The sequence below is a fragment of the Lactuca sativa genome, chromosome 2 (genome assembly GCF_002870075.4).
Source record: "Lactuca sativa cultivar Salinas chromosome 2, Lsat_Salinas_v11, whole genome shotgun sequence".
NCBI classification, from domain to species: domain Eukaryota; kingdom Viridiplantae; phylum Streptophyta; class Magnoliopsida; order Asterales; family Asteraceae; genus Lactuca; species Lactuca sativa.
This window is the reverse complement of record NC_056624.2, coordinates 210549451-210621539: the sequence shown is the minus strand read 5'-3', so window position 1 is coordinate 210621539 and position 72089 is coordinate 210549451. Positions and strand designations below refer to the sequence as shown.

Below are 72089 nucleotides of genomic sequence, written 5' to 3'. Positions count from 1 at the left end.
TAAATGTCATTTGGAGAATCCGCACCACAAATAAAAAATTTCACTAGAAACGCTCCAACGCAAACCCTTTAGTTGTACTTTTCGGTTTTGATGCTGCAACATTTTTGGGACTTTAGTGACACTTCGTTATTTGTCACAATAAAAAATAAGTTTTTGTGACATATATTTTGTGCCGGTAAATAATAACTCATTTCTAAAATTTAAGTTTTTTTAGTGGCATTTTTCTAGCGCCAAAGTATAATAAAAGTTTTTTGTGGCACGTATTTTTGGGATAATGATTTAAAAGGGTAATGTATTTTTTGATTTGTACATATTTTGTCACTGACTTTTTTTTGTCCACATTTACCCCTTCAACTTGTTAAACTGTACATATTTAGTCCTTATGACCAGCTACTCCAGGTTAGCCGGTAAAAATGACTTAATAGGGTAATATATTTCTTACTTTGTACATATTTAGTCTTTAATATTTTTGTACACATTTAGTCCTTAACAATTTTTTTTTTTTGCAAAATAAGTCATTTTTGTTTTTGTACTCATTCATTACTTATAAATGATTTCTTTAGGTTTTTTCTCACGACATCATACGTGGGATAGCCATATGGTGGTGGGATAGGTTGAGGTGGTCCTGCTATATGTTGTAGGCCAAGATACCTGGTGCGGGCCGGCTGTAAGTTGTAGGCACGGAGGCTCAAGAAGAGCGGTTAGGTAAAAGCGGCATACCGACAAACGCTACATATTCTAGTTCGTTGACTGATTGGACATGTTGCATGTTGGCATTCCAGTCTGAGGACTGATTGGATAAAGGTATTCCAATCTGATGAGTGTTGGCTCGTTATGCATGATAATACGTTTGTTGTATCGAGTATTTTGAGGGAAACTCACTAAACTTTGTGCTTACCCAGTTATTTATGTTTTCAGGTTCTATCGTTGATCGTAGGAATGCGAAGACATGACTGTACACACTCATCAACAGTATTGAGGATTTCGTGTTTCTTATATTACTCTGATTTTCGATAAATGTATTTTTAAATAAACGTTTTTTTCGTAATAATGGAGTTATAATTAAGGACTTTTGCCTTATTTAAAAATGAAAATTTTTTGTTGTGAAAATAAGACGTTACACATAAACATCAACAGCTCCACACACTTCATCAATGATTGTCACACGTAAGATGTCGTGATACAAAATCTCAAGAAATCATTCATAAGTATTGAATGAGTCCAAAAACAAAAATGTCTTATTTTGAAACAAAAAAAAATATTAAGGACTAAATGTGTACAAAATGAGAAATATATTACCCTATTAAGTCATTTTTCCCAGCTAACCTGGAGAAACTGGTCATAAGGATTGAATGTGTACAGTTTAACAAGTTGAAAGGGTAAATATGGACGAAAAAAAAAAACTCAGCGACCAAATCTGTACAAACCGAAAAATATATTACCCTTTTAAGTCATAATCTCCATATTTTTTGTCCTTAATACTAATGTGATTTTAAAATTATACTAATATCAACACATTTGTAGCTATAATATAATAAAAAAAAAACTAATTAAATTATATACCATGAAAATTAATAAAAACTTCATTGTTTTACATCAATGCTAAATAAATTTAAATGTAGAACCACATAGACATTAAATAAGTAAATATAAAAATAACTAAACAAAAGTAACAACTTTTTGTAACTTCATTGTAGTTGAATTTATTCCTAAAACTTCATGTTATCTTGAATAACCTCATATAGAACCAACACTAGCAATTCTCCATTAAATACAAAAATGAAAACATCAAAGGTTCTGTATAATTTCACTAGCATATTATTTACCTCCTTAAACACAAGATATGAGATATTACGGTAACTTTGATAATATCAAGCCTCCAAGATATATATGGATATTTTAGTACATACCTACATATACATGTTTTACATATTTAATCAATAGGGTAAAAAGAGCCTCGTTCGAAAACTTCTCCAACATGCTTAGCAACATTTATATGAAGCAAGTTTAGTAAATTTTTAGAAAGTTACACATTTGACTCTTAAATATCAAATACTTACACTTTTAGGACAAAAAAGTGATAATATTACCTTTCAAACATCCACCTTAAATAACCCCAAATCATAAAATTTATTAAACTTTTAGTATCTTTAGTGAAAAATATATATTTATAAAAAACTTACATCATGACAATCAACTAATTCAGCTAGACTCCTCCACTAGCCCAAATTATGTCTATAACACCAAAAACTACCCTCCATTTTTTGGCATCAAGTGTATTAAGTACTCGTAATGTATATAAAAATGAAAATTAGAAAATGAATTTAGAAAAGAAAAGGGATTTTTATTACAGTTGCTTCTTTGGTGTTTTTTTAACTACATCACATTGTTGTTTAGTGTGTACATTATGTAGGATGGTAGAAACAAGTAAGCTACTATATTGTAACTGTCAAAGAAAGGGAAAAAATGAAAAAACGTTCAAACTAAAATGATGTTTATATTGGTGAAATGACAGTTATACCATGATCAAATCTTTCATTTAAAAAATTTTAAATAAAAAGTAACCTAATGTTCAAGGTTATTCTAATTTTGTTACCAAACTAAAAAACAGTAAATCTAACGTCATATCAAAGTCTAAGCATTGGCATATAGGGAATCACCATGTGCATTGCCTGATTTCAAAGATCCAAATTAAAATAATACACTTTTTGAAATAATATATGCATTGGCATATAGGGAATCACCATGTGTATTGCCTGATTTCATATCACAAAAAATATAAACATGCAAGAAATGAGTATATGCATAAGAACATACACTTTTCTTCCTATACTTCCTAAAGATTATAGCAATTTATTAACTATATACCAGTTGATTATTTTGATTATATGGCATCCAATAATAGCAACTTACTATCATATTTTACCAATCATAGCAACATAACTTTAGTTTTTACTAATAATAGCACCATACTTATGTTACATTGAGATTATAGGTTACAAATTACTATTATTGGTAAAAATATATAAGTATGTTGCTATTTATGTGTAAGAAATTTAACTATGTTGTTTTTATTGGTAAAAAAGTACGTATGTTCCCATTATGGCTAAGGAAAAGTACAAGCAATGCTAATATTGGTATAAAATGAAATCATAATTAGTGAAACGTATGTTGCTATTTCCTGTAATTAAACTAAGATTTTTTTGTGTGTGAATAAATATAAATGAGGCAATCTTCACATCGATCAATAGGATGTTGAATATAAGCAGTCTCCATTAACAATTGGATTAAACAAGAACCCACTTATATATAAATCATGAAAGTAAGAATATATTGTTGAAAATTATCATCAAAATTACAATTTTGCCATCAGGGCATAAACTATAAAGTACAAACCTTGAATTGAGCACTATGACCCCATGCTTCAATTGATATTGTTGTTTCACTATATGCATTACTTGCTGCAACCTTTTCTTTTTAAATAAATCGGTACTTTTTCCTCAATTCTTGTAATTGTTGCTTCATTGTTCATACTTCAAAGCTTCTAAATCATCATCATCATCATCATCATCATGTCTCTCATTTAATGAAGCATTTCATTTAGATTTATCCATGAATCTATGTATTATCGCTTAATTATCCAAAAGAACGAAAACTTAAAGTTAAATCTTTAGATGTCATAAAGGGGGGAATGAAAGATTTGATTCAACTAACCTTATGTTAAACATTTTCACTGATATACAGAGCTGCCTGAACCACCTTAACACCACCCTGACCTCCACCAGTCATTAATAGACCCATCAACTTGTGTATTGTAGTTATCGTCATCATATATTCATGTAATTGGTCAAATTGTGAAGCATAAGCCCCTCGATTCCTACCTCCCCTGCATAAATCCTGCTTTGAAGCAATGACGTTCTTCAATGACTCAAATAAAAAACCAAGAAACAATGATTTCACATAATGTAGATGGGGAGCAAGTTTATGTTCACACATGTCGACTAAAATTTCCTGGTAAATGTCGATTTCTAATACATATATAAAGTTTTTAAGATAATAAATCCACAACAGGTTGAAAAAAAAAGAATGAGATTAACAAGGAGGTTGAAGTGTTTACCATTTTCAACAGTTAAAGAGGACAAATATCCAGCTGGAGAGTTATTCTGCCTGATGAGATTTGAACTAACCGAATCTGAAGCTCGGAAAGACGATGCACAAAGTGTGAAGCATGGATGCAAACAGACACAAATTAGTCGAGAATAACATTTAACAAACATAAAAGAAAGTATAATTTTTTATTAAAAAATTACTATTTTTGACTTTTTGGTCAATTTGGTAATTTTAACCCATACAAAGTTAATATGAAGCAAAGGTAATATGAAGCGAGAATAAAGTTACTAAAATGCCCTTGATCTGCATATGTGAACAAACATGTTATCTTGCTTAAGAAAGAATTAGAAAATGATAAAGGAAAAAAAATAATAATAATTTACATTGCTATTTACTATAGGTTTAAAATTTAAAAAAAAAAAAAAAAAAAAAAAAAAAAAAAAAACGAAAGTTTTCTGCTATGAACTCAATTGTTTACACACACAGATAAAGTCACATACCGTCGGTTTGGATTTCAAATTTGTAAAAACCGAAAAGTTGGTTTCGGTTTCGGTTTATTGGCCAAAACCAACCATAAAACCACTCATCCACTAAAACTGATCAGGATCTGACCCTTATCAAACTGACCCATTGAACACTAAAATACAATAACAAATCCTAAACCTAATCGACGAACACTCAACACCTAGTCGAACCTCCCCCATCAGTCCATCTCGTAGGATGCAAACGACGACCACCACTGGTGCTCCGTCACTCACCATGAAACCACCCATCCACTAAAACTGATCAGGATCTGACCCTTATCAAACTGACCCGTTGAACACTAAAATACAATAACAAATCCTAAACCTAATCGACGAACACTCAACACCTACTCGAACCTCCCCCATCAGTCCATCTCGTAGGATGCAAATGACGACCACCACTGGTGCTCCGTCACTCACCATGAAACCACCCATCCACTAAAACTGATCAGGATCTGACCCTTATCAAACTGACCCGTTGAACACTAAAATACAATAACAAATCCTAAACCTAATCGACGAACACTCAACACCTACTCAAACCTCCCCCATCAGTCCATCTCGTAGGATGCAAACGACGACCACCACTGTTGCTCCGTCACTCACCATAAAACCACCCATCCACTAAAACTGATCAGGATCTGACCCTTATCAAACTGACCCGTTGAACACTAAAATACAACAACAAATCCTAAACCTAATCGACGAACACTCAACACCTACTCGAACCTCCCCTATCAGTCCATCTCGTAGGATGAAAACAACGACCACCACTGGTGCTCCGTCACTCACCACAGTGAAAACTGAAAAGCAACAATAGCCCACCAAGGGTCTCGCAAATCAGCAAAAACAGACCCACCGGTCACCGTCTCACTTGACCCTCACTCTCGCAACAACAGCCAAAAAGGTATGTTTCTTCATTCTTGTTTCTCGATTTTTCCTCTCTCTCTCTCTGTCTCTCTCTCTATCTCTCTCTCTCTCTCTCTCTCTCTCTCTCTCTATTTGCATACCAAATATATAACCTATTTCAAAGTTTTAATTATCTCTCGTTCGGCTCAAACAGTAGCAACAACCTGTAAATTTATTTATTTTCCTCTGTTAAATCATCCTTTCTAAAACATACCTAAAGCTTAAAGGAAATATAGATGGTTAGTGGTTTCCTGATTGCTGCAAAATCATAACATGGAAATACATTTTCTTAAAAAGATTTATAGGTGTAAATTGTAACTTAGTATTGGAATTGATTCAACTTATTCTTGCAACTGATTCAACTCTATGTCTTGGGAATTTGAATTGATTATAGAAATAATGGTAAAATTGATCATGGAAGTATTAGTAAAAATGGATCCTTATTAACAACAACCCAATGGATGATGGAATCTGTTTGCATTTCCTTCACAGAGACTGTTTTCGTTTAATCGTTTTGTTACACTTACTGTTTTCTGACTACATATTGTTTTGTTACGCTACATTGAGTGTGTTTATGGTCATAAGTTCAATAATATTATAAAGTAAAAGTAAAAATATAATAGAAATATGTTTTTACATAAAATTACAACTACCGTCTTGCACCGGTTTTGGATCAAATAAATCATTGCCATAGAATGATAATTTAGTTTGGTTAGAAAGCATGAAGAGTAAAAGATCAAATCACCGTAGATGGTAAAAAGTGAAAATACGAAACCACAATAAAAACTAAAAAAAAATTGAACTGGATGTCAATCATATATTATTATTAACTGTATATGATTGAAGGCGTGTGAGAGTAAACAGATGGAGACATCGATGATATGCATAGGACAAACAGATGTAGAGATTATTAACTTGTTTCTTTCTTTGTGCAGAGGTCGTGAGTTTAGATTCAGAGGAAAAATCAATGTAGCACTTAGAAATACGAAAATATTAAATTAGTGGACGCTTCTTCTTCTAAGGTATGATACGAATAACAATCTCATATTTGAATGTTATTTTATTATCTACATTCTAATGTATGTAAGAAATTTCTTAGTTAAATATATAGTGTTTAACAATTTGCCCTAATCAATTCAAGATTTTTGACTTACAGTTATTTAAGGGATGCCGATTAGAATGTTTTTTTTTCTTCTGCTCTTGCAATGGACCTGTGAAAGAATGGAAGTGTGAAGAAGAAATCAAGAAATGTGAGAATATTTAACCAAGAAAAGCGATAAAATCTTTATAAAATTCCTATTATTACGTTAAATAAGGTTGTGATCAGTTGGAAATAATTAATTACGTTTTTTAGAGTAAATGTCGATTAATGATTTTCCTTGTTAGATATACATACAGTAAATAGACTACAGGCTGTGAATATATATTGATCAAAAAAGTATAAAATTTTTTGAATTTTAAAATAGGATTCGATCACCTTATTTAAAGGGAGTTATTGTTTCGGTCATAGGATATAATAGGAAGTTTTCAAATTAATGCAGGAGTTGTGAAGAGTGGATATTAAACGGAATGAAAGAGCAATTTGGGTGTTTCACTTTAATGAAAAAAAACAGAAAAATTCGATTAGATGGTGTGAAAGAATGACACTTGGCATTCAATATACTTATTTATTAACATAGGAGATATGCAATAAACACGATTCATTTTGTAGAGGGCAATAAGAGGAGATTCAACTTTTTTTTAATGGCACAAAAGCTAATTGGTAAAACACATAATAAAGATATATAAAAAAAATTTGTCATAAAATATAGAGTTTTTAGTGGCATTTTAATATATTTATGCCAACTAGTGAATAATAATATTAGTAAACCTATTAATTTTATAGTGGCATATAACATATGTCATTAAAAACATGCTACAGTGGCATAAAAAAAAAAAAGATTTGTCATTAAAGTGTATATCATTAAATGTAATTTATTTTATTTGTAGTGTGTAGTTATAGCTGATAGCTCTATTTTACATATTACATAATAAATATTTTTAACACTTTAATTTATAAAGATAAAGTATAATTTACTTAAAATCTTGTATTCGCTTGAATTAGAAACGGCTAACTGCATGTTATCCTAATTAAAATTAGTAAATAATCTGGATTCAAATAATGTTGTCCTAAGACCCCACGGTGTGATGGAATGGAATGCCGTCGGCATCTAGGTGGCACCGCCCCGAATTGTTTATTATTGGCTACTGCAATTCTCATCGGCATATTTTTGCCGTTCATTTCCTATTAGCACATGTGGTCTTCTCTTTTTGAAAAATCAAAAACTTGTGTTGTATAACAATGTTTAACTTCAGCAATAGCTAGTAAATTTGACAAACGTTTTTATCTTGTGGTTACTAAGAAGAAATTTGATTTTTTTTACCTTATGTTCCTGTTTTCAACCAATTAAATATTACAAACATCACACGAATGTTATATATATATATATATATATATATATATATATATATATATATATATATATATATATATATATATATATATATAGGGAGTGGTTCAAATGAGAACCACAAAAGATTAAGAACCCTAAGAACATCATTTAATAACTAAATATATTGTGAATATTATCAAGTTTGTTAAAATCCTGATTTTTGGCTTTTTGGTAAGAAAATGGCAAAATCGTAATTTTTTTAGTCTAATACTTCCGTGCATGCATTCATTTAAATTTTAACACAAAACTTTTATAAAATACAACTTTATATAGTCCATTTACAGTTTAATATATAAAATTCACAACTTAACAGAACTTATTTTATACTAATTCTCAAATTCATAGAAATCAAACCCAAACTTTACCACCATCAAATGCCGCCACCAATCATCTGTGCCAACATTGCAACACTTCTTTCTTCCAAATGAGATCTGCATATAAAGTCAGACAATGACATGTTAAATACTACATTTATAGTTTAATAAACTGGTTTATTCATCCATTTTCAATTTAATGCAAAATAATTATAAAAACTAAGGCATTCTTACATACTTATATAACATTAAAAATAAATATATTTACAAGAAATTAATACAAATTTTTTTTACATAAATCATTCATATTTTATTACAAAAATTATTAAAAAAAAATCACAGCAACATGTAGTCAATTCATCATTTAATATACTCAATTATCGTTTAATATATATAATTTAAATCTTAATATAAAAAATTAAAACTTTAATACATAAAAATATCATATTCTTAACTTAAAACATACATTTATACATTTAGATCTAATGGTTGGTGTTTTCAAAATTTAATGTACATAATATTCACAATTTAAATTTTATATAATTTTGTTAAAATTAGAGAAAATCATACATTTGTATAATGATTCTTTCTTCTCATATTTCAGAAGCAAATACAAAATTCATAAAAATTTCAAATCTTAATACAGTCAATTCACAGCTTAATACAATCATTTCACAGTTTAGTATATAAATTAACAGCTTAATACAATAATTCATAGTTTAATACACATAAAATATATATGCACGACTATATTTTTTTAACTTAATACTAACAGTTATATGTTCATATCTAGAGGCATTTTTATCTATTAAATTGTGAATTTATTATACTAAGCTGTGAACAAATTTACAGCTTAACACAGCAAATTCACAATTTAATACAATATATTCACAACTTATTTACAAGTATAATCTCATATTTCAGTGTATGAAAAACTCATTTATATTTTAATACATACATAAGTTATCTCATACTTCATAAGCAAACATCAAAAGAAAAATATATACGTGAATCATAAAAAATGATAACTTATCTGAAATCAACTAAGATGATGAGTGAGAAATAGAAAATATCATTACTCTTCCACTATCGCCACCATTAACATTGCCAAGTACCAGTCTACCATACGTTGCCATCAACCATCGTCACCACAAAGCAAAAATGTCAACACCAACAACATCATTCCCTAAAAAATCAGAAAATGATTAAAAAAAACAAAATTTGTAGTTTAATTCATTATTTCAGATACTAATTCACAACTTAATTTAATATTTCAGACACTAATTCAAAACTTAATTCAATATTTCAGACACCAATTCACAAGTTAGTGCATAAAAAAAACACATTCATAACTTAACTTACATATTCACAATTTAATGCATAAAAACACATATTCACAGTTTATACACTATGTTCACAACTATTTTATAGGTATAAAATTCAAATCTTAATAAAAAAAAAATAGAATTCACAGTTTAATCAAGCATTTCAGGACTCTTATTCATAAGTTAATCAAATACCTTGTATGCTTTATAAAAATATGTTCAATTATCGATCTAAAAAAAATAAAAATAAAAAATAAATAACTTAAAACTTATAAAAAATAATATATTCTCATATTAAAATTAATTAAAAAAAGTCATGTATTCACAACATAAAACTTATACTTTTTTATTAATAATAATTAAAACTAACATTAACATAACTAAATAATTTATGAAACCTTAAAACATCACAATTTAATCACAAGAGCAATAATACAAAAAACAATCATACACAAATCATTCATATTTTAACTCAAAGTTAATTAAAAGTTCAAAATTTAATACAATTAATTCACAGTTTAAACGACAAATTCACAACTTAAGCTTAATGCAGTTATTCATACTTCTAAACACACAAGTTACAATTTAATACTCAAAATCCATAGCTTAATAAAATCAATTCACAGTTTAAACAGAAAGTATACTGCTTAATGCAGTCAATTTACAGTTTAAAACCCAAATATCACAACTTAATACACAAAATTTATAGCTTAATACAATAAATTCATAGTTTAATACACACATTATCCATTCACAACCATATTATCAACTTAAAACTCTTAGTACAGTCAATTCACAGTTTAGTACACAAAATTCACGGCTTAATGTAACAAATTCATAGTTTAATACACATAATATATATTCATAGTCATATTCTCAAATTAAAACTTTCATATACATAAAATTCACAACTTAATACAATAAAATCATAGTTTAATACACAAAAATATGCATTCACAACCATATTATCAACTTATAGCTCTTAATACATTCAATTTACAGTTTAATACATAAAATTCACACCTTAATACAATAAATTATAGTTTAATATAAAAAAATTCACAGCTTCATATAATCAATTTATTGTTTAAACAAGAAATTCACAACTTAATGTAGTCAATTCACAGTTTAAAACACAAAAATCATAGCTTAATAGATATCATCATATTTGTAACATCCGGATTCCCAGGTATATTATTTAATTATTTTGGAGTTTGTGGAGGAACTCAGCGAGTTGGATCCAAGACTCGCCGAGTATGGTCGCGGATGTTCATCCGGGTTCACGTCCGGACTCGGCGAGTCCACGCTGTTTAATGAAACCCTAATCCCCCGGGTTTGAAGCCTATTTAAGGACACTTATAGCCTCCCATTGCGGCTACCAATCCCTTGAGAGAACCCTAAGTGAGCCAAATCGTTGTAAGGAAGAAGAAGTCACTTTTGATCCTTGTACCTTTGGTTTAGCAAGAAGAAGGTGACCAAGAGCAAAGAGGAGGTGCGATTCTAGCAGTTCCAGAGTTCAGAGACTTTATTTTGAGGTAATAGTTTAAACCTCCTTCAGTTTTGGTGTTGATCATTAGAGATAGGGTTTTCTAACCCCTATGGAGAGTGATTATGTGGAGCAAATGGTCCCTCTTCGAGTTTGTGCCTTGGATCTGGACTCAAAGAGGTCCAGAGACCTTAACCCTTGGAGCTTTATGGATCAGTTTGGGGTTATTGGACTTAGGTTGCCATTTTTGGGACTAAATCTCCTTTTGATGCCTTGTTGTTGATATATAAGCATCAAGATTCGGACTTTACGTGACATTCATGCTTGGGGAGGCCAGGTCTATGGTTTAGGGACACAGATCTGACCTCAGGAGGTCAGTAGAGATTGTGCATGGCATGAACTCGCCGAGTTGTTCTTGAGACTCGGCGAGTAGAGTTAGGGTTTCACATAAATTACTCAGTGAGTAGACTTGCCGAGTTGGGGGATGACTCAGCGAGTCAGAAGGGGGTTAGAGGGCTGGAGTTCAAGGCGGTACTCGCCAAGTTGTTCTTGAGACTCGGCGAGTTGATTCGGGGTGGCCCCGCGATTCATGCCTGGTATGACTCGTCGAGCATAGGGAGGGACTCGGCGTGCCAAGCGGTACAAAGAGTTAGTGGACATGTGTGAACTCGCCGAGTCACCAGAGTGCACTCGGGGAGTAGGGTCAAAGTGTGACCGTTGACTTTTGTTGACTTTTAGGGTTTGGTCAACAATGGAGTCCTTGTGTCAAGAGGGGGGTAAAATAGTCTTTTACCCTTCTGAGGGTGCCAATGGATGGTTGAGTCTAGTCTCGAGAGTATATTTATGAGAGTATTTACTTTATGTGAACAGGCGGAGGCTAGGCAATATTTACCGAGACGCCTGAGGTGAGTCTTCTCACTATACTTTACCTAGAGTGGTAACAGGGTTATGTGTCAGTATATTTTATAGCTATGTGCCAGTATATTTGTATGCTATTTATGTATGATAATTGTTGTGATATGTGATATGCATGATTCAGAGTTTACAGAGCTTGGACTAGTAGGTCCATAGAGTAGGACCTTTTGGTCCACAGAGTTAGAGCCAGAGGGCCCACAGAGAGTTAGGACTAGAGGGTCCCACTGAGACACATTGACCAGATGGTCAAACAGAGTTATAGCCTCGAATGGCTGAAATGTGTTAGATTGGTATTTTGGGGAACTCACTAAGCTTATGCTTACAGTGTTACGTGTTATGTGTTTCAGGTACCAGTGATGACCGCGAGAAGGCGTCGGCTTGATTCGTACACACACATGGGATTTTATGTATTTCGATCTTGGGGGATGTTTTGTGAAACAAAGATATGATACTATGACATTTTATTAATGAATATGTTTGGAAAATGTGTTTGAAAATGCGAAAAATTGTTTTAATTTTTACGGTGTTCCAATATTTTAACACAAAATCCATACAAGTTTCACAACTTAATTTAGTCGATTCACAACTTAATATTGTTTATGCACAACTTAATACTGTCCATTCAAAGTCTAATCACAAAATTCATTATAGTTGAAGTTTAAGATCCAACAGATATCCACATAAGAGATGTGAGAAAAATAATGTATTCACAGCTTAAAACTTCAAGACCTCCACATTAAAACTTGACAAATTAGGAGTAAACTAACATATTTGATATATATTTAAAGCACACCAATGAAGATATGAAGTAAACCAACACATCAGAGAAAAACCGAGGAAGAATTTACTCAAAATAACAACAAAAAACTTTTTTTCACAAGCTATGGAAGAACAAAAATGAGTGAAAATACTAAAAATATGTGAACAAAAGTAATAAAATGAGTGTATATGTGATATCCTTCATATCTGGAACAAAAAAGCACATGAAGCTTGTCAATCTCGCAAGGAAACACCAATGACAGATAGAAACCACAAAACTAACACTTGAGAAAAGAGATTATAGTTGTTAAAACTCAGATTCAATTAGATCTAACCAGATCTGAACATATCTAGATTAGGAACACTATCAGAAACAAGAGAAAACCATCAGACTCTCATATCTAACCAGATATGAGCAAAAAGCGCCAAGGAAAGTCAACAAATTCACGAATTTGTCAACATACCACCGGACACGAAAAACAGTGGTTGTTGTTTGCCAGAGATCGCATAGATCTAGATCTACAGATAAAAATAACAAACAAATTTCGCAGATCTAAGACATGAAGAAGACAAACCAGATCTGAAGAAATCAGATCTAAAATCATGAGCACGATGCACAAAAAAATGAACTGTTCTGAGATGTTCAGGTGGTGGTCTGACATCGGAGGTGCTAACGGTGGTTTAACGCAGACGATAGTTGTTGCTCTCCAAATCTGATACATTTTTTCCATTTAGAGAGAGGAGTGGAACCGAAGGAGGTCGGTCTTGTTGGTGGTTGTTTGGCTTCTTCAGCGGTAACAGTTCATCGGGGTAGTGGTGGAGGAGAAGAAGTGATAGTAGATCTAAATCTAAGTGTGGTGGTTCCAGATCTGAAGTTCCGGCAACATATGTAGGTGTTTTCGTAGGTAATCAAAGGTTGTGACAAATGAAGAGAAGTAACGGTTGTGGAGATGCCGTCGGCGATGGTGGCGGCAGTGGGGCTGCCTCCGGCGGTGGTGTTGTCGCGCGGCAATGGTGGTGGTGGTGTTCTTCAGAGGTTATTGAAGAAGATGAGAGAATTACGTTTTCTCTTAAACAACTATAAAAGTAATTCATCAGATATGATTTTAAGAATAAGTTTTTTAAAAGACTATTATAACCTTGTTGTGTTTTGTTATTTATCAAACTTTAAAAAATAAACAAAATAGCTAAAAATAGGAGGTTCTTAGGTTCTTAACCTTTAGTGGTTCTCATTTGAACATTTATATATATATATATATATATATATATATATATATATATATGTATATATATATATATATATATATATATATATATATATATATATGGGTAAAGTGAATATACCTAACAACCTTATATAAGCTTAGGTACCTAACCACATTATACTACATTGTTTTGCATTATATTTCCATTGCAATCATCTAAGGTTCTTAAACTTCAACTCTTAACTTGATTTACTTCAAAGATTTTCAGACATTCACCATTATATTCCTCCTACACCATTTGATTTGTAAACAACTATAAAAGTAATTCATCAGATATGAATAATAATTAAGATTTAACCATAATATATAGTATTAAACTATGTGTTATATATTTTTTTTAATTTAAAAAAAGTTGATAGGTGAGGATGACACCTCAAGTTACCCATAGATCAAAAAATTGATAAAAATAACAAAAGTTTATGTAACATTTATATGACACCAAAATTTAGCATGCAAAGATAACACCATAATCTTTAGCCTAAGTAAATGATGTAGATCATTGAAAAATATTTTTCTGAAAGTGAAAGTAAAAATAAATTTAATAGAGTTTTTATTGGATTTGAACATATAAAGGTAGGAATTAAAGGACGATGATAAAAAAAACTACCAAGGGTGGTTTTTATTACCTTTTTTCTGTAATTATATATATATTTTTTGTTTTTTCTTGTTAGCTATATTTCATAGGTGTAATATATATATATATATATATATATATATATATATATATATATATATATATATATATATATATATATATATATATATAAATAAGGGTAGGAATTAAAGGGTTATTTAATCATAAAAACGCATAAAAAAATACTCAGAGATTATAAAACTTTTTTTTTTATTTTTTTACAAAAAAAATCGCAGGTTTTTTAATAAATTCACTGAAACAAAAAAATCAATTTTTTTGAAAAAAATTATTTTATTAAAATTTCAAAAAAAAATCAACAAATTTATTTAAAAACATGCGATTTTTTCATTAAAAAATTCAAAAAAAAAAAAAGTTTTGTGATCTCTAAGTATTTTTATGCATTTTTAGGGTTTTTTGTTTTCCATAAAACCTAAACATATATATATATATATATATATATATATATATATATATATATATATATATATATATATATATATATATATATGTTTATAATCTGTAGGAATCATGGTTACAAAATTAATTAAAATTTCATAGTAAAAACTCAAAATTATTAATCAATCTTTTTTTAAATAAATTATTAATTAAAAGATATTTTTTAGTTATAAAATTATAATCGTTGATTTAAATAAATATGTGAAATTATATCAACTTATAATATGTATTAAGTTTATTTTAATTTTTATTTATTGTTATTAATTTAATGTAATTAGAGTAGAAAATTTAAAATTTAAAATTCAAAATTCAAAATCAATTAAGATGATTAATAAGTTGACACATTACAAAAAGAGAATAAACATATTTTTTTATTAGAATAAGAATCTACATATATATAAGTAGATCAAGTAGGATCAAGTAGGAACTCAAAAAATGGTAGGAACCGTGAGCATAATCTTTGGTCTTAAGATTGAAAAAATAAATGGTTCGGATTTGATTTTATTTACCGTCAAAATCTCGCGAGATAATATGGCATTTTCATAATAAATTGCGAGATTTTGATAATTTTCGGAGAAGATTAGTTGTTTTGAAGGTACAATTGACAAAAGCAAAACTATTAAGTGAAAAATGAAAAAGATCAAAATTCAGCCATGTAGTCTCTCCAGGAGTTGACATGTGCACCAACCTCAGTATGACAAATGTCAAATCCTTATTGGCTGGTGGGTTTTTCCACCCGTTTACTTTTTCAGTCATAACCTTTTTTTATGAAAAAAATCTGAAAAATCCAAAGTTTTTTTAATGTAATTTTCTACAAAATGAGCATAATCATGAAACTTTTAAAAATATATATTTTTTTTTTATTTTTTATAGTTATAAAAAATCTCAGAAAAAAAATTCTCTAAAAATTATAAAAATTTAAAGAATACTTCTACTCACTATTTTAATGACTTTGTAAAAAGAATTATTAAAAAATAAGGTGTTTTAGATACAAAACTTGATTTTAAAACATTAAAAGTTTTTTAAAAAAATGTTGAACATAATATAATTCAAATAGAGATGATTCAAAAATATTATTATTCAATATGTTTATGATCTTTAACTTGTTATGCTCTAAAAATATTTTGATTCAAATATTTAATGATCCTTAATTATTATATGTTGATGATTCAAAGTTAAACGATTCAAAAATTATAATGATCCAAACGTTGCATTGAACAAAAATTTTATTTAATTTAATATATTATGATTCAAATTAAAATGATTCAGATTAATATGATTCAGATTAATATAATCCAAAAATGTATGATGCATAATATCGTTACGATTCAAAATACTATAATTCAAAATTTTATAATCCAAAAATAATATGTTTCAAAAGAAGTATGAATGGAAAATATTATGATCCTTAATATTATTCTTATTTAAAATTTTATAATTGTTAAGCATTAAAAACTTAAACCGATATTTAGTTTAAAAAATAAAAAAATAATAAAATAATAATAATAACCCCCCCCCCCCCCCCCCCCTACTGATTTTAAATATGTAAAAGATATTTAAAAAAAAAAAAGAATAAAAATAATAATTTAAAGAAAAATAAAAAAAAATTAAAAAAAAAACAAAAGAAATATTAAAAAAATATATAAAAACATTAAAACAAAGAATATACCCATTTAAGAAAAAAATTGAATTTTTTAACGGAAAAGAAAAAAAATATATTAATAAAAAAGAAAAAAAACAACATAAATGAAAAAAATACCAAAATAAATGAAAAGGAATAGGAAAACTCATTTAAATAATGTTTCATGGACGTTCGGCGTGCATTATGTTCCATGCACGTACGTCGCGTACGAACGCGTTACAACCAAATAAATGGGTTTGACGTTTGTGCTTTAGACGAAATGATTAGTAAAGAATAGTCATCGCGGTTCCTTCTAATTTTTGGGTTCCTACCAGATCTGGACCTTATATATATATATATAAAGAGAGAGAGAGAAAGAAGTAGGTCATACGAAAACATAAATATCTTGCGAAAACATGAAAACATATTTTATCTTATAAAAATCAAACACATGTACTTAAAAAAAATTATTAGCAATAAATTAAAGATAGTAACTTTACATTACATGGTGATATAATAATATAGATTTATAAACAGTTTTAATAATTATTTTTTTTCACGTCCTTATTCATTTTTAAATTCATGTTTTCATAATAAAAATGTTAAAAATCATACTTTGTTAAAATGAAACAATTTCTCATCTATCATTGATTATCATCATGTATTTCAAAGTTTGGATGAATTATTTTCCAAAATAAAATGTTGAGGTGACACAATATCATAGGTTTTTCTTGTTTTCTTGTTTTCGCAAATTATTTGAATTTTCGCATAACCCTCCTATATATATATATATATATATATATATATATATATATATATATATATATATATATATATATATATATATATATATATATATATATATATATATATATATAAAGAGAGAGAGAGAGAGAGGGGGGTGTTAGTTTGAGATAATGTTAATTTTGTGAGACATGAGGACAAGATTCTAATAACTCATCTTGGAAATCAAGAAAATTTTAAAAAAATGAAAAATGAAAAATAATAGAACAAATCTAAAAATTCTTTTTTTAAATATTTATCTCGTTATTTAACTTATCCAATAAAAAATTAAAAAAATAAAAAAATAAAAAAGTTAAATAAAAAAATCACTATTTTTTTTCGAAATATAAATTAAATATTCTAATAAAATATTACACTATAAACAATCAAATCGAATTTTTAGAATATTAGAATATTTTAATATTCAACTAAAATTGATGGATATATTAAAATATTCTAATATTTTATTTGAATTTTTAGCTTTGTTAGAATATTTTAGTATTCTATTAGAATTTTTTGAATTCTTATAGTATAATATCCTAGTAGAATATTCTAATATTTTAAAAATTCGATTTGAATATTTACAATATAATATTCTACTAGAATATTTCATTTATTTTTTGAAAAAAAAAAAAAAACAGTAATTTTTTTATTTAATTTTTTTGGATAAAATAAATAACAAAAATAATATTCAAAAAATCGAGAATTTACATTTATTTTTCATTTTAAAAATATTTTTTTTTATCTTCAAAATAAATTGCTAGGATTACGTCTCATTTCTCACAAAATGTGATTGTCTCATATAGGGATGAGCAAAGGAACCGACCATACTAGAACCGGCCCAAACCAGATCGGGCCCGGGAACCGAAGTCGGCCGAAATTAAGAACCGAACCGGATCGCCGTTTCTATAGGTTCCCGGTTCCAACCGGTTCTTGTCGTTTCTTCAATGTTGGAACCTGTCCTCAAAAATAGCAACATACGATTCCAGTTTTTTCGGTTCCAAAAATCCACAAGGTATCGTCCTTGTCCCGGCCCGATCGGTTCTATCCGGTTCCGGCCAGTTCCCTGGTCCAAATGCTCATCCATAGTCTCACATGAATCTAACCATCTTTCTCTCTCTCTCTCTCTCTCTCTCTCGTTATATATATATATATATATATATATATATATATCCTAATCCTAATAAATATAGAACTTTTTACCACATGTCCCATTCTGCTTCATTTGGATACATGACATGCTAAATTTAAGGATATTTAAAAGGGTTCAAAATTTGAATGAATCCGGGATTTGAGGGAACCATATCAAATTGCTGAGAAATATAAGGAGATTTGATGAGAAATATTTGAATTCAAAACGTGGTTAAAAATTAATATTATTTTATTAATGGTTACTTGTACTATCAACTTCATCATTTGGACATCTTAAAAAAATATTATTATTATAATCAATCTGTTTTTAGAAATAGTTAGATTTCTTTTATAAAAAAGATAGAGAATGATAAGAGGGAGAGCTTCCAAAAGTAATTTAGGGTTCTTGTGGTGAAGTCGTTTTTGGAAGGAAAGACGTTAGAAAGCGGTGTCATAGAACCGGTGGTTGGGGATAGTGGAAGACGGGAGATGAAGTCATTTTCTGTTCCTGGACGGTGGGCTTTATAGCAGAGGAGGAAACAAAGATGTATATGAGAGATATTTGAATCAACATGCTAAATTTAAGGATATTTAAAAGGGTTCAAAATTTGAATGAATCCGGGATTTAAGGGAATCTTATCAAATTGCTGAGAAATATAAGGAGATTTGATGAGAAATATTTGAATTCAAAACGTGGTTAAAATTTAATACTTTTATATATATATATATATATATATATATATATATATATATATATATATATATATATATATATATATATATATATATATATATATATATATATATATATATGCTTTAAAAGTTAACTTTACTACTTTAATTTTAGAAATTCATTTTACTACAAAAATAGATAATAACATATACATGCATTTTAGATATATTTATTAACATAAATAACATATCATATTTTCAAAATTTCTTTGAAGGAAATACACCAAATAAACTTTTTTAATATAAAACAAAGTGAAAAGCTTCACTTTATGCAACTTGGTTTACAAAGACGTAACTATATTCAAGAATCCCAAAACTTATTAATTATATAATTATATAATTTTATGTGTTTAGTTATTAATTATAAGTAATAAATATTAAGAACAAGAGTTATTTTAATATGATTAATATTATGTTAATATCGACCATTATTGTTGTTTCATTTTGATCACATTTACAATGATTAAACCAAAACAAAATAGTTTATATAGTTTTCAGGATAAGTATGTGGTTTAAAAAATTACAAAATAACATGGAAGGTGAGTAACTTTTTCATCTACTTTGTGTTATGAATTATGGGGTAAAAGTTATATTACGTCTCTGATTGCTTTAACAAATGTAAACAAACAAAAAGTAAAAATAAAAAAAAATTAAAAAACATCAATAACGTATTCGAACAAAACATCAAAATAATTAGAAATATTGATTCATACATAACATTAAAATAAAAATAAACTAACAAAATATCAAACAAAAAAACATTAAACAGTATATTCAAATAAAATATAAAATATAAATTTTCTAAATTATATATATATATATATATATATATATATATATATATATATATATATATATATATATATATATATATTGGACAATAATTCATTCAAACTTTAAAATACATTATGATAATCGATAATATATGAGAAATTGTTTCATATTAGCAAAGTATGATTTTTGACATTTTTATTATGAAAACGTGAATTTAAAAATGGTTAAGGATGTGAAAAAAAAAGTAATTGTTAAAAACGTTTTTAAATCTATATTATTATAATACGATCCAATGTAAACTTATTATCTTTAATTTAGTGCTAATAAATTTATTTTTTATAGTACATGTGTTTGATTTTTATAAGATAAATCTGTTTTCGTGTTTTCACAAGATATTTATGTTTTCGTATAAAATTACTTTTATGTTTTCGCAAGAACCTATATATATATATATATATATATATATATATATATATATATATATATATATATATAGAGAGAGAGAGAGAGAGAGAGTTAGATTATTTTGTTTTCACTATCTATTGTGCATGTATGATTGATTCTGGACCAATCATTTTAGTTATTTTAAGAAAGTAATTAATGCATATTAAATGCTGAAGATATAACAGATATTAATTACATCTTCAGCATTTTATATGCATTAATTACTTTCTTAAAATAACTAAAATAAATTGTCCAGAATTAATCATACATGCACACAATAGATAGTGAAAACATTTGAACCTAAGTCTATATATATATATATATATATATATATATATATATATATATATATATATATAGAGAGAGAGAGAGAGAGAGAGAGAAAGTTAGGTTCAAATGTTTTCACTATCTATTGTGTGTCCGTATGATTGATTCTGGACCAATCATTTTAGTTATTTTAAGAAAGTAATTAATGCATATTAAATGCTGAAGATGTAATTAATACCTATTATATCTTCAACATGTAATATGCATTAATTACTTTCTTAAAATAATTAAAATGATTGGTCCAGAATCAATCATACGAGCACACAATAAATAGTGAAAACAAAATAACCAAACCCTATATAACCCTATATATATATATATATATATATATATATATATATATATATATATATATATATATATATATATATATATATATATATATATATATATAATACATGTAATCCGTTGATCTATTTCAAATCACGATAAAAGATGCAACCCTTACAAATATTAATAAATTCAAGATACATGTAAAGGAAAAACAAAAAAGTTTTGTGCTCTTGTAAGTGGGATTTTATACTTGTAAAAGATAAGATCTTTCATAAATATGTAAGATCCAATATGTCATTTAGTTATAATTAAGGATACGACGTTATCATTAAAACCTATTATTTCTCATCTATAGCAAGCAATTTCCAAATAAGGCTATCCGAAGTGGTGTTTATTCCACGCGTGGGATGCTGAAGTGTATACTTTGGAAACGCGTGAACACCGCCCCCAAGGGGAGTGGGTTGTGTGTGGCGTGGTGGTGAAGACGACCAATCAGAAATAAAGAGCATCAGCAACGTCACTTTCATTCAAATTTTCCTGAATTGAAGTTACATATATAGTACCTGAAAATGTTTTTTTATAGCTCATTAAACCCTTATACTTATCATTAAATTAAAGTAAACCCTTATATATATATATATATATATATATATATATATATATATATATATATATATATATATATATTAATTATTGAAATATGATTTTATTATTCTATGTTTTTAAAATATATATTTATGTTATAAATTATGATTTTTAATTAATTTAATGCTAAAAAAATAAAAAAATAAAAAGAATATTGTGGAATGGTAACCATTTCCAATCTTTAGTGGGTTGGTGGTGGGTTGGGTGTGAAGCTGACGTGGCGCACATGTGGCAGCACTTTTCCGATGGGGTTGGTGTGACCACTCCCCATAGCCTAAGCATTATTCTCTACAAGTCATGCACTAGTCAATAAGAAGGAACGTAGCCAAGTTAACCCTTCGTCATCTGATCACTGAATCCACCACCGCAACCCAGTACTCTAATCAACCCCAACAACTGCTTTCCATCAATTTTCTCCTCCTCACCACTGTGACTCCTGCGTAGCTGCCTACTTCTTATGTCACTTAACTCCATCTTCATAGGAAACCTCCCGGATCCAAACATAAAAACCTGCCACCATGACTTGCTAGGACATGCCAATTTTGTCGTTCTCTGGAGTAACACGTCATTCTTTTTATTATCCTTTTTCTTTCTCTATAAGATAGGAAAGGAATTTAATCGTGAAGTGCTTAAAGAGGAATGACCATTGGAGAAGCTCGAGAAAGAATTAGAATTCCGGCCCATGATACTCCTCTTATTGTTCTTGGAATCTGTTTTGTTCTCATGATCTGTTTTCTTTTTGGGGTTTAAAGATTGGTTATTTTTTGAAGTATAAATCACTTTTCCACAGAATATGATATCATCAGGTGCATTAGAAGAAATCGAAGTAGGAGTCCTGTGCTTCCGGTAGTATAGGCCTCTACTACCATTCACACCTACTCATACTCGTCTCAGGTATTGTCCCACAGTTTTCCAAGTCACCACACAAGAAAATCATATAACAGCTTAACACATCAGATATCAAAACGAAGGTTTTTATTATTCCTTGAAACTATTACATAGGTGTTCAAGTTCACCCTAGAATATGCCTCTAACAGGCTACATCATACGATTCTATGGCTACCTCATAACTCGATCTTTGGATGTCAAGTTGTCACTCCTGAATCCTCGCATTGTCATCTGCTTCGTCAAGGATCATTTGAAATGCTCTCGCCTTTGGCTTTGGCGGCACATTTGGCTTTGTAGCCCCCTCTCTCTTTGGGCAATCTTGCTTGAAGTGTCCTTCCTCATTACATTCGTAACACACCCTTTTATTGAATTTACACTCGTTGGCATAATGACCATGCTTCCCACACTTGAAACAAGTTACTTCCTCACTGCATTTTCCAGAGTGTTTCTTTTTGCACTTCTCGCACCATCTTTCTTCACTCCCTCCTCCTCTAAACTTCCTGGTACTTGATTTGCTTCTCTCATCGGGCTTCGCAGACCCCTCAAACTTCCTCTTTTCGCCAACCTCGGTCTTGTTGGCGGCTCTTCCCTTGATCATCTCCTCAACCGACTTGGCAGCCCAGATAGCTGCCTCCAAAGTAGGTGCCTGACGCACTGGCACTGCATATTCCCATGGAAGTCCTTTTGCATACTTGTCAATTTTTGTCAGCTCATCCGGAACAAGACGTAAGGCGAACTCCATCTTCTCTATGAAGTTGTTGGTGTATTCATCAATAGACATGCTTCCTTTCTTTAAGGTAAGGAATTGGTTTTCTAGCTCGAGCAGATTTTGGGCTGAGCAGTACCTACGTTTGAAATGCACCAGAAATTCTACCCATGTTAGTTGCAGGGGCTCATTGGGGCTCAACGTCTTTCCCAAGGTATTCCACCATCGTACAACACCTCCTCGAAATTGACGCACTGCAAACGTGGTCTGTTGTTTCCCTTTGCAACCGCACGTCATGAAAGCTAATTCCATCTCCGAGATCCAATCCATGACCCCGATCGGATCCTCCTTTCCAGTGAAAGTCGATGGCTTGCAAGTCAGAAAATCCTTGTACTTGCATCCATTCCTCTCGACTTCGTCATCTTGGTTGTTTTGTCGAACTATTGGTGGGTTGACTTGACCAACAGTCCCACTGTAGTTTCCTTCCTCAGTCTGCCCTTCGTTCAACTTGGGCTGTTCGATCTGAATAGTCGCTTCCTCTCGATTTTGTTGGAGCAAACGTCTGGTTTCCTCCATTTGACGATCCAACATTGCTTGGATCATCGCTTGCACTCCTGCCATCGTTATTGGCTCAGCAACGGCTACCACAACCGGTATTTGCTCAATCGCTGGGGGTTGATCTCGGTTCCCATTTGCATTCACGTTTCTGCTACGGGTTCTTGCCATCTTGATCTATACGCCGAATAAGGTGAATCTAGACCTTTACTTAGGATTGGCGTTTAAATCATTCTTATCACTCCGAAACGTTTACATGCTAGTTCTAATACCGTAGTCGTACGTTTAGAATCCTTAACACATAAGGTTTCCAGATCCGGTCGGCAACAGACCATAGATCCGAACAATTAACAACATATCATGCACAAAGCATTTAGCACATACAAGCATTTTAGGCACAATTCCTAAAATAAGCTAGTGCTCACACCTCACAATCATCGCTTAGCATTCTAAGTTTAAGTCTAGAAATAAATCCATATTCCTAGTTCGCTTAAACTAATGCTCTGATACCAACTGTGACATCCCCATTTTCGCGGCCAAAAAAGACCGATGTTGTTTATGCTTTATAAAAATCAGAGTACTTCATTTTATAAAAATGTTGCGGAATTTGTTCCCAGAAAAACATGGTAAATACGTTATTAAAACATTTTCGAAGAAACGTATTTATTTCATTTTAAAACGTTTGGGATGTCATCGTTAATACAGAAACATAAGCATAAACAGAACTTACAATTATTTACACTAGTGATCTACATCTCTTTAAATCTCTCAGTGTAATGTCACTTCATATCAACACCTGTGATATAAATAAACTGAGTGGGTCAGGTTGGGAAACCTGGTGAGTACATAGGGTTTTCAACCCACAATAATATAATTATTATGTTTAAACAATCAAACAATCAACCCAATTACCCATCCCCATTATCTTCTTTATTCTTAAGGATCTACCCTAAGAATCAGCTATTTCTCATTCATTCATTCCTAAGGATCATCCTAAGGAAACAACATGAAGTCCATTGTTGCCAATGACACATTGGTCAAGCGCAGCTGCTAATATTGTCACTTAGGCTCAGCTGCCAGAATTAGGACATTTTCTATGAGGCGCTTCTGCCGGTATTGACCTTTAAACACTACTGTCATGGTCATAAGGCTCCCTATTAGGCGCAGCTGCCGATACTATCCTTGGAGCGCAGCTGCTAGGACGTTTACCGTAGATCTAAATCATCTACGGGTTGTGGCGCAGCTGCCAGTGCTCATCTATAGGGTACTAGGTCCACTGCTGCCAATGTATACCTATAGGGCACTAGGTCCGTACTACTAATGTTCCTCTATTTCAGCTTTTATCCATCATCATTCATCTACCCATGTTTTACCCAACATATCTTGTAGATATAAAATACTTTATACAGTTTACATCATTTAAAACATGTATAAAAATCTTTCACCAGCATAGACAGCAAGTATTTAGACAATATGCACACATAGCACGTAAATTTATAATAAAATACTTCATATCTATGTGTAAGATGAAAGTAACTATGCACTCACTTGAGAAGGTGGTGACTCGGTACTCGGACAGCGCTTCGTTTACTTTAAAATAATTTCCTTCGACGAAACCTAGTATTATTACCACTAGATTTTAGTCTAATATTTACCGTGACTAATTATTAGTCTTATTATTATTATTATATAAGCGTTTAAACAATACTTTCCAACCACTATGTACAGACAGGGGCCAGACATAAAACACCGGAGGGCAGGACCATTTTGGCATATATCACTTCTGAAATCCAACAACCCTATGCGGCCCTTTAAACCAGATTCCCCGTACCGCGAGTAGTTAAAAATATATTATAACGCCACTTATATAAGTCATAATAATAGCTCAAATATTTATTATAAATTTATAATAACAATACTAATTTTAAATATAAACTATATTAAAAATAGGGTAAGCATAACTTACTTACAAGGGGATTTTAGCTAGGAGTCGGGCTCTGCAGGGGCAGAACTTCGTCGTTGAATCTTTCTAAGAAAGATTCGTGCAGCGCTTCAGCGCTCACCTTACTATACTAAAACTACAGAAAGAGAAGTCGAATCACAAGGGACCGAAATGCTCGGGGGATAAGGAGAGAAAGACTCTTGAATCAAGAGAATGGTGCAAGAAATATGAGAGCCCAAGCCTCTTATTTATAGTAACTGAATTTACAAAAACTACCCTCCATAATTACTTAATGACCTTATAGTTATATAAACAACTAAACACCCCTTTATAATACTATTTTAAATAGATTTAATGATATTTGCACTAAACTAATGTCGAAAGAACTCAACATTAGTCTTATAATGACCGCATCGTCGATACCTTTCTAATGATATATACATATGTATATATATGTGTACGTATATATGATTTATACTTTATTTTAATACGTAAATATGCTATTATAATTTGTAACTCGTTCATACGAACTCCGTTTTTGACGTTATTTATATCCACGCGTTGGTATTTACGAGTACTACAACTTTCATTTAGATCTCGTCGGCTAAAAATCGACCGATCTAAAATTCAGATTTCGGGCTGTGCACTGCTATGCTAAATCTTAGAAAAAATCATAACTTCCTCATACGAAGTCAGATTTGGGCGTTCTTTTTATCGATGTTCTTAGTTTAACATATTCTACGACTTTCGTTTAGATCGCTAAGGCTAAATCTCGCTCTATCGTAAATTCACTATTTACGCTTCTCGGTATCGTGCCGGTTCCGTCGCGAAACTTCAACGGGTCATAACTTCTTCGTTATAACTCGGTTTTCGGCGTTCTTTATATGTACGAAAACCTTGTAACATACTCTACAACTTGATTAAGATTATTTATTCTAAATAATCTTTTGTCGAAAAGTCGTTTTCGACCCCTATTGCCTCTAATTTGACTAGCCCAGATTTGCGGGTGTTACACTACTCTTAGGTATTTTGGATACAGTATAGCATTTGATGCATCTGAAGAATACTTGAAAGTATCCGAGAGGACCGCAGTTGAATGTCTAGATTGGTTTTATGCATGTGTTTATGAGGTTTTTCACGAAGAATATTTGCGTAAACCTACTCAACGTGATATTGAGAGATTATATCCGGCTCATGAAGAGAGGCATGGATTTCCTGGTATGCTTGGCAGTCTTGTTTGTACGCATGTGGCTTGGGAAAAATGTCTAACTGCATGGAGTGGTCAGTTCACTCGAGGAGATATAGGTGAACCAACTATCATCCTAGAAGCTGTTGCATCTCAAGATTTGTGGATATATCATGCCTTTTTTGGAGTAGCAGGGTCTAACAACGGCCTTAATGTTCTTGGCCAGTCTCCACTTTTCAACGATATTTGGACCGGCAAAGCACCTGATATGACGTTCACAGTAAACGGGCACGCGTACAAATACGGTTACTATCTTGGTGATGGGATATACCCGGATTATTCTGCATTGATGAAGGCATACTCGGTTCCTCGAAGTGAAAAAGCAAAATTTTTTACAAGAAAACAGGAATCGGCGAGAAAGGATATCGAAAGGGCATTTGGAGTCTTTAAGCAAACATGGCATGTAGTGAAATATGCTACACGACTCTGGGATAAAGAAAGAATTAAACGAATGGTCCTAGCATGTATTATAATGCATAATATGATTATTGAAGATGAAGGTCGAGCGATTTGCACGTATGATCCGAACGACGTTGTCGTTCCAATTGAGGAGTTCGTACCCGGAACGAATGTTTTTTTAGAGCGGGTTGTTGAAATTCATAACTGTGAAACGTGTTTCAATCTTCGAGAAGATGTCGCGGAACATTTGTACCAACATAGCATGAACGACAATTAGGATTTTTATATGTATGTTTGTTCGTTTTCTTATTAATGTAATGTTTTTTTTTCTAGATTAACTAAGTAATGTAGTTTAAAGTTGTTATTTTATTTTTATAATTAATGAAAAAATAGTTTTAAAAAAATGAATGCTTTTTAATTATAAAAAATGTAATTTTATTGTAATTTTTGAATTAAAAAAAGTAATTTTATTGTATTTTTGAATTAAAAAAAATAAAAATAATGATGTGGAGTGGTGTGTTAGTGATAGTGGAATGTGGTGCTGATGTGGCACCCACCACATATGTGGTATGTAGTGGGTATAACGGATGGTCTTACTGAATAATAAAGAATAAATTACACGAATTGTTATTCACACCGGTGCTAACAGCACGTTTAGTTTTATTTTTAAAAATTAAATCGGATCATTTTTTGTTTGATTTAATTTTCCATGCTTCATCCCTAAAACAATTTTGTTGCGAACTTAGTCTGTGCCAGATTTGAAATTATCATAATACCCTTATGTTTTTCTTTTTCAATTAATTTGATTTTTTTATTATAATTTTCAATTAATAAATAATAATAAAGCTCTCAGCCCTTCATTTTCCCCAACCCATCAACCACTTCTTCACTGTTAATGATCAGGGAGAGGAACCCATAAGCACACACACATACAGACTCGATAAGATGGAAAACATAGATCATTAACTCATTGGCCAATCACCGCTCACCATCATCGTCTCCACCCACTGGTGGTTGTGGTTTTGGTTGGGTTTTCTGGGAGATGATCGGTGGTGGGTTAACAGAGCTCGGAAAATAGACTAAGAGAATGAGGAACTCTAGAGGTACCCTAACTCATCCCTTCATCTTTCACCACTTTCATCTGAGAACCTTGCCTCCCCCTTGAAGTCAATCGTCATCATTGCCTCCAATCCACCACTGTCGCCTCTAAACCGCCACCATCTTCCTCGCAATCCACTAACTTCGTCAATAGGATTCAGGAGTGGGCTAGGTTTTCCAAGCCACTACTGTCCAATCCACCACCGCAAGCCACCGACTCCCTCATCACAAATGAATGTTGCCATTACCACTGAACTTCGCCACCACCATGTTTAAACTCATTTTCGATAGTTATTCCTTCTGGTGAACCTTCTATTTTCATCAATAACTGTCTCTAGCCCACTCTCCTACACCCTCACTCACAGATCTGCTCAATTTATACATAATTTTCACTCGATTTATGCAAGAGAGTTTTCATATTTAAGGGTCAGGTTTTCCGATTTGATGTGGTTTGATTTTAATGTTTGAGATTTTAGATTTTTGGTTCGATATTGAGATTTTTGGTTTTTCAAGTTTTAAATTTATCACAGGCTAAAATCATGGTGTGTGCGATGCAGTCATCCCGAGCTCTTCCTCTTGCTAACGAAATTACCTGAAACCAAAACTGAAAACTGTAAGCATGAAGCTTAGTGAGTCTCCCCAAGCTACCACATACCATACACATAATCACATAAATTGGGCCCTGTCCCTTCCTCGGGCCCCGCCCGACATCGGACAATGTCCGGCACCAGGCCCCGCCTGGCATCAAGCCCTGCTCGGTATACATATATGTTTCTACCAAGCCTCGCCTGTCTCTGGGCCTCACCCGCTATACACATACAAACAATAACATATAATCATACTAGTACATACTGAATCATACACAGTACTACATGTTCTAGTCCTAATGCCTCGCCTATCATGGGCCCCACCCTACTTTGCTAACGATGAGATATAGAACCCCGTCCATACTTAGCTAGTGGTGAGATACGGGCCCCCGCCCACACTCATTTCCCTAACCAGGAACACACAAGTATCACACAGATGACAAGTATAACTAAGCATGCATACATTCCTCAGGTACCACCCGACATCGAACCGTAGTCCGGAAACATAAACATTCCTCGGGCCCCGCCCGGCATCGGACCTTGGTCTAGAACATACTGACTGTTGGGTTAGGTGTCTAAGCTCATAACGATAATTGGTACGTACTTGAACTGATAGCAGCACAATTCTTTTGGGTTGCCCTAAAACCTAACAACTGGACAAGGAAATTATGAGATGAGAGATGTTGATTTATTATAAGATTAATAAATAAATATAAATTATTTTTTAATATGTTAAAAGGTTAATATATTAATTAGAAATCATAATGTTTAATTAATAGTTACTCGGAAATTAATTATAATTGATTTTGGGGTTAATTGTATTAATTATAAAGTGCAGGGACTAGTTTGTAATTATCAAATTGTTGAGTGGAAGGTTTCAGAACCTCCTTAGAAAGGGTGGACGAAATCTATAGGGGAAACCCTAATGATTTCGTCCAAGGGGCTTAGATAAGGCCTTTGGATAAGATTAGGCCCTAAGCAAAGGAACATTATGGTTTTCCTTAAACCCTAGATACCTCAGCTATATAAGGAGCCTCCTTGCTCCCAGAATTGACACTCCTTATTTTGAAGAAACCCTAGGCCAAAATTTCATACCCTAACCTCTCTCCTCACAAGTTTCCTTCTTGCTAGCTCTTGGGTGTGATTCCATTAGAGGCATTATAATTGTGGTGCTAGGCTTCCAAGAAGATCAAGATCAAAAGGATTACCAATTGTTTTCTATAACAATTGAAAGGTATGTAACTCTAAACCCTAATTTGTTGTTTTCGAAAATAGCCTCTCTCCTTAGGGTTCTTGTTTTGCAATTCAAAGTTATATGTTTAATAGTTAAAACGTAGATCCAAAGTAGGTTGCATGTGAACTTAAGAATTGTTTTTCTAGTTTATTTGTTATACCTAAAACTCATCAATGGTATTAGAGTTGGTTTTGTTTTAAATTGAATAGGTATAATAGTTGAATTACAAATTAGGGTTTATAGCTATTAAACCCTAAAAGGCTATGTTTATCGTTTTTAGGGTTTTTGGTTCAAAGGGGTTTTTGAAAAACCCTAGCCTCCATGAACCTTAATCGAAACTAGGGTTAGGGTTTTGAAAAATAACCTAGCCTCCTCCCTTGAATTTTGAAATTTGCTTTTAATATTAGGATTTTATTTTATTTTGGATAATTATTGCTTAATTGGATAATCGAGAAAAATAAATAAATTATCCTATACCCTAATTTTCGAAATCTAGAGGGATATGGATTAGGATTAAATTAATTGTTTAATTTGATTAGATAATCCTTATAAGATTTAATAAATTAATTAAAAGCTAATTAATAGATAATTATTAAATCTAGTTTCTTGGTTTATTTTAAATTTAAATATTAATGGTTTAATTTTCGAAAATTTTATATAAACCCTAAAGTTTTAAAAAGTTATATATATATATATATATATATATATATATATATATATATATATATATTATAATTAAAAGTTAAATATTATATATGTATAAGAGTTGGTCAATCAAATCGCTAGTATATATGTCTCATTCACGAAGCTATTCTATAAGGGGGTATAAAGAAACGGCCTATAAAATGGAAGTTGAATGGGTGTCCACTCTCACCCACCACTTCCTTGATTAGTGGAGGGTTGTTAGCAAAACGGATTTGATAGGATAAGTAAATCTCATTAAAAGTATAATGTTTTAATGAAGTACTAGAACATTATTTTACAAAATCCCAACTCTAGCTACTTTAGGAAAAATTTGAAAAGTATGTTAACCCATGAAATTGCACATTATGCTTTATTGGTCGTTAGTAGAGCGTGTGTGGTTAACCAGCACACTAATAGGCACTAATAAAGAGTAGTAATGGGTATCTCATAATTATCATTTTGATGGAGCATGTGTTGTTTACCAGCACATCAATAGATAATGATAAAGACAATGAGGTTACCAAGCACATTTGCATGGTTATTCACATCTTGTTTGTGATCCTTGGTATCCCAGTCACAAATAGAAGAGCATAATCTGAGATTAAAACATGTCATTGAATAGTTTCAATGTATCTCAAAAGAATTAGGAATTTCACTTCATTTCATCCTATGGTGGAATTGGTGAATCGTCATTCACCTACCTTTATGAAATTTACACTTGGATCTCGGCATCCGATTTCTAAGTTGTGAATCATCATAGTTGGATCCTAACCTTAATATTGTATCTTTGGGTTATTATATTGAGGTATCTTGAAATCTAACTAAAACTATCTTTCGTTTCAGATGTCTACTCCTGGAAACACTTCTGCTTCATCATCCTCCAACCACAAATTCTTTTTGCTCAACATTTTCTCCAAAGTCGTTATGGATGGCTCAAACTATAACGATTGGATGCACAACATCAAAATGGCACTTCGTTTTGAGGACAAAGAGTATGTCCTTGAAAAGGAGCTCAAAGAAATTGATGAATCCAAAGCCGCTCCCAAAGAATATGATGCCTACAAGAAGCACTATGATGATGCCACCAAAGTGGCATGCATCATGGTTGCAACCATGTCCCCAGAACTGCAGAGGTACTATGAGGACTACTGGCCTTTTGAGATGAACAAGGACCTTATGGAAAAGTACCATAAGCGAGCTCGTCAAGAAAGTTCAAGGTAGTCAAATCACTCATGGCTTGCAAGATGAAGGATGGTGACTCGGTTGTTAGTCATTTGCAAAGAATGCAACGCTACATAGAGAGTTTGGTCAAGCTCAACATACACTTTCATGAGAAGTTGGCCATTGACATGGTCTTGAACTCATTACCCGATTGTAATGGTCAGTTCATCCTAACTTACCATTTGAACAACACCGAGCAGACATTGGCCCAATTGAATAACTTGTTGCAGATAGCAGAGGCAGGAATGAAGGGTAAAGTATAGCCTCCACTCCTGCTAGTGCCCCTGTCTTGGCTATTGGACAGGGAAAATGGAAAAAAAAAAAAAAGGAAAGGTCCTCCTAAGCAAAACCGGAAGGGAAAGGTCCAAGCTGGGTCATCTAGTGGTGGCCCAAAGGCCAAGCCCAATGCTATCATTCCCCATGTTTCCGACCCAAAAGAATCCGATTGCTTTTACTGCAATGACAAAGGGCACTAGAAACGAAATTTCCCAAAATATTTGCAAGATATCAAAAATGGCAAAGTAAAGCCATCTTCAGCAGGTATTTACACTATTTCTTCTAATAACTCATTATCTTCTCGTTCGTGGGTCCTTGACACAAGATGTGGTTTTCACATCTGTTCTGATTGGCAGGGGCTAAAAGAAAGTGAGGATGTGGAATGAGGGAGGATAAAATTGATCATGGGGAACAGAAAGTCTTCACCAGTGACCAAGATTGGAGTCTATCAACTTTTGCTTAATAATGATGTTAGATTAGATTTATTGAATTGTTGCTATTCATATAAGATGACGAGAAACATTATTTCATTTAATGCATTATTCAGACAAGGTTTTAAGTATTCTTTTAATGATTTGAATGGATATATTTCTGTTTATAAGAATGGTGTTTTTGTGTTTGAAGCTTTACCTTGTGATGGTGTGTATGAAACAGTGACTTGTGTTGATAACTTAGGTAATAGTGTGTTTAATATTGACTTGTCTAATAGTATAGACAAGGAGTGCTTATGGCATTGTCGTCTTGGACACATTAACAAGAAACGCATAGTCCAACTCCAAAAGGATAGAGTGTTGGAATCATTTGACCTAAAATCAGATGATATGTTTGAATCTTGTCTTTTAGGAAAGATGACAAAATCACCTTTCACGGGATCTTGTGAAAGAGGTGAATGTTTGTTAGACCTCATACATACTGACGTGTGTGGACCCTTCAGATCAACCACAAGGGATGCTAATCGATTCTATGTGACTTTCACTGATGATTATAGCAGATATGCTATATCTACTTGATCAAACATAAGTCATAAACCTTTGAAAAGTTCAAAGAGTTTAAAAATGAAGTCGAGAATCAATTGGGCAGGAAGATAAAGATACTTAGATCCGATAGAGGCGGAGAGTATCTTAGTATCGAGTTCAACGACTATCTAAAAGAGTGTGGGATATTCTCAAAATTAACTCCTCCTAGGACACCACAGTTAAATGGTGTGGCTGAGAGGCGTAATCGGACCTTGTTAGACATGGTTTGTTCTATGATGAGTCGTGCTTTGCTTCTTATTCACTTCTAGGGGTATGCCTTAGAGGCTATCTGACAGAAAATGTGATATCAGAGGGATACAACAACAACATTGGAAGAGGTTGACTCAGAAAAGAGATCTAGAGAAGAAGAATCCATGCGATGAGGAAACTAAAGGCTCGGGGGCAGGGGTTATTCAAAGAGGAGGCAGAAGCAGATGATGTTGTAGAAGAAGTCGAAGAATGAGTTCTTGGTTAGTGTCAATGGCTATATTATTGAGTAAATTACACGAATAGTCCCTATGGTTTAGGGTAATTTGCATGTTTGGTCCCTAACTTATTTTTTTAACTCGAAAGGTCCATACTGCTTGTTTTTGTTACGCGTTTGGTCCCCGTCTTACCTAAAAAGACTATTTTTTTCTTAATTTTTTATTTATTTAAATAAACACACCCACAACCCCACCCCACTCACCTTACTTACATACCTCATCATTTTTTCCTATTTAAATAATAGTATTTTTAGGTAAGATAGAGATCAAACGTGTAACAAAAACAAATAGTAGGAACCAAGTGTGTAACAAAAACAAATAGTAGGGACCTTCCGAGTTAAAAAAATAAGTTATGGACCAAGCGTACAAATTATCCCAAACCATAGGGATCATTCGTGTAATTTACTCTATATTATTATTTAGGAGGAGAACTAGGAAAAGGAAAAATGTTGAGCATAATGAAGACACATCCAACGATTATTAGAGAAGGTCGTTGGAGGTGGAGGGTGGCGGCTACAGGTTGTGGTCAGTAGCAAAGTTTTAACCTAAAGTTTTTATATCATGAAAAATAATGGATTGTTTATTATAACGAGGATATAACATCATATAAATAGAAATATAAAATAAGTTTTTTACGTAACATAAACCATAATGAGTATTAGCTTAACCTTAATCATTAACAATCATATGTAAATCACTAAATATCGTGTGAATATGTAATTTATTGTTGATCAATCATTTTAAGAGTTTAATGACAAATTAACTAATTAAATCAATTAAATTTTTTATTTAGTCCTTTAAAATCTAAACTTTGATTAGTTGACTTAAATCTAGTTAATTTTCTTGAAAATTATTTGTCTATAATGAATTATGAATCATGATGAACATATGACCAACTTATTAAGTTGTGTCCTTAAACACCGAAAATTTGATTGGTATAATCGTGTAAGTATTTCTTGAACTCGATGAAATATTAAAATTTTGGTATATGATAAGTATTTTTTGAACTGTATGAAATATTGAAATTTTGGTATGATATATCTTTTTTCTTTAAAAATTAAACCCAGCTTCGGAATTGATTTATGCTTATTTTATATGCTCTAAAAATATGCAAAAACAGTATATTTTCAAACTCCCAAGAAATTCAATACTTTTAAGATTCACGTTATAATTAGATTATGAAGGAGAAAGCGTTTGAGAGTCTGATTTACAGCCAAATCTTCTGAAACTTCGATTGCATTGCCGGGTAAACCACTCAAGTCACATTCAACCCTTCTAGAACACCTTCTTTCTTACAGTTAGTCTTACACAATTATAGGAGGATTTTTCTATTCTTTTATTCTTTTTATAATTTAGTAATATTTCTTCACAATAGATATTTTTAGTATCAAGTGATTAGTATATTTAATACGTATTATTTTAACAATAAACAACCTCTTTTATATATTTTTTATAACTTTTCTTTTGGCGTACTTGTTTTTATAAAATAATTTTCCTACCAATTAATTTATTTATTTGTTTTTATATATAGTCCTAAATTTTACCATGTTATATATTTGTGTTTATCCATGTTATTTTGAAGATTTTTTTATTTTTATAGATATGGTTTTTTCTTCGCTTTCATGTATGTTGGACTGTATTCAAACAAATTAAGGTCTTTTTGTTGTAATTAGGTAATGATAATTCATGACACAACACGATAAAAATACACAACATAAAACACAATTGAGACAAAATTGAAGTTTGAATTTGTGTTTGTGTTAGGTGTGAAAAACATGGCATCAAGTCATATCATGTCGTGTTTCAAGATTCGACACAAAATCCGCACAATTTTAACATATGTTTGTCGGATTTTCCGTGTTTTTGTGTTTTGTATGATTAACTTTAAATTAGATAAAGACAAAACTGTAGAAATTGTTCATGTGGTTTGTCGATTTCTTTAGGTAAGGTCCAAAAAATAGTTACTAGCAAAAAAAGTTCTTATTTGGTGGTTTAGCTATGGATTTAATCCCTATTTCTAATGGTCATTAAGAGGCTTTCGTTAAGTTGGGTAAAATGACAGTTTTATCCTTTCTATAATAACATTTTATTTTCTTTCCAAAAGGACCATTTGTACACATTTGTCATTGTTGTAAATTTAATATATTATTTTTATTATTTTAAAATAAAAATGATCACTCAACACCCATCCCAACCATCCCCTTACCCTTTTCTTTCTTTGATCATCTCTTTGATCACATGTGATAGTCAATCAAAAGGGTTATGGTGAACACAAACAACAAATTTGATGGTATATTGCATACAAAAAAGGAAATTAACCAAATACAAACAAAATCAACAATCGGTTATCCTCCTGAGTCATTTTCCCAATAAGTTAAATGAAATTAAAGTTGCAAAAGCATCAAAGATTGTAACCTTCTTAGGTCATAACGTACATGAAGTGTTTCGGAGGGGTAGCTTGATCAAAACATGGTCTGTGTTATGCCTACTGTGGTTATCTGTCAACAGCTCTCTGCAAAATGATATGATTATGTATGGGAGGTATCTTTATCATGATAAATGTTTAGCCCACGGTATATTATAGTGTTTTGTTTGCAAAAGTTGCATTATCATGTACATATTGATGTTGAATCTTATCCCGTGAATTCAATCTTAAAGCCAAGTAAACTAAAAAATCACAACACTTATGATTCCACTCGTTTGTAGACTTGTCTAGAATCCATGATAAAATAAATCATTTGATTGGAAATGTAAATATAGTCATGAAATGCACATGCTCAATCAAGATTCCTCTAATAAATATTCAAGTTCATTACAAAGTTGTACATGTATGAATAATGTTCTTTCGTGGGTTATGTTTTGAAGAAAAGCAAGAATGAATCTCATAAAGTCATTAATATGAGCATGAAATGGTGTGGGATTTTCTGTAAATGAGTAAAGGGAAAATGACTAGTAGGGTAACCAATTGTTGATTATGTTCATATTTGGTTTTTTACCTTTTTGTACGCAATATATTATTGAACTTGTTGTTTGTGTTCACCATAACTCTTTTGTGATAGTCGGTCAAAAGGGTTATGGTGATTGGTGAACACAAACAAGAAGTTTGATGGTATATTGTATACAAAAAAAATGATTAAATGTGAACAAACTTAACAGTTAGTTACCCTCCTGAGTCATTTTCCAAAAATTTAAAACCTTAAAGCATTTGTAACAAAAAGGATTCTTCATTTAATATTTTGGTGTTTTTTTGGTGTTCAGTTATTGTCAAATCATCAGCCTAAAAATTTTATAAATATCCATTATAAAAAAGTTAACTCTATACGTACCCTAATTATTTGGTTTACCCTATGTAAGTGTCTGAACCTTTGTATATTCCTTAATGTTTGATTTTTTATATGAATAAGGAGGTATATATAATAATACCCTATAAAAATCGTCAAATCATCAACCTAAAAAGTTGTATAAACAATCATTATAAAAAAAACGCTTTTTGATATGTTTTTTGTGTTCTCACAATATGAATCAAAGATAAAATATATAAATATAATAGTATTATTTTGTTAAGAAAAACTTTATCATAGAGTTTGTAATGAACAAGCTCATTGAAAGACTCTCCATATAACTTGTTAAAATGTTGGAAACTTTCGTATTTAAAAAACTCTAAAAATGATCTATAGATGCTCTTATATTATCTTTAATACTCAACGTTTCCAATTTGAAAAATACTAATTTTAATCATCAATTAAATTTTCTCCAATTTTTAATCATTTTTACTAGTTTCTTTTAAGTTAACTTATATATATATATATATATATATATATATATATATATATATATATATATATATATATATATATATATATATATATATATATATATATATATATATATATATATAGGTTTAGGTTCTATGAAAAACAAAAAATCCTAAAAAAAAACCCTAAAAATCATAAAAAATATATAAAAAAAAATACTTAGAGAACACAAAACTTTTTGTTGAATTTTTTTATGAAAAAATCACTACTTTTACTATAGATTCACTGAAAAAATTTTGAAAAAAAAAAAAAACATTTTTTATAAAAAAAAAAAAAAAGAAAATTGATTTTTTATTTTTTTCAGCAATTTTGTTAAAAAAAGTAGCGATTTTTTCATAAAAAAAATTTTAAAAAAAAAGTTTGTGACCTTTAAGTATTTTTTTATGCATTCTTATGATTTTTAAGGTTTTTTTTGTTTTCCAAATAACCCTTCCTTATATATATATATATATATATATATATATATATATATATATATATATATATATATATATATATATATATATATATATATATATATATATATATATATATATTACACCTAAATATTTAAATAAAATTATGCCGTGCATTTATTTGAAATATATAAAATATAAATTACTACTTTATTTTTATAAAAAATGTTAAAATATATAGTCATTATCAGCATAATATTTAACAAATGAAACATTATTATATATTTAATAAAAGAAATTAGTAATGATAAAACAAATATTTAAAGCTTAAATATAATTAAGAAAGTAATGATATATTATTGAATAAGAAGAAATAAAATTGTCATATTAGTAAGCATTGAAAAGTATTAATTGATCGTTCATGTAACTTAATCAAATTTACTAGTAATACATTGCAACAAATAAAGTTTTAAATTTTTTAAATAACCTGATATATATAAAATTGTCCTATTATTACTTATGTATACCACCAAGTCATGAGACGCTGGCAAATGACTTCCCATTCCTATGTTTCTAGATGTCGTTGCACCGACGTTAATTCTTCCCAAATCACGTCTCCTATATACTACACACCTTCCATGATCCAACCCTTATTCATCTTCATCACTTCTTTCTAACTATTTTTACTGAATCTTCTTTCTGGAGCTTAATTAAGATCATGAATCCTGAAACAATAGAGATCAAAGTCGATAACAAATTCAATGACATTAATGACGAAAACGACGACGCCTTCTCCCTTCGTGACCTTCAAATGTACGACAACGCCAACGCCAACGCCAGTTCCACCCACAGCAGCCCTAGAACTTCATCTGGCCAAGAACTATTCGAGTTCTTCCACACTCTGTCAAATCCGCCTGAAACTGTAGACATTGTGTTCTGCGGTAAAGTTATTCCTGGTTTGGTTGGTGAAGGCAACGATGATCACTTTACACTTGTTAGATCGCCATCGTCGAGGTTGCCTGACCCACCTGCAGTCAAGCACGCGATCCCGATGCGATCCGCGTCGTTCTCGACGTCGGTGAAGAAAATGAACATCACTTCGCTGACGTCGATGTCTTCCAAGTCCAGGCGGAGGATGTTTATGTTTGGGCCTGTGAAGTTTTTGCCGGAGATGGAGATGAGCGCGATAAGGGAGAGACAGGGACGTCGTGCTCCGTCGCAAATGTTCCCGGTGTCGGAAGGTGGTGGTCAGGAGACGACGGTTAAAGTTATTGCCGGGCGGCATAAGAATCAGAGGAGGGATGCAGTAAAGAGATTGACGTGCAGAGCCCGCCTGAATACGGTGTTTGAAAGGTCGCTTGCTTGTCTTCGGCTTTGAATCGACATTTCTTTTGGAATTCACTTTGACTTTTTTCCACTCATTAACTAATTTATTTGTTTGATAGTTTATACTTTATAGCTTTATATTATTTTAAGATATAGTGTTAAAACAATTATATAGATTTCATGAGATGGGTAATAAAGAAATTTTGTGTATGTATAATAAGTAAAATATAATTTATAATAAATTAAGTTTAATTATATATAAGAATGTATTTTTTATTTGTACAAACATAAATGTATAAGAAATCGAAGTTTTATACATTGTTACAACTTTATATTCATGAAAACAAATATGTAAAGAAAAAAAAAACTAGATTACAATTTTATGAAAAAAAATCTAAAAAAACATGCAAACAAAAACAAATACGTAAAAAATTCTTAAAAAAATAGTTTTATAAAAAATAATTCAATAAAAATTATTTTGTAAAAATCTAAGTAGTAAAAAAAATTGTAAAAGTTAATTTTATAAGCAAAAACCTAATAAGTTTTAAAATATATAAAAACACGATTGTAAAAGATATTGTGGAAAAACTATAAAACATTTGGACAAAAATTTTAATAAAATTTAAAATTCAATTAAGTTTGTAAAAAAAAAAAAAAAAAAAGTTAAAGAGAGTATACTTGGTTTAGAAGCTTGGATATAGCCCTATCAATCATGTCGTGTTCGGGTTAGCGAATCAAAATATACTAACCCGAATACGACCCATTTAACTATACAGGTCACGTGTTGACAGGTTTAAAACATAAACTCATAAATGACTCGTTAACATAGTTATTTATACGGGTTCACAGGTTAGGAGGCTTATGGGTCAGATTTAAGCTTGTGGGTTCGTGTTATCGTGTGTCAAATTCCATAAATAAAATTGATAATTAAACATGAATAAATTTTTGATGCAAACATATCTGAATTTTAAAAACTTAAGTTTTAAACATCCAAATGAAAATTAAAAACATTCATGGAATCATGTTCAAACTAAAACATTAATACAAACATAGATAAATTAAATCGCAGGCGTTGACGTCGTTCGATAATGATTTAGTCGTTCACGCCGCCTTTCTTGTGAGATACTGAGATTATTTACGACAAACGTCAAACGTGTTGCAATGCAAATCAGCAGATGGTTACCCACGAGTCAAATGGTCAATGGTATTTCGTATTCTATCCTAGTATAAGTATAAAATGTATGTTGTATAATACTTAATACATTTAAAATATATAAATTTTTTTATTAAAATTCTAAAAGGGTTGGCAGGTCAACCTATATATTTTTTGAGAAACTCATATATGACATGTTTAGTAAACGGATTGATAACCCAAACTCGTTTATTTTCGTGTCGTGTCGTGGATCGTATCGTGGGTCGTGTCGAGAATTGTCAGGCCTACTTGGATATGATGTTTGGTAGGCGGGCTTTAGCTTGGATCTAAAATAGATAAGGTTTATGACCCATGCATAAAACATTATTTATAACTAAAAAAAAGGTGTTTATATTCGAACAATAGGCATCACTACAACTAGCCAACATGTTTTGTTTAAAACTTGGCATAATAAATATAAAGCAAAAAATATGTGTCCGGCATAAAACATTTGGGAGCTTCTAACTTTTAACATTTAACAAAATAGTCCATTTTGAATAAAATGTCCCATTTGACACCATAGGCATAGAGTTTAGTTTAAACAAAACGCTCCAAATCCAAAAACTACCTCATTTAGTATTTAACAAAACGTTACCAGCTAGTACTGTCGAACACGTTCATAATATGGATAATCAGTATGCTAGTTTTTTTTGGAAACAAGTGTATTAACTAAATTCGGAAAGGATCTAGACGAATGAAAGGAAAAAACAACAAACACCAAAACAACTGGCAAGTTTATTAACTCAATCCGGAAAGGATCTAAACAAATGAAAGGAAAAAACATCAAATGACAATTAAGTGAATTACATATCCATCACATAAGTACAATTTTCAATGTTATCCATGTATTTCACCCGTCTAAAAAAACAATCATAACTAAATTAACATCATTTTCTACCTTTGAAAAACTCAAGTTCAATGCACAACACCAATTTAGGGTCCAATTGAGATTTTTCTTCTTTTTCAGGCACTGTCCCCTAGAAACATCAAAATTAACATCATTTTCTACCTTTGAAAAACTCAAGTTCAATGCACAACACCAATTTAGGGTCCAATTGAGCACCTCAACGGACACATGACCATCAAATGATTGGCAGTTTCTTCATCTCTGTCACACATGGCGCAAGTGGTGGATTGGACTGATATACCCTTAGATTTAAGGGCAGTAAGAGTAGGAATACGCCCATGATATCCCTCCAGACGAAGCAAATAACTTTAATCAGGGCAATCTTTATCCACACGAATTTCGTAGAAGAGGAACGAGTGATGTTCAGTTCAATCATATATCTAAGAATGTGTACCTAATAAATATCATATGTGGAAAATTTGAAGTTCCAATGATCACGCTTCGGACACAAAATGATGTCTTTCACCTCTAACAGAAGTCGATCCAATTCTCTACCTACATTTTCTCTAATTAGCCTTCTTTTCTAGCGACCTTGAAAACTGTTAATTGTGATCCTTTCTGATACCAACGTCAATTTGCGTTTATCGATATCATATAGGGTATGAAATTGATATGCAAGAGTTTCGTCGTGTAGCCAAATATCATTCCATAATAGTGTATGCACGCCAGCTCCAATGTAACAAGAAAATAGATTTTCATGGGCAATTCCTTTCTTGGTCAAATCCACCAAAACATTGGTGATTTTAGACCAAGTACCTGCAAAAGCTTTTTTTTGAAAGAGTACACAAAAGCTCCCTGAAAATATTATGAATATTGATTATACTTTGGATCCAAAGTGAATGTATATTTCTCTTTAGTCTCCAAATGAATTTTCCAAAAAGAGATTGACTTAAAGCCAACAAAGAGCCGAATCCAAGACCTCTAGATTCTTTGGGTGCAAGAACTATGTCCCAAGCCACCCAATGTAATTTTCTCTTCTCTTCATTCCCATCCCATAGGAATCTTCTACATATTTTCTCTAATAAATCAATTATGCATTTTGGGGAATTAAATATGGAGAAATAATAGAGGAGGAGGCTACCTAAAATTGATTTCACCAAGGTGAGTCTACCCCAAACGAAAAAGAATTGGCTTTCCAAAATGAGAGCCTAGCTTTGACCCACTCGATATTAGGCCTCCAATTTCTCTTTTAATTGATATTTGCTCCTACTGGGACGCCCAAAAAGGTGAAATGAAGGGAATCCGGTTCACACCCAAGGTGTTTAGCATTCCAACGAAGATCATTATCGGAATTGCCAACACCATAAACCTTTAACTTGTTAAAATTTACTTTCAGCTTCGAAGAAGCATGAAAGCAACGAAGAATGTGGGTCATGTTTTTGAGATTACTAGAAGATCATTCCCCCATGAAAATCACATCATCGATGTAGAATAAGTGGGAGATAGTTGACCCATTCAATGACGTTTTAACCCCTTAAAAAGAGACTTCTTACATGTACTTTTCATTATGATATTCAGACATTTCATGGAAATTATAAAAAGGAATGTGGATAGTTGGTTGCTTTGTCGAACACCTTTTGAGATGTTGAATTCAAGAGTTGGAGAACCATTTATAAGAATGGAGCACGGGAAGAGAAGAGGCACTCCCTGATCCAAGCTCTCCATTTCACTCCAAAACCCATCTGCAACATAATTGAATCTAAATATTCTCAATTAATAGAGCCAAAAGCTTTTTCGAAATCCACTATAAAAAAAAGGACATATTTTTCTTCACTTCTTAGCCCATGAGATTAGCTCATTTATAATCATATGGTCATCCCAGATAATTCTACTATTGATGAAAGTTGTTTGAGATTCATCAATAACTGAAGTGATAACACGCTTGATATAAAAGGAGAAGGATATTGCAACAATCTTGTAAAATATTTATTTAAGATATGCTATTCAACATTATCAAATAATGATTTTTTAATAGATATTGTTTGTCCGGCTAATAAATGTATGGTTGTGCGGCTTATGACGCATCAAATTTGTCATGATTTTCAAAGGCAACTGGTTTATTTATGATCAAAAGTTCAAAAATTCAAATGTAGAGATTTAAAGCGTGTATAGGGTCTTTGAAGTTTTTCTTTATGAAATTTAAAGAACCATACGAGATTGGAAAAATATATTGAGTTAGTGGGTCTGAGGAGGTTTTCTTTATAGATTTGAGTTCATTTTGTCCGTGTTTGTGAATTTTAAGTTAGAAATATTATAAAAAAAATTAATACACTAGAATACATTTTATTTTTCAAGGTTTAAATTTATTTTGTTCAGTGTTTATAAAACTTTAGTTATATAAAATTGAAAATCAAAATGAATAGACCAAAATACCCTTTCTTAGGTAACTTTTTTGTGACATTGTTTTTTTCAAATGTTTTCGTTGAATGTAGGAATGTTCACTTATAGCCTTATATGTTTAAAAAACGATCATTAATTTATTATACACCAATAATATTCAGAATGGATTAAAGGAGAGATAAGATGTTGATAATCGAGTCTCAACCCTATAATATGAAGATTGCTCTGGTACGTATAAGACAAACACGAGCCAACATTGGATGGTCTCTTGTATATGAAACATCTAATCCATAATATAGAATATACATAACGTAATAAAAAACATATAATAACCATAAAACTTAAATTAGGGGGAAAATAACCATGTATATATTATACAGACAACAAAAACAATGAAAACTAACAATAAAAAAATGAAGATATAACAATAAAAGTTAAAAGTAAGAGAACTAAAATTTATAAGTGATAGTGGAAAAATATTAGCATCTACGTTATTCTGATTAAAGTGTAATTACTATTTATGTTATCTTAGATTATAGTAAGATAATGATTTTATCAAAAACAAAATGTAGCTTACTTAATTCTCGAAGCTGACTAGTTGTGTAAAACAGGTAGTTTTGTAACGACTAGCTATAAATCTAGACAAAATTTCACAATTTGTCCATGTGGTTTACAGAATATCGCACTTTAAGGACTTCCAAGCAAAAAGTCACGCGACTGGTCCCTGTGGTAGACGGCTAGTATATATATATATATATATATATATATATATATATATATATATATATATATATATATATATATATATATATATATATATATATATATGAGTGGGATCAAATGAGAACACCAAAAAGGTTGAGAACGCGAGAACAAAGTATATTCATTTTTAAGTTCATTTATTCATTTGTGGAGAAATGATAAATTTTTACGTCTTTAATTTCAATTGAAGAGACGAAGTATATTCATGCTGATTGCGCGTAAAAAATTATCATTTCTCCACAAATGAATACATGAAATCACAACTGAATATACTTGTTCTTGCGTTCTCAACATTTTAGGTGTTCTCATTTGATCCTTTCCCTATATATATATATATATATATATATATATATATATATATATATATATATATATATATATATATATATATATATATATATATATATATATATATATATATATATATATATATATATTCTTGTTCTCGCGTTCTCAACATTTTTGGTGTTCTCATTTGATCATTTCCATATATATATATATATATATATATATATATATATATATATATATATATATATATATATATATATATATATATATATATATATATATATATATATATATACATACATACTAGCCATCTACCCGCGCAAAGCGGCGGTGACGAACAGTTTTCTTTGGCAATATGTTTTTTTTAACAAAAAATTTATGTTCCAAAAAAAGTACATATCCAAGATAACAGAATCCAACTTTTGTATTAGTTTTGATATATATTTACGGGAACAATGTCTACCATAAAACGAAGGTATTGTTATGGTTACCAAAAAAATGCCTTTTAGTAACAATGATCATATTTGTATAACTTAGTAATCACTTTGATTTTTTTTTTAAATAATAGAAATATACCAAACGAACATAGTAACAAATAGTCAAAAATAATAATGAGAGCAACAAATAGGAAATATCTTGTAAGACCTGTTGGTGTGGTATTTTTACATTATCTTGAAAAGAAATAAGAAAAGATAATGTAATAAAATTAAAATAAAAACATGGCTAAAAGACGTCAATCCAAAAAAGTCGTGATTTTGACTAAAACTCCAAAAAAAATGCATACCATAGGGACCATTTTTGCAGTTTTGTCATTACAAAATGGTCTAATGTAAGATTATTTGATTCACAACCAAATTATGCCTCTTGTGCTGTCTTTAATCACCGTTGTTTTCTTCCCCACTCATAACTATGTTGGATGGGAGGCAAATCGCACCCCTAATTCTAGATTTTCCTACTCTTATACACAACCTTGATGATATGTAAATACAAAAGCTCTATTAATGCAACATATGTTAATGAGTAGTAAATATCCATGAACAAAACAAAGTAGGAAAAGCAGTTTCTGAGGTATATAAATACATCAAATCTCCTCCATTATCATTACTACTAAAATTCAGCAACACAATCCATAAAATCAAAAATAAAATCCAACAAAACAAGTAGTAGGTAGTAGTCCTTGATATCATAATATAATTTTTCTTTTCTTTCTCCCTTCCTGTTTCTTGCCTGTTTTTCCTTCAATTAGTAGTCATCGGCTGACTCATGCAACACCGGAATCAAGCTTTCCGGACTGTAGTCATGATTTCGGTTTCTGCATGTTCAAGCATTCTGACAACTTCCGTGAACGCCGGTCTGGAATCAGGGTTTCCATCCCAGCAACGTGTCATGATTTCGGTCAGCACGGGCAGGTAGTCGTGTGGGATTGTCGGGCGGACACCTTTATTGACAACCGCAAATGCCGCCTGGACAGCTGTCATGTTTTGGAATGGAAGCATTCCAGTGATCAGTTCCCAAAGACCAATTCCAAAGCTGTAGACATCCACTTTTTGTGTGTAGGGCCTGTGTTGTATCATTTCCCTGAAACACCAACCAACTTTTAGAGTCCAAAAAAAAACAAGGGAAAAATTGTCATTTTAATTAGAATAATATAGAAAAAAACTTACGGAGCCATCCAACAGTAGGTCCCAGTCTCGGGTGTCATTCCTTCAGTCTGCACTTCAATTCTAGCAACTCCAAAGTCAGCAATCTTGATTGACTTATCAGCAGAAATCAAAAGATTATCAGATTTCAAATCCCTATGAATCAATGCAAATCCATGAACATATTTCATTCCTCTTGCAACATCAAGCGCCTATTTAACAGCTAATTTCAAAGGCACTGATCTATTCTGTCTCTTAGCTAAAAACTGCCTCACAGAACCTCCTTTAGCATATTCAGTCACAATACACCACACCATAGGCTTCCTACATGCACCAATAAACCTTACTATATTTGGATGTTTCAACCTTGCAAGCATCATAACCTCTTGCTGAAACTGTTGCTCCATAAGTTGTCCTCTCTCCAAATCATTCTCTGGTTTCTCCAACAGCTTAATATCAACATCTTCACCAATGTATGTGCCTTTATAAAGCTTCCCAAATGCACCCTGTGCGAAAGCGCGTCCCATGCTGAGTTTCCTTAAATCAATTGTCCATTCGTCGAAATTTTCAAGCCCTTCTGTTGGGAAACGGGTGTCTAATAAAGCTCTAGCAAGAGCATCATCACTTAAGCCTTGATAGACTCTTCCTCTGTTGACACTAAGGGCATCAGTGTAATTATTTTTGACACGCTTTAGACCTTGGTGGTTTAAGATGCGAGTGTGTGAGTCGTTTGACCCGACACTACTGTTGTCAAGTGACATGGCAATGGACCCACCTGTGTTGCTCATTTGTAAACTATTGAAGCTGTCGATTGACATGTTGGAACCTTCACCAAGCTTATGGTAGAACACTTATGATAGGTCAACAAAGTTATCGTTTCCATGATTGACACCCAACATACCTGCAAATTTTGGATCCTCCAACATTTTTTTTGATATAGAAGAACCACTTTCAAAGTTTAAACGCTCCTTACTTGTTCATTGATGGTGATTGAGCTGTCAAGACTCAAACCCTTCAAACAAAACCTGCATCAAAATCCAAAATCACTCAGGAAATCAGTTTCGGACTACCCTTTCTACAAGTTCCCAGATCACGAAATATCAGTTCATATGAAAAATTCGGAGTTCTGGCTCTGATTAAGTTATTCGTATGGACAAAATGCCTTTTTAAGATGGCTGATATTCGTTCATAAACAGAGAGATTGGATGCTAGAAAAGACAACTCTCATATATCTATCACATCCACCAGACGTTTCTGTTTAGAGATAAACACAGAGAAGGTTGAAGAGCCCACAACCAAAACCCTAAATCAACGATTAAGAGACAAATAAGAGAGAAAATTAAGTGTAAACTTTAATTTCCATAAGGTAAAGTATCGGGGAGAAGGGAGCAGGTGGTGGCTGCTTGATGGTTGTGAATGTTGACCTGTCTTCCATGGATGTTGGTGACGATATTGTAGGAGTGGCGACAGTGTAGCGTTGATGGTGGTCACGGAGAAGTAGGGTAGTGTGTGGTGATGAACGACGACATCAAGGATGGTTTTAGTGTAGGAAATTGAATCGAACAATGATTGTTGTTGGAGGTAATGGCGATGACATCGAAAAAAGATGCAGACCTAAAAGGTGGACACTACCGCGTTTTTTGGTTCTAGGGTTTCAAGAGAGAAAGCACGGATGCGTAGAGCTTCAAATGAGGCAAAGCTGATAATTTTAGGCTTTTGTATCTAGGGTTAGAAGAAAAACATGAAATTCATTTATGGTATCCAACTTGTACGTCTTAATCTTAAGAAGACGAAGTTCGGGGGAGGCGGCATCAATTATGCTGAAGATTTCCATTAGGGTTTGTTTGTTGGTGGAAGAAAGAGAAACGGTGGTGGTGTGCTCGACGTAACTGAGGGATCCGGTGGTCATGAGTGGTGAGTGGTCTTAGGGTTTTTTAGGAGAAGAAGAACGGATACAGGGGAAGGGGGGCACGAACTGAAAAGATTTTTTCCGGGATCTTAGCTTTTTGACGACTCATCGTTTGGACTAAGGAACTTAGTCAAAACCTGATGCATTGGTTAATTGTACTTTCTTTTTCATGTTTTGTATTATTTAAAAAATATTATTATTTTATTGATGGCTATTTGGCTTAATGATTTGAACGTCTTAAAAAAATATTATTATTTTATTCAATCTATTCATAGAAATAGTTAGATTTTTTTTATAAGGTATATATATATATATATATATATATATATATATATATATATATATATACTAGGTGTGAGACCCATGTATTACACGGGTTTATTAAAATAAAAATTTAGTATAAATATTTAAACATTAAATATTTTATAAAATAATACTTTTATATAACATAATGTAATTTTTTGGAACATTTATAAAAGAAATCAGATATTCTTTAAAGCATTTATGAGACTTTATTATCAAATTAATAGAATGATTCTCTTTCATTATATGAAATTTTATTTTAAAAAAATAGAAATTCCTAAAAAATGACAAGTGGAAAATAATAATTCTAAAACTTCCACAAAATTACATGTGGCAAAATTGTTAAGAATTTGACAAGTGGCAAAAAAACCTTCATTTATTAAAGAGGATGTATATATATATATATATATATATATATATATATATATATATATATATATATATATATATATATATATATATATATATATATATATATATATATATATATATATATATAATTTCAACAATTTGATAACTTTTTTTTTATCTTTTTGACATTTTGATGTCTATTTTTATTTTATAGTTTTAGTAATTTATGGCTTTCTGTTATATTTTTATTTATTTTGAATCAAGTAAATAAACTTAAATTCGATAAACCATGTCGAAATTATTTTTTCCTTTAATTTTTCTTATTTGTGAATTGAAGTGTTAATATTATTTTATTTTATTTTAATTTTATGTCGTTACTGTTAATGTTTTTTTTATCACTCAATAGATAATATCGTTAGCAACTTTATGTTTGTATTTATCATTATCCTTATTTGACCTTTTGTTTTCTATTTTTGTTATAATTTTAATTATTTATTATTCTTCTATTGTTTTTATATATTTTGATTCAAGTAATGAAAAATAGAAACACAAAAAACAAAAACTCAAACACCAAATTCTAATATACTCTAATATATTAACACATTTTAAATTTTCATCTTTTTTTGGTTTTTTCGTATTTTTTTTTTAATTTTTTTGTATTATTTTTTTAATTTTTTCGTATTATTTTTTAATTATTTCCTATTTTTATTTTTATTTTTGTTTCGTTTTATTTTTAATCAACTTGATAATATTTTTTTGACCTTTTCCAAAAAGTGTAAAATGTATGAATACATTAGAGTATATTACAATTTTGGTGTTTGAGTTTTTTTAGTTTTTTTTTTTTTTAATAATTTTGGTTATTTATGGTTTTGGTAATTTTTTTATTTTCATTCGCGTAAATAAAATAGTTATATTTACAAATATAAATAAAGAAAATAAACATAACTTTTTTATTTACACAAATCAAAATAAAAAAAAAGTTACAAAAACCATAAATAACAAAAATTAATAAGAAAAATGCGAAAAAAAAACCAAAAAATATGAAATGTGTAAAATGTATCAATATATTAGAGTATTTTACAACTTTGGTGTTTGACTTTTTTTTTTCTATTTTTCATTACTTGAATCAAAATAAATAAAAATAATAGAAGAATAATAAATAACTAAAAATATATAAAAAAAAAAAGGCGAAATAATGATAATGATAAATGCAAACATAAAGTTGCTAACAATATTAAGTATGGAGCATCAAAGTAAAAAAAACCGTAACAACATAAAATTAAAAAAATAAAAAAACATTAGCGTTTCATTTCATAATTATGAAAAAAAAAAAATTTCGATACGGTTTATTGAATTTAAGTTTATTTACTTGAATCAAAATAAATAAAAACATTAAAAAAAACCATACATAACTAAAATTATAAAATAAATAAATTAATTAAATGTTAAAAAGACTAAAAAAAGTATCAAGTTGTTTAATATATATATATATATATATATATATATATATATATATATATATATATATATATATATATATATATATATATATATACACACGGAATTTATATTTATAATTTATATATTTACAAAATTTTATATTTAAAAAATTACACGAATGGTGCTTGAGGTTTGTAGTGTGTTGCAATATTGGTACAAGGGCAAAATAGTCTTTTTCCTTAAAATCTAACGGCGGAAAAGTTAGATTTAATGGCAGGAGGACCTTTCATGTAATTTTACAAACCACAGGGACCAGTCGCGTAACTTTTTGCTAGAAAGTCCTTAAAGTGCGATATTCTATAAACCACAGGGACCAATTGTAAAATTTTGTCATAAATCTATAATGTACATGAATAGCACCAAATTATTTTAAAACTACACTGCAAAACCAAATTATTTTAAAACAAAACTGCAAAAATAGTCCTTGCGTTTTGCATTTGTTTCAACAAAAATATCTAAACCACTAATTAATGATCCTTTTCAGCGGTTTGCCACCCAACTTTGGCCAAATGGCCCATATGGCCTGTCAACTTAATTGCAATATTCTTCCTTATAAAATGCACTTTATTTCCAATTCAATCCACCAAAAAGCATTCATAAAATTTCACCGACAATTTTTTTTATTTTCATAAATATTGATATTGATGCATGCAGTTGAAGCAGAAATCTCTAGAACTCCAAATTGCAGATTTAAAGGTTCAGCAACATGAAGAAAAATTGGTGAAAGAACAGTCCCAGATGAAGATGTATGCAGAACAAGTGTCGCAATTGTTGGCAACCGAAAAGAATTTACAGTTACAGTTAACTGCTGATGAGGTAAGGTTGTTTTCTTTTTTGTTTGCTTCACATAATCTGATCGAGCCCATAAAAGATTTTTTGGTTAGTAATAAAAGAATCTGAAAATATCGGTTCCAAAATCACAAGTGAGTGAGTGGTAATGTTTTGTTTTGTATTTGGAAGTTGTAGTTTGGTTGTGGGTGGAGATGAGTAGCTTTCATTTCATCACTTCACTTGATTTGCTTCTTTTGAAATTGCAGGTCACTTTTAACAATTTACATCATAAAATATTTATTGATCATGTCAATACTACTACAATTATATATAGTTTGTAGGCATGAGGTGTTTTTGTGACTAAAACAACTATACTAGCTAGTTTCTGCTTCTGTAAATGGCAAAACCAAACATTAACAGTTGTTTAAAAAGTGATTACATATCAATTCATTTTCTTTCACTTTTTTATGTTATGAAGTTAGTTTTCGTGAAGTGAATAGCAATTTGTAAATAAGTTTTTATATAAAATATAATACCTTATCCACGAGAACGCTACCACCAAAAACGCATCCACCACGAAAATAAAAACAAGAAACCTAGCAATTGAAAAATCGTAATACAAGAAACCTAGTGTTTAATTTGAGAATGAAAACGCTGCAGGGAGGGAAAGTGAAGGCAAACTTTAACCTGAATTTTTCTGTGCGTATAGAAAATGTCTAGAGAGAGAGAGAGAGAGAGAAAAGAAAATAAAACACGAGATTAGAATGACGGAGAGGTTACGCTATCGGATCTGAACGACACCCTATTCAATACGATTACTTCCTCTTTTCGCGTCCGGTTTCAGAGATAACAAGAGAAGTGGATTTTTCCTTAACGGTGCTCATTAGCTTCAGCCTCCAGGAGTGGTCAGCCGTCAGCCTCGCTGCACATAGCTCGCCGGCGATGGAGAAGAGAAAAAGAGTATTGGTCTGGTCGTGGCTATTTTGTTTTTTTTTTTTTCAAAATAAAACCTAAGAAAATAATAAATATACTATCATTCCTTACATTTTTCTAATTTTTAACGTATGTTTATTGCTAATTTGGAAACTGGGAACAGTCAACGGCCGACTAAATCCAAAAACTGTTGGACTCACTCATTTGGCAAGACTATTGTTAATTTGGAAAGCTAAATGACATGAGCTCAACAACAAAATGTGTAGGCATGCAATCGTGCTTGAAGACATGGTTACTAATGTTTTTTATTGACTAAAAATAGGGTGAAGCTTAGTTGAAATGTTTGGATTATCTTTTCTTTTTCGCTTGTAATGTTAAAAATTGTATTGTTTGTGAGGGTCTGTTTGCTAATATATTAATGTCGTTCAGAAAAAGAAAAAAAAAAAAAAAAAGATATATGTGAATTTTAGATGATTCGTTCCCTTACAATTGGTATCATGAAATTATCGAGCACCTCAAGAGCACGGTTGAATAAAAGAGATGATTGAGATGGAAGAAGTTATAAGTTTTGTCTGGTTAAAGCAATAATGATTTAATTAATAAATAATTAAATACTAATATATACGAATTTGCAAATTGCAACTTTGCAAGTAGCTCCTCCGTCTTTCTCACACCAACTAATAAAGTTGGAATCTCACCTAAACTTTTAAATAGATAAAATAACAAAACTCAAACTGTCAAATCCTATCCTCTTCACAAAAGATGTTGACTGTTGACACCCACCCACCCACGTGGACGATGTCATCAATCATCATTGTTTACCAATAAAGTAACATTCAAACCCTCCATTTATCACTTGAAAGTCAACCTACAACCCTCCACTTTCTCCATCCAACACAGCACATGACAATCAAACCAACTTGAAAATCCATTATCCATTACTTTTTAAAGACTTTAAACATCATCGTCATTCATCCACAACACAAATACAAACTCCTTTGAAAAAGAAGACTACTATAATATAACCTCTATTTCCTTACCTACAAACAACATTGACATTGGCATCGACAGACAGAATTATTTTGTGTATCTTGATTAATAAATACAACAAACTACAAACCTCTTCCCATATTCCCCAAAATGAAAACAACCTAAAAAAGACCAAAAAAGACGGCTTCTCCTATATCAGCCATCCAATCATCATCCTAACTCCTATCACTGCTGCTCAATTCCTTACATATAATACAGAGGCGAGATAAAAAAACCATCATCATCATCATCTGCTACCTATATCACCGCTATTACTGCCATTGTTGTACTGTTCTGTTTTAGCATAATGCATTCTAATGGCTGCCACTGGATCTGAAACCAAAACCCCTTTGAAAGGCTCCTGGTTTTTGTATGAATACACTTGTCTTGTTTGAAAACCAGTCTTGACTGAAGAAGATGAAGAAGAATTACCAAAACCAGAAACCAAGATGGAAGAAGGATCTGGTAAAGAAGGAAACCCGGTGGTTTGTATTCTGTTCCCATCCCAAAACCCATAACTCCTCCTCAATGGAACCTCTGATAAACCATGATCATTATTAGTATTATTATCAATATCAAACTTCAAGTTAAAAGATGATTTTCTTTTTTCACCATTCTCTTGCAAACTACTAGTATTTGTTTTTGATCCAGATAAAGACAAAGAGGGCTTTATTAGGATCTGACCAAAAAGTTTCACATCACCCTCACCCTCACCCTGTCTCTGTCTCTGACTCGGTTTTTGCAAACAAGAATCACGTGGCAGACAGTGCTCTGGTAACAGATTTTCATCTTTTTGTACAACTTGGGAAGATTCAACACAATCCATTAATGAATGTTTTGGAAGATGATGATACCCATCAGTACTTGAGCATCTTTGAGAACCACCAATGCTTTTTCTAAATGAGAGTCTTGATGATGTATCAATATCATCTTGGCTAACACTCTTCCTGTGTGAACTCACACCTGGAAGAAAACCATTATCTTCACAACCCTTTGACTTTTCTACACCATTCAACTCCATATGGTTAGTGTTATTGTTATTCACAGGTTGCTGCTCAATGCTTAAATCCATACAGATGCTGCTGTCTCTTGAATTAAGGTCCTGCAACTGTTTTGACTCCTCCTTTACTACAATCTGCTCAGATTCAGATTCAGGAACTTCTTGCTTTGAATCAGATGAGTGAAGGAGGTCTTCTACTTCCATCTTTACATCTGAAGATGATTTATCGCATGAGATAACCGACCCACTATCCACCATGCACGTATCATCATGACCATGATCAACATCACCATCATCACCACCATCACCAGCTTTACTGTGAATGGAATCCAATCCAAGACATTTCCGAGCCTTGCTGTAGAAAACTTTGCACTCATCTCTCGACCTTGTTTTCAAGCATCTTGAAATCATTGAAAAATCCTTCCCATAAGATCTCACTGCCTGCAAGAAACTAGACTTCTCTTCATCTGTCCAATCAGAAGAAGTAGGATTCATCTCTCCTCCACAACTCTCATCGCCTGCACCAGTTTCCTGCGCATTGCAAAACATTTCTGAATGCAGTTTATGTTCACCATCCACACTGGCAACCATTTCTGAAGCAGCACCAAGCATTTCAAGGGAAGTAGCATCTGCAGCCATTCGCCTCCCAGATGTCACCAGGTAAGTATTAGTAATACAAGACATCCCTTTTGCAAATGCTGATTTCTTCTTTATCTTCTGAAAACAATCAGACTTGTGGTTCTTGTAGTAAAACTCAACACAATCACCACATGTTTTGTTTTTCAGAAAAGATGCGATTTTCTTGAAATCTTTTCCAAACAGAGAGTACTTCTCCAAAAAGATTTTCTGCTCTTCTTCTGTCCAGGCGCCGACAATGGATCTTTCCTTTTCAACTTCAACAGGGTCCTCCACCAATCCATTATCTGAAACAAACCTTGTCATCATTCGTTCGCTCCTGTCTAATATCAAACAAGGCATCTTTAATGTCTTTCTCTGAACCTTCACCCGTGAATCTGAAAGCAGCTTCTTCACATAATCAAGTGCCTCTGTGGATGGAACCAGACTCACACTCCCACCTACAAAAAATACAACAAGAAATTTAGAGTTGAACACAGACAAAATAAAACACAGCATGATTTCATTTTAAAATGATTCAGTCACTTACCAGAAGGATATAAACGAGAATGAATTGAAGAACAGTATTTTTGATGATCAGCATATCCCATTCGTGAGCTCGATTCAAACTTCTTCTGTGACTTGCCACCAGTTTTTTTTACAGAAAGCAACTGAAGATCTTCCTTCCATGCATGTTGTAATACCCGAAACTTACTTGTGATAACCCTTTCCTTAAGCTTAAGGAAACGCTTCCTCGAAGCAATTTTAGTCTTATTCAATGATTCATCGGTGGATTTCGAAATCTTGTTACATAAGTGTGTAGTTGGCAATAATATCCTATTAAGTTCATCAGAAGTTTCATTTGCTATCACTTTGTTTGTAGCGAATATGAAATGATATAACTTATCATCTTCTCTGCCATTATCTACATCCTCACCATCTGAAACTGTAGAGCTACTGCGGTCCCCACAAGAAGGTACAAAGCCTAAAACATCATCATTACCAACATCTTCAGAGCATTTAGAAACGGATTCCACAAACTCAGATGTTGTGTCTGAACTCTTGTCATCTGAATCTTCTGCTCCATTGACTTCTTCTGGAGAACTATCAGTTTTCTCCACAGGCAAAGGTCCACCACAAGTCTTATTCTGGTATTCGGTTGGGAAAGAACCAGCATCAGAAACCAATGACTTCAATTCATGCTCAAGAGAATCAATTTCAGTTTCTGTGATTTCAAGTGTTTTTGTCAGCTCTGCTTTCCATACATGTAACTTGTCCATTGCAGTAGATTTCACAAATTTAGACCCTGGAGAACACAAATCATCAGCCTGCAGCAGTTTATCAAGTGCAGAGCTAAAGTTGAGCTCCAAATTCTCCAAATTTGATGATAATCCCTCTGTGTCATTCTCAGACACATGACAAGAAGCAGGATTACAGGTGCTGTTATCCACTGTAACTGTCTTAGTAGATTCCTTTTCTTCTAGACCTGTCATCGCAAAATAGCACATACAGTTTTAGATTCATCCTTGCATATCATATCACAAAAAGCAATGTTTTAAAATTCAGTGTTTAGTTGACACGAGGTCAACCCGGTTTCTCATAATTTTCATTCATTTTATATATTCTGCATAATATATATATATATATATATATATATATATATATATATATATATATATATATATACACACACACACACACACACACACACATAATTTGATGTCTCACAAGTTGAAAGATAAGAAAAACACATAATCACAAGTTCTGGATTATGAGAATAGATCCTGGTTCAGGTCCTTTTCATGTTTGTTAGCCTTTGATTCAAAAAGTAAAAATAAAAAAATTCTTGAATCTTGTTGTCAAAGTAGTACTTTTATAGCATGTTGGAGATAAAGATTGTTTATAGTTACAGATCATGATAGTGCACTAGATGAAAATAGCTGGAGAATGAAGATCTAGAATAAAAAAGAAGTTTCAAAAAGATAATGGAAAAAATCCGCATGTGATGAATATAAGCATTATACAAGTTACTGGACAAGGTTTTTATACAATTGGCGAGGCTTCCAAGTTCCAAGTTCCGTTTTATGCGTATTTTTGTGGATTCTTGAATACCATTCTGAAATGCTCAGCTTAATTCTCCAAATGACTGAAATTTTTGTGACTAAATATGAATAAACAACAATGATCATGAGTTTTAAGTGGTTCAACTCGGGTTAGTGGTTCCGGGTTCACCATTCATAATTGGGCTGCTCTCTTCACTGGGTCACAATCCAAGGTTCAACAGGCTGAGTCAACCCAGGTTTTAGAACAAATCGAAGTATATGAATTACCTGGAGAGGAACTGCAGGCATACGAGTAAGGAGTAGTAGGAGATGCACATTCTGAATAACCATTGACACTGGGGCTTTTATCAGTCAAACTAGAAGGACTAGTAAGCAAAGGTTCTGAACCACTAACACCATCAACCATACCATTTCTAGCTCCAGCTTCTTTATCAAGAATATCTTCAGGGTCAACCTTCTTTTTCTCATACTTGGCAAGGCCTTCCCCCCATCCAAGGCGCTGCTTCTTGCGGGAGGTAGCCTCATCATGAGTCATTGGTGTCACACAGGGGGAAGCATCCTCAGAAGGGGATCGAAGAGGAGTGTTGTTACCCAGTTGGCTGTTCTTAGCATGTTGGTCAGCTGACTGAAGTTGATCCAGCGAGTTCACAAAGTCATTATGGGGAAGAGAGTTACCGTTGGGTGATGCAGTGGTCTCCCAAGAGTTGACTCCTTTAGGGTCTTTCAGACTACCAAAAGCCATACAACTATTCTCTTTGCTGCCTGATTCAACTGTTGTATTGTGCCAGCCACCACCAACCCGTTTACCATGAAGACCTTCACAGGCAAATAACCAACAAAAAACACATAAGGAAAATCGCCAAACTAATTAGCGAAAGTAAAAAAATCACCCCATGTCAAGACAGTAATTCTTGAAGACAATCTAGCTTCCTCCCAGCCCAGATATCATGCCAATAAATACAAGATATAACAACAGATCTATGAAATTACTAGCCATACGGTTCAAATTAAATGACTATCTTCCCTTCCTCTCAGATCTGTCCCCAATTCTATATGCCTGTAGCGCGTGTGCGTACTTAGGAGAAGAGAAGAGCAAGGCAGTCTATAACCTAAAGAAGTAGACTTGGTTCACTGAAATTAATTTCAAAGCAAGCAGATTTTTGGTTTCCAAACCCCAAGTATGTCACCAGAATGGGAAAACGCTAGAAACATAACACAAAAACTAACCGGAAAAGGGTCGGCGGAAATCAGAGGGTCCACCTCCAGCGCCCCATCGACAAAACGAGGAGGATCCATGGATGTTATGCTGCGAAGGAGTAGTAGGCGGCTCTCTCCATCGCGGCGGAACAATTCCTACAGGGTCCGCATACGACGGCTTCCTATCCTTCAAAAAGTCCTTCCGGTCGAATGGCAATGGCTCCGGCGGCATCAATGATTCAATTTAATCAAAACCAGTTCCAACGATACCTTATCCACAAGAACGCTACCGACGCACCTCCAATAACGCATCCGCCACAAAATCCGTAACGACAAATCAATCGAAATAACGTCTCTTTGTTAGGGTTATTCCACAACAAACAACAAGGAGATCTGACAAACTATTCCACAGTCGAAATCGGTGAAGATTAGGGTTAGATTCTAAGAAATGAACCGCGACCGTGAGGGAAGAAGAAGAAGAATGAGAAGTTCCCAATTTTCTGAGCGTTTGGAAAAATCTGTAGAGAGAGAAAGAGAAGCGAACGTGAAGTTGATAAGCTGAGAGACAAAATAAAAATAAAAATAAGAATTGTTAAAATGACGGGTAGGTTACCCTCTCTTATGTATCTCAACGGCACCCCTTTAAACCCGAATTTATTCCTGTTTTCACGTCCGGTTTGAAAATAAAAAATCTAAATTAAATAATAATTCCTGTCTTTTTTTGCTTTTGCTCTTTCCCTCCGCTTTCTCTTATTCATTGCCCTAATTGCGGGGATGCTTGCGCATTTTCACAAATACCCTTGGCTTTGGGTCAAATGGCATTTTAGTTTTTGCTTTTCTACTGTTATTTTTCATTTTGTTTTTACAGTAATATCTAAAAGTAAATGGTAAATTGTCAACGAAATTTTTTAAAGTGTTCTAATATTTCTAATATTTATTTTGAACGGCTAAAGTGTTCTAATATTAATTAATTATCAAAATCATAAATAGTTTTGTTGTTTTTTATGTCATTAATCTTAATCGAAAAAATTATTAACTCTTTTTTTTTACTTTTATGTTTATTATATTTAACTTATTTTTTTCATTATTTTACTTATGTTGGAATCGGGCTCGATAAGGGTTCGACACTTGGTATTTACATCTTTGCTTTGATTATGGACTAGGTATCCCGTTGGTGGATCATGGACCTTAGACGAGGTATCCCGGTGTATTTATAAGGGGATACATGAACCCCATTTGAAAGTGGATACTAACATCTATTTTACTAAAATAACCTTTAAAAAAAATCATTTGTTGCTCAAATTATTCTTTTTGACACCCATTTTTTTTTTTTTTGAAAAAAAAAACTATTTTTGCAATATTTTTAATAGAAAAACCCCCAAAAAATCTCAAATTTTCATATTTTTTCTATTTTTAAATTTTTGTTTAAATTTTATATAAGATGGATCTCATTAATATTATTTTTGGATCCGCCACCGGATATCTCATAAGATACAAAGTGAGGTACCATGTTTTTTTTAAGATGATATTGATTTGGTTATTGAATCTATAAATGAGTTCAATGTTATGTTAGATACATGGAAACTAAGTTGGAAGTAAAAGGGTTCAGGATCAACTCAACTAAGACCGGTTATCTATGGTGTAATTTTAGTGGTGAACAAAATATAAAAAAGATACAAGTATGCATCAGTTAGTAGGTCATACAACCAAATGATAGTTTCAATTGTCTATTGTTTATGATCCATAAGGGGAGGGGTGTCGAGGATGATGTTATCCATTGTGAAAAGTGAGTTGGATAAACTGGAGATAAGCCATGGAATTTTGTGTTAAAAGGAAGTACCATTGAAACTTACAGGGAATTTTTGCAGCGTCGTTGTAAGGTTAACTATGTTATATACATTTAAATGTTGGATAACTAAAAAAAGAGCATAAGAGGAAGATAGAGGTCGCATAAATGTGGATGTTACAATGTATTTATGGTAAAACCCAATCGGATCGTCTTACAAACTCGTGAATTAGAAACGTGTTAGGAATGGTGACAATCAACGAGAAATTAAGGGAAAAGAAGATTATGATGGTTTGGACATGTTCGTAGGAGACAACCGGTTGTTGTACTTAGGAGGGTGGATTACAGAGATGATTATCGTCGATGGGAAGATGATAAGAGGGCGCCCACAAAGGAAGTGGATATATAATGTGATGTTAAAATTTAATGAATTAGGACTTTCATAGGACATGAACTCGGATAGAAGGGCGTAAAGACATAGGATCAAGATAGAAAAGTAGTATAAGAGTAGTAAGTTGTGTTTAACCTTTGTTTGTACTTTTGGACCTTTCAGCGTTGAACTTGGTTTGTACTTGTGTGTGAGCTTTATTTGTGTTCGTAGTCCTATGAGGTGTCGATTGTTTGTGCCTATTATTCTTTAAGTCTACCATTTATTTAAGCTAATGGTCATATACTTTTATCTCTTTTCTCCCTTTATTGTATGTTTATATCTAACATCCCAAAAAGTCCACGAAATTTGAACTTTTTAAACTAATATAAATCATCTATTTTAATATCTTTTATTTAAAATAAATTTAAAATCAAACCCCAAGATGAAATCAATTTCCAAAAATCATTATCAATTAAAAATCTAAAATTTATGAAAACATAACCAACACAATATCAAAATTCCAATAACATGTCTCAAGACGATCATTCATTGCCATTGTAACGTCCCGAAAATCACGACATAAAAAAATTGCTTTTAGATTAATTAATCGTTAATACATAACTTTCCCATAAAACTGTAACATCCCAAAATTTAGAATCAAAATTTTCACTTTTAATTAAGTAATTATAAAAACATTAGTATAAAAACATCCATAGTATCATCTCATGTCAAATCCAGTGTATAAATAATCAAAACATGTCATCATAACACAATATCAGAGTGTAATGTCAAATATCTCATGTACGGAAAACATAGTGTGATGTGTTGTTATCATGGCGGCTCATTTCATCCCGAAGAATAAGTACCTGAAACCAAAACTATAAACCGTAAGCATGAAGCTTAGTGAGTTCGCTGATCATACATGTCACACCCCCGAACCAGGACGGCCGAAACGTCCAGGGGCGGATGACGTCATTGTGTAATATCATAGTAGTTGAATATAAATGATACATAGCAACCAAACATCATACATTACAATATACCATTCATTGTTTACAAATTGTACTTGTTCCCCCATTACACAAAAATAACATAAAGTATAATGTCTCAAAAAGATAGCAAAACATCTAGATCCAAGGCTCAAGTACCTATTCACTGAGTCCCTGAGAATACAAGTCGTTTTGAAAAGTCTTAACATAGAATGTTGGTGAGTTCATAAGCATGTTTGTGGGAAAAACTTTGTGGTATCTTAGTTTATAATAAGTTGCAAAACTCCAGAAAATCTAATATTTTCTTTAAAAAAAAGTAGTTGTGAGTCTCGTTCCCAAAACCGTGTATAATTGCATGCATATTTATTGTTTTCCTTTGTTTGTATTTGAAAAGAGTGTGTCCCCATAAAATCTTATATTTTCTGATATATATATATATATATATATATATATATATATATATATATATATATATATATATATATATATATATATATATATAAACAGTTGTAGTCTTAAAACCCTAAGACCGGTGTAACGCCTGTGTTTTTGGGCTTGTCATTAATAACAATGTAATAGTCTAGGTTAACCTTTGTAACCCATTTGAAATAATAAGAATGTATTATCTGAATATTATGTGTTTTATGCTTAATTGTTTAATTGTATGCCTTAATTGAATTAATAATAAAAATAAGCGTCAAAATAAAATAGTAGATAAAGCCGATATCTATGGATAATGTTGTAGTAGTTGAAACGAGGTTTCTGAATATATAAAGAATGTCGAAATCCGAGTTATAAAGAAGAAGTTATGACCTGTCGAAGTTTCGCGACAGAACCGGCACGAAGCTGAATGACGTAAAAAGTGAAATTTACGTTAGAGAAACATCTAGCCTTAGTAATCTTAACAAAAGTCGTAGATTTCGTTAAACCGAGAGCGTGTATAAAAAGAACGCTCAAATCTGACTTCGTATGAGGAAGTTATGATTTTCTGAAGTTTCAACTTAGCAGTATGCAACTCAAATACTCGATTTGAGATCGAGCGGTTTTTAGCCGAAACAATCTGAACGAGAATCGAAGATCTCGTTAATAGTAGTGAAACGATAAAAAATAAGCGAAAACGGACGTCGGATGAAGAAGTTATGATTTTATAACGGAGTTTTCCTATCCCGACCTACTAAAAATAAATAATAAAAATAAATTCAAAATTAGCCGACGGAGTCTAAACGAAAGTTGTAGAATGTAGTCTCACCTACACGGGGATATAAAGAACGTCGAAAACGGAGTTCATATGAGGAAGATATGAATTTCGGAAGTTTTTAAATAATTAAAATATAAATTTTTTATTTCGGATAATACCCAAAGCCGAGGAGTCATCGATCTGATCCGAAGGGTATGCCCCGCGTAGCCTTGTGTACGCCCAGCGTACCTCGGTCTTATGCGGTCCGAGAGCGAGCCACGATTCACCACCGAAACGTTACCACCTGGAGGTCTGATCCGGAGTACGCCCCGCATACTGGAGCATTACGCCCAGCGTAATGCGAGGTTCAACCCCTATATAAGGGCATGCGAGACTGTCGATTTCTTTTGCCATTTTCTTCCTTTCTCTCTAAGTTTTGCATCGTTTTGCGTGCCAATCATATCCCGAAGCCCCAGTATTATTCCCGAGCCCCGAAGATCCCGAGAAGTATAATTCCCGAGCCGAAGCTCTGCCCTCAAGGAGCCCGATTTTTGTGAAGATCTTTCAGATCTACCGAAGAATACTACTTTTGCAAGTCGTAGTGTTGTCCGATCATCTTCTGATCATGTGAGTGTGTAGTTACTTTCTTCTAACACATAATTATGAAGTATTAGATACGAAATACGTGTTATGTGCATATTTTGTTGATTATATGTGTGAATGTATTTTCACTTTCTTCTATCTCATAGATATGATTTATTCTCTATGAAATATGTGTTATGTGTGTGTGTCTCATCTGTTATGTGGAATATGTATTGAATGAACATGCTATACAGGTTTTAAACTATGTATAAAAAAAAATATTTTTATCTATTAATATGTTGGGTAGAACATGGGTAGATAATTGATGTGTGATAAACAGATGAGAGGCCTCGATGTCATTGTGATCCAGTCATCTAATGGAATATAGATGACGACCACGGACTCTTTCTAGACAGTCCCGTAGAACACCAACAGGCTCATAACCTGTAGGTGTTAATGAACTTGGGTGTCCATTCGCTATATTCCACCCCCCTCTGGTTGCCTTATTTGACTCATATTGCTGAGGAATCCCCGAAGCATGTGTTGTCGCCCCGATGAAATATTCGGATACTAGGTCCCTTGTGATAGTTGTTTTAGGGACGTAAAGTGAGAATAACGGGAATGGGTAATTGGTTCATTTTTGGGTTGAGGAAATTTAATTAATTATTTATTGTGGGTTGAAAACCCTATATGCTCACCAGGCTCCCAAATCTGACCCACTCAGTTTTATTTGTATTACAGGAAGTGGCGCAAGGGCATAAGATGGATGAATTATCAAATTGTTTTGTTTACAAGTCTGTATATGTATATATTTGTTGAATGACTTGTAATGTTATCGTTTATGCTTTATGGTCTGTATCGGAACATGACATCCCGAGTTTTGATTATATAATGAAAATACATTTCTTTATGAAATACTTTGGTAAATATTATTTGATCACGTTTTGTTTTTGGGAACAAATTCCGCAACTCTTTTAAATCAAAAGGATTTACTCTGAAAATTATTTTAAAAGCATAAATGAAACCGGTCTTTTCTGGCCGTGATTTTGGGGATGTCACAACCGGGGTGGTGATATTAGCTTACAAAATAGACGAAACATAGTTTTGTATTTTATAAAACTAGTAGAGTGTATATTCTTCGTAAATTCAAAATATTATTATTATTCCCTATGTGAGTCATTAAACTATGCTAATGCAACTAAAGCGCATGTCTTGACGTTCTTAGACATCGGTTTCTAATAAGATATTTGTCACCCTTGTAACATCCTGACTCCCAAGTAGTTCTTTTATTGTTTATTTATTATTGGGGTTTCATGAGTAACTCGACGAGTTGTGAGCCTAACTCGTCGAGTAGAGTCCGATTTGGTCACGTGGGTTTAATGATCGACTCGACGAGTCAGAGAGCTGACTAATCAACTGTATTAAGATGTTAAGGGTTAAAAGCTTAATGTATTAAGATGTTTAGATGTAAATCGCGACACGGTGGTCTGTAGGCCATGACGCGGGTTAGTATTGTTTTGTCATGTAGTATATGCGGCGTGGTCATATTGATTGGTCGCGGCGCAGAGAGCGTTGGTCATTGACTTTTGACCATGTTTGACTTTTGGTCAAACTGAGGTTTTAGCCTTGTTTGGTTCGGGTGGTGCGGATAGCTGATCATGTGAGGTATCGAGTAGTTCGGATTTAACTCTTTGTTTTAGGTGAAGTTTCACACTATACTATGCAGCACACTAGGTGTCATGGTATGTTTGTTGTCTTTATGACTCGTGCATGTATGTTTATATGCTTATTGGGCACAGCTCATGAGGTTAGGCTCGTTTATATGTTTGTCGCGTTGGGCCCGATTATATGTTTGTTGGGTTGGGCCCACTTGATTGAAACAGACCATTGGACTGGGCATGTTATTTGTATGGTATGTGGCATTTTGGGGAACTCACTAAGCTTTATGCTTACAATTTTAAGTTTACATGTTGGAGGTTGTTCTGATAGCAAAGGGAAGGGCTCAACATGATTGCATGAAATCCTTTAATATGTTTTGAAACTTCCACACTTTTATTATTGTCTTGATACTCTAATTATTATTTTGAAACAAATGGTTTTTATTAGGTATTTGAGAAGGCAATTCTATCATGCAATTCCTGAAGATCCCTAGCCTACTACTAGCCTGCTGTTCCAACAAATCACACAATCAGATAACTTGTATGGTATTTTAGGGTCTACTTACTGGCTCCGGCTGATCGTACACCCTGCATCATCCTTTACTTATTTTGAAACCCTTTCCTTGATTTGAGACTGGATTCACACGAATGTTCCTCCAATTCACTCAAACCAAGGCTCTGATACCAACTTGTAACACCCGTAAAATTCAAGCCAAATTTAAACTTTTTAAAAACATTTAGAAACCAACAGTTATTACCAATTTGTTTTCAAAACAATTCTATATCAGAGTATCCCATAAACATAGTCATGAAAAGTGAGGAGTTGTACGATCACGCCTTTACCTTGCCACGATCCCCTGATGTACCTGAAATAATGAACTGAAAATGTAAGTCCGAAAACTTAGCGAGTTCCCCCAAAATACCGATGCACATACAGTCCGCATAACTAACAACAATATCATATCATAACTTAACAAAACATAACATCATGTATTAGGTCCACAACTTTACAGACTGGATTACCCCTGGGCCTACAATGTGAGTTTGGATTGCCTTCCGGGCCCACAACTCACATATGGATTGTCACCGAGCCCACAGTACGAGTCTGACATGCCCTACCTGGCCCTCAGCTCGTATCTGGAATGCTCCCGAGTCCTCAATATGAGTCTGGTATGCCTTGCCCGACCCTCAACTCTTATCTGGAATACTCTAGGGTTTGTTGGCTACCACACGGAGCAGTACAACCTTAACCCATCCCACATAACATATCAACATACAGTGACATAACTACTGAGCATGTGGATAACATATAACAACACAGGTAGTCATACAGGCCTACCTAACTGGCATAACCACTAGCATGCAACGCTAACTCATACTCAACATCTAACACTGCTAGGATAACATATCCAATGGGTCACCCTTGGTGCCTTAGACCCCTTAGTATAGTGAGGGTAACTCACATGGCATTGCTGAAGTCCCGCAGATAAAACTCCAGCTGCTGGTTAACAGATCCCCAAACTGTCAACATCAAATAATATCCAATTAATAATTGGGTTCCAAGCCCAAGGTCCAACTCACACTACAAAACCTAAAAGTCAAATAATGGCCCAAAACCCAACATATGGCCCAATTTTCCAAATTGGGCCCATACCTCTACATGGTCTTTCCTTAAGCGCCATCCAATTATTCCAGTCCAATTCCCATGGCCCAATATCACATAATCATAAAGGTCCAATTATGGCCCAATTTACCAAATTGCGCCCAAGTCCTCACATAAGCCTTATCCTAAAGCCCATCTACTTCTTTTGGTCCATTAACATGTTCTTGGATAGCCCATCAATAATCCAATTGCCAAAGCCCAACAGGAAGGCCCAATTCAAGGCCCGAGTAAGATTAGGCTTTCACATGAAATGATGATTAGGGTTAAGTGTTTCTTACTTAACCCATTAAGGACTTAATCCATTAAGTCCATTATTGCCTTAAGTTAGTTTGCCAATGACTATTAATTATTATTTAGGTTTAATAATTACTTCTCGTGTGTGTCCCAAACGATTCCCACAATTAGGGTTTTATGCCCTTAGAGTTTTCCAAACCCTAATTAGGGTTTTCCAACCTAATACTAGCCCATTAGTCCATCGGTTGGGCTTTTAGGTCACATTAGGCCTTATTGGCCCATTAGGGTTTCACTGGGCCCAATAGGGTTTCATTGGGCCCATTAGGGTTTCATTGATTCCACATTGTCCAAACATCCCCCAAACGAGGTCCAAACGCAATCAAGCACACCGCCAGCCGACACGGCGGCAGGTGGCAGCAGGAGGCGGCAATCGCCACCTTACGGTGGTAGTTTAGACTTTTCTATTATTATTCCGGTTACAAATTACACAATACACACCCAACAAAATAACATATTTAAATATAATATATATAGCCACCTCGTGGCGACAACCGGCGGTAGGGAGTGGCAGCCACCACCTCACGGTGGTGGTGGTGTCCCTTCTTGTGACTCTGACCAAGACCACTACACACACTCTCTTCTATTTTTGAGAAAACTCAACCACCCACCTGGTGGCGTGTGATGATGGCAACAACGACCCTAATGGACACAACCAAGACTGACGACGGCGGGGGATAGTGGCATCATGTAACAACTCAAATTTTCAAACAAATTTTTCATTTTAAAATAAGGTATTTTCATTCAGACCAAGGCATAAATAATTTAAAGCATTATGTCAGATACAAATAGTCTAAATCCCAAGATCATAAAAACAATCTTCAGTGTGTATCGATCACGCCGGCGCCTTCCCACGGTCCTCGCTAGTACCTGAAACACATACATAACCACTGTAAGCATAAATGCTTAGTGAGTCCCCCAATATACACTTACGCACATACGCCTTTCCAGGCCCTGACCTTCCGGTCATACACCACGCCTTCCGGCCCATAACATAATCGCCTTCCGGCCCATAACCTATTGCCTTCCGGCCCACATAACATACATAGCACACATATAACAAATAACTTATTACTTATAGCATACATATCACATATCATATCTGACCTTCCGGTCACAAAGTCAAACCCTTCCGGGTACAGTGTAGTGAGAAGACTCACCTCGTAAAAGCTGAAAGCTAGCGAATCCCGAAATGACTCGTGCACAATCCGACGAGCTACAACCTCCCTATAACATCACATATCTCATTAACACTTATATCTTCTAAGTGTGACTATCCCTAAGAAGTCAGACTTAGGTCAACTCTGGTCAACGGTCAACGGTCAACTCGACCGGACTCGGCGAGTGCCATGGCGACTCGGCGAGTCTAGACGTCCTCCAACTCTCTGAGATTCCCTATCTACTCGTCGAGTATCCTCCTCGACCCGACGAGTTACTCCTGGAAGAATCGTGGGGCCACCCCGACTCCACTCGCCGAGTCTGAAGAACAACTCGGCGAGTCCCAGTAAATCTTCAAGCTACTCGCCGAGTCTGAAGAACAACTCGGCGAGTCCATGCCATGCAGGCGAGCAACTGCTCCCTAAATTACGTATGGTCCCGAGATATACAATCATGGGACTTTCTGGACTTCTAAACATCTTATTACTGGGGGTATAAACGTCTGGGTAATAACATAATAACCCATCTAATCACTAAGTGGGTTTCATAAACCCTAGATTCGTACACACATCAAAATAACAGAAATGGTCCGAGTATTACCTGAAAACGCACTCTCTGTGTCTCCCAAACCTCAGGACTCGATCCTCTTTGATATTCCTTTGGCCAAATTCTTCTTCTTCTTGCCTAACAAGTTCCTCCAAGTTCCAATAGCTTTCTCTCCTGCTCTAGACGTCCACAACGATTAGGGTTCTTCTCAATCGACCAAAAAACGGAAAATGACGGCCTAAGAGGCGTTATATACGATCCAAAACCGAACGGTTAGGGTTTCTGCTGAACAGCGTCGACTCGCCGAGTCCATATCTGGACTCGTCGAGTCCAGTCGCGAACCCGCGACCAAGTCTGCGATCCTACTCGGCGAGTCTAGGCTCCAACTCGCCGAGTCCCCTCTTAAATCACCCCCAAAAACATAATTTAATAATACCTGAGATTCCGGGCTGTTACAACTCTCCCCCGCTAGGATTAGACTTCGCCCTCGAAGTCTCATTCTGAAAATAGTTCCGGATGTTGCTCCCGCATCTCACGTTCCGGCTCCCAAGTCATTTCCGATCCCTTACGGTGTTGCCATTGAACCAACACCAGAGGTACCTCCTTGTTCCTCAGAACCTTGATCTTCCGATCCCTGATAGCCACTGGTCTCTCCGCATAATTCAGGCTCGCATCCACCTGAATATCCTCTAATGGAACCACCGCCGACTCATCGACTATGCACTTCCTCAATTGCGACACATGAAAAGTGTCGTGGATCTGTCCCAACTCCGCTGGCAACTCCAACCGATAGGCTACCCGGCCTACCCTTGCGATCACACGAAATGGCCCAATATACCGGGGCCCCAACTTGCCCCTCTTCCTGAATCGAATCACTTCTTTCCAAGGAGAGACCTTCAGGAGAACGAAGTCGTCGACCTGAAATTCAAGCTCGGATCGGCGCCTGTCTGCATAACTCTTCTGTCGGCTCTGGGCAGTCAATAACCTCTGCCTAACTTGCTGAATCTGCTCTGTCGTCTGAAGCACGATTTCCGTGCTGCCCATCACTCTCTGTCCCACCTCTCCCCAGCAAATGGGGGTCCGACATCTCCTACCATACAACAGCTCAAAAGGTGGCATACCAATGCTCGAATGATGGCTGTTGTTGTAGGAAAACTCTGCCAAGGGTAAATACGCATCCCAACTACCCCCGAAGTCTAACACACATGCCCGGAGCATGTCCTCCAGCGTCTGAATCGTCCGCTCGCTCTGACCGTCTGTCTGGGGATGGTATGCGGTACTAAAATGCAATTTAGTACCCAGCTCCTCATGAGGCTTCAGCTGCCTCGACGCATAAGCTATCACATGACCCCTCTGCATCAACACTGCACCCAGTCCCGAAATCGATGCGTCGCAATATACCACAAAATCTTCCATCCCTTCTGGGAGAGCTAATAACGGGGCTTCGCACAACCTCTGGCGAAGTGTCTCAAAGGAGGTCTGCTGCTCGGACCCCCATGAGAATGCAACACCCTTCCGGGTCAATCTGGTGAGTGGCACTGCGATCTTGGAGAAATCCTTGATGAATCTCCGATAATACCCTGCCAACCCAAGGAAGCTCCTGATCTCAGAGGGTGACTTCGGCACCTCCCAACTCATTACTGCCTCAACCTTGGCCGGATCGACCAATATCCCTTTCTGATTAACCACATGTCCTAGAAATTAGACCTCCCGCAACCAGAAGTCACATTTGGAGAACTTTGCATAAAGCTTCTCCGACCTCAATACCTCAAGGACCTCCCTCAAATGCTCCTCATGCTGCTCTCTAGATTTAGAATACACCAGAATGTCGTCGATAAATACAATCACTGATCGATCCAACATCGGTCTGCATACCCTGTTCATGAGATCCATGAACACAGCCGGGGCATTGGTGAGCCCGAAAGGCATCACCACAAACTCATAATGCCCATAACGCGTCCTAAACGCTGTCTTCTGGACATCCTCATCCCACACTCTCACCTGATGGTACCCTGACCTCAGATCGATCTTGGAAAACCAAGATGCTCCCTGCAACTGATCGAATAAATCATCGATCCTCGGTAACGGGTAACGGTTCTTGACCGTCAACTTGTTCAACTCCCGGTAATCAATGCACATCCGGTGTGAACCATCCTTCTTCTTGACGAACAGAATAGGTGCTCCCCACGGCGAGCTACTCGGCCGAATGAATCCTTTCCCCAGCAACTCCTGGAGCTGCGAGGACAACTCTTGCATCTCTGGAGGTGCAAGACGATAAGGCACCTTAGCAATAGGCGCGGCTCCCGGAACCAGATCGATGCCAAACTCTACTTGCCTCGCAGGAGGTACTCCCGGCAGCTCCTCGGGAAAAACATCTGGAAACTCACGCACCACAGGGACCTCCTCAACTGATTTCGGTCTCTCGGAAACCTCCCGCGTATCCATCACATACGCCACAAAACCCTTACAGCCCTGCTGTAGACACTGCCTCGCCCTAGCGGCCGAACAAAAAGTTGACCCCGAACAGGTACCCTCGCCGTACACCGAAAGAACTCCCCCACTATGGTCTCGTATAGTCACCAACTGACGCTCACAGTCGATGACAGCGCCGAACCGGCTCAACCAGTCCATGCCCACGATGACACAGACATCACCCATCGCAATGGGAATCAGGTCAATCGGGAATTCAATCCCGAAAATCTCTAGTACACATCCCCGAAGGACCTCCGTGGCACAAATCACTTTCTCGTCGGCTATAGAAACTCTCAAAGGTCGACTCAACGACTCACGACTAGCGCTGATATGCTGACTAAAGGCTAAGGACACAAAGGACCTACTAGCACCCGAGTCAAATAACACTAAGGCAGGCACAGAGTTCACAAGGAAAGTACCTACGCATATAATAACATAAGCATAACATCTCGACATTAAAATAAATACATGAATTACAACATACCTGCCACGACATCGGGCGCAACGCGGACCTCCTCCGCAGTCAGCTGAAAGGCTCTCCCACGAGCCCTTGGGGCCTCGACCTTCACCGGTCGAGCCTCAGTAGTCCTGGCAATAGGTGCAGATCCCTGACGAAGCTGCGGACACTCGGCCTTCCGATGGCCGGTCTGGTTGCAATGGAAGCAAACCATAAACCCCTTGGGGCACTCCCTAGCAATGTGCCCCTCCTTGCCGCACTTGTAGCAAGCACCGGCTCGACACACCCCATCGTGACCCTTGCCGCACTTTCCGCAAGTACGGCTCTTCGGACCTCCCGTACTCG

General features: G+C 33.4%; 5 protein-coding genes across 7 annotated transcripts; 2 read left to right on the top strand and 3 right to left on the bottom strand.

Moving 5' to 3' along the window:
* Window positions 1-13784: 13784 nt before the first annotated feature.
* LOC111888271 (uncharacterized) lies at window positions 13785-27932 on the top strand. Its single transcript, XM_052769053.1, has 2 exons — window positions 13785-13870; window positions 27050-27932. Exons 1-2 carry the CDS (start codon window positions 13785-13787, stop codon window positions 27930-27932), a joined length of 969 nt encoding a protein of 322 aa, XP_052625013.1.
* A 10979-nt stretch (window positions 27933-38911) lies between these two features.
* On the top strand, window positions 38912-40422 carry LOC111888281 (uncharacterized). The gene has a single exon (XM_023884426.3). It carries the CDS (start codon window positions 39185-39187, stop codon window positions 39842-39844), a length of 660 nt encoding a protein of 219 aa, XP_023740194.1. The 5' UTR covers window positions 38912-39184; the 3' UTR covers window positions 39845-40422.
* A 5939-nt stretch (window positions 40423-46361) lies between these two features.
* Window positions 46362-59169, bottom strand: LOC111888282 (uncharacterized). Of its 3 annotated transcripts, XM_023884428.3 has the most exons (7): window positions 58626-58765; window positions 58398-58529; window positions 57666-58214; window positions 55886-56821; window positions 52295-55796; window positions 46949-47949; window positions 46362-46862 (listed from the first exon to the last, which is right to left on the bottom strand). In XM_023884428.3, exons 3-5 carry the CDS (start codon window positions 58138-58140, stop codon window positions 53968-53970), a joined length of 3240 nt encoding a protein of 1079 aa, XP_023740196.2. In that variant the 5' UTR covers window positions 58141-58214; window positions 58398-58529; window positions 58626-58765; the 3' UTR covers window positions 46362-46862; window positions 46949-47949; window positions 52295-53967. The 3 variants fall into 3 exon arrangements, with proteins under 3 accessions (XP_023740196.2, XP_023740195.2, XP_023740198.2); XM_023884427.3 differs by lacking the exon at window positions 58398-58529 and having other exon boundaries at window positions 58626-59169; XM_023884430.3 differs by lacking the exons at window positions 58398-58529; window positions 58626-58765 and having other exon boundaries at window positions 57666-57997; window positions 58074-58214.
* LOC111888259 (serine/threonine-protein kinase STY13) lies at window positions 46562-47115 on the bottom strand. The gene is made up of 2 exons (XM_042899782.1): window positions 46949-47115; window positions 46562-46862 (listed from the first exon to the last, which is right to left on the bottom strand). The coding sequence occupies exons 1-2, from the start codon at window positions 47113-47115 to the stop codon at window positions 46562-46564; spliced, it is 468 nt and encodes a 155-aa protein (XP_042755716.1).
* LOC122196647 (serine/threonine-protein kinase STY13-like) lies at window positions 47137-47742 on the bottom strand. Its single transcript, XM_042899781.1, has one exon. The coding sequence runs from the start codon at window positions 47740-47742 to the stop codon at window positions 47137-47139; it is 606 nt and encodes a 201-aa protein (XP_042755715.1).
* Window positions 59170-72089: the final 12920 nt, after the last annotated feature.

Bases quoted from the DNA above. Each gene is read 5' to 3' on its own strand.
- LOC111888281 (XM_023884426.3), top strand. From the start codon at position 39,185: ATGAATCCTGAAACAATAGAGATCAAAGTCGATAACAAATTCAATGAC.
- LOC111888271 (XM_052769053.1), top strand. From the start codon at position 13,785: ATGCCGTCGGCGATGGTGGCGGCAGTGGGGCTGCCTCCGGCGGTGGTG. The intron at 13,871-27,049 runs GTTATTGAAGAA...TTTTGGATACAG, and splicing joins GGTGGTGGTGTTCTTCAGAG to TATAGCATTTGATGCATCTG.
- LOC111888282 (XM_023884427.3), bottom strand. From the start codon at position 58,827: ATGCCGCCGGAGCCATTGCCATTCGACCGGAAGGACTTTTTGAAGGAT. The intron at 58,215-58,625 runs GTTAGTTTTTGT...TTGCCTGTGAAG, and splicing joins TTTCCGCCGACCCTTTTCCG to GTCTTCATGGTAAACGGGTT. The intron at 56,822-57,665 runs GTAATTCATATA...TTGCGATGACAG, and splicing joins TGCCTGCAGTTCCTCTCCAG to GTCTAGAAGAAAAGGAATCT.
- LOC122196647 (XM_042899781.1), bottom strand. From the start codon at position 47,742: ATGTCAATCGACAGCTTCAATAGTTTACAAATGAGCAACACAGGTGGG.
- LOC111888259 (XM_042899782.1), bottom strand. From the start codon at position 47,115: ATGAAATATGTTCATGGATTTGCATTGATTCATAGGGATTTGAAATCT. The intron at 46,863-46,948 runs GTAAGTTTTTTT...TTGGTGTTTCAG, and splicing joins ACCTACTGTTGGATGGCTCC to GGAAATGATACAACACAGGC.